The sequence below is a fragment of the Haliaeetus leucocephalus genome, unplaced genomic scaffold (genome assembly GCF_000737465.1).
Source record: "Haliaeetus leucocephalus isolate CR32 unplaced genomic scaffold, Haliaeetus_leucocephalus-4.0 Scaffold636, whole genome shotgun sequence".
Taxonomy (NCBI): domain Eukaryota; kingdom Metazoa; phylum Chordata; class Aves; order Accipitriformes; family Accipitridae; genus Haliaeetus; species Haliaeetus leucocephalus.
The window spans coordinates 3,984,808-4,056,896 of record NW_010973072.1 but is presented as its reverse complement, the minus strand read 5'-3'; positions in this window follow the sequence as shown (position 1 = coordinate 4,056,896).

The window sequence follows — 72,089 nt, the reverse complement described above, 5'->3', positions numbered from 1 at the left end:
GTGGTTTACTATGGTAAGAATTATATTAACAGAGCTAGCTACAACCTGTTTTTAGAAGCTCACGTTTATTTGATTATAATGAAGCAAAGTCTTTTGTGGTTTTCCTGTTCACTGCTAAGAAAATTGTTAATATTCTAAGGGAGGCTGAGAGGATTACTGCGTGAAAATATGAGCGGTATGAATGGGGAGAATTAACAGCAACGGCAAGAAGTTTCGTTAATGACAATGTTGTATTGGAAGTTCAAATATCTCTGACTGGAGGAGATGGCTGTCAGACTGCACCTGGAAAGCTTTTCTTTTTGAGGTCTGGTATTTCATGACTTTGGAGTGCATGTCAGTTGTGTTTTCTAATACACAGGGTAAAAATTGAGGTGATTCAGTACACACTTCTGTGGTGTTCCCAGATGCTTAGAAAATATTTTATTTGAACAGGGGAATAGATTAACTATTTGCAAAGCACATGAAAGTCAATAAGAGCTTGAGTAGAAGTCGACATAGATATTCCCAGAACAATGGGTCTTCAAACCTGTTTAACTTTCTGCTATAACAAGAAGACAGATGTCACATATCTTAAGTTTTTTGATACTGTCGCCTGTGACTTCTTGTAAGCAAGATAGAGAAACACAGTTTGATAACAATAAAGTTAAATGGGATCAGAACTTATTGTGAAATGAGTCTCAGAGAACAATTATAAATGATTGACTGTCAGAATGGAAAGGCTGTAACATGTGAGTTCCCCAGTGTTCAGTTTATTTGTACTATAAATTATAAGAGTCTTCACCTAGGGCTTAAATCAATATTTTAAGATATTTTCTTGCACAGAACTAGCTTGTTTTCCAAGAGAAGTTTTTTAGACTCACTGATGATGACAGAATCAAAAGTGTGCTCAAACCATATGGTTGTTTTCAAACTTGTACCAAAGTCCTTGCCATGCTCTGCCGAAGAGTGGGCACAACTCTGTTCCTCAGAGGTAACATCCGAACAGAGTTATTCTCCTGGTCACAGTAGACTTGCAGGGTTTTTTTACTTCTCTGTGCTATAAACCACATGCTTGCTCCCTGCATCCCTTTCTCGGCTGAGTGGTCTGTCTCACAGAGAAGCACCTGCAGCAACTGCGTGAATTTGAATCCAGCAGCTTTTAGCGAGTCAGCCATTGTTTAACACAGAATATATTTTAAATAAAATTAAGCTCTTTGTGACTTTAATTATGGACCTGTAACCTGCATCTTGAAAGCACAGCCTCCTTTGCAATTCCTGTGCATGCTGAATAATACTTATTTCTGAGAGTTACCAGGTAGAGTTGAACGGTCAGTTAAACATATCTAGCTAGTAGGACCATAACCATAAAAGATGACCTGCTTCAATAGACAGTGTGAGTCTCCTGGGGGTACAATGGCTGAGGGCAGCTGGAGGAATTGTGGCCAGTGCTTAACTACAATGGTTGTAGCATTTGCCAAGTATGTATTTATTTGTATTATCCGTAGTGGGATTTGGATTGGGGTCTTTGGGCTAGAACCACAAATAGGTTAGGGATAGTAATGCTGATTGATGTCGTTTCTCGTTTTTAGCTTTGTATAGGTAAGGCTACTTAGGTTATAGGACAAAATAACGTTTCCAGGGAATTTCTGTGAGTGTAGGACTTTGATCTAATTTAATACTATGATTTTATTCATGCTCTCTGTGATATTCGTTGCCTGCCATTGACAATTTTGGAAAGCGACGAAGTAGTTTAAGTGCAAAAGGATCAGGAGGCTCCTCCAATATTTGCAGAAGCTGAGTTCTTTGCAGGAGACCCTGCTGGAGGCCATGGTAGGATGATTATGGATTGAAAAATTTAATCTGTCTGTTTTCACACATCATGCACCAACTACAGACCCTGCCTACTGAACTTTTCTTGTTTATAAGACAGAATAAAAAAAAAAAAGAAAAGAAAAATCCAGGAATGCTGTCTAGCATAAGGAATAAAGTAGTAGAAAAGGTAGTCCTTTTTCTATCTCTGCCACTGGCTTGCTGTGCAGCCCTGGGTCAATGAGATTTTCTCTCTGTGCTCAGTATTCCCTCCTCATAGTTGGCTTTTTAAACAGGCAGGATTCTGGGAGCAGGGACCGTGTGTGCTTCTATAACATGGACCCTATGAAACCCGCATTTGAATTTTGTACTGAAATAGCACACATGAGAATAATGCACTCCCCCTGCACTTGTTTGCAAACTGAAATGTAAGTCAGTAAAACTACAGCAGTCATTAAACTGGGAAATAAATATAGAAGTAAACATTTCTATTTCTCAGAAATTAATCAGGCAAAATACATTGTTCTATTTGGAGTTTATGGTTTACAATGCATATTGCCACATGAAAGTGAAGTTATGGCTTACAAAAATGTAGACTTTTAAATATAGTTAAATATTTCAAGAAAACCTCTAAATAAGGGCTGCATACATTTAAATGGAACTTGCTTATCTTCTCTTTCATGGTCTGGTGAACTTCATAGCCTGACATTTCTTTCAAAACAGTGGAACTACAGCAGGTAAAAGCATAGTGCTACCATGAATAAAAACCACTGTTGTTCCCCAATGAGGTTTTGTAGTCAAGAAGCTCTGAAAGAGAAAGCTTAGGAAAGGACAGAGGGAGAAAATGATTACAGATGGAAGGAAATGATTACAGGTGAAAAAAAAAAAAAAAGAAACAAGGTAACTAAGTTTGTTAGCAGAAATTATTTCAGCCATTACAAGTAGCAGAAACAACATCTTCAACACTACTGAAAGAATTTCCTGCTTAATAGTTCATTTTTTTAATTGTTGTTTTCTTTGATTATTATTGCTGCAAGGTTTATGGGTGTTACGAATCCACTGGGTGGGGCGTGTTATCGAAGCAGCTCACCTGCATTACTGAAGCAGGAGCTGACCACTTGTGCTGTATAATTCAAAAGTAAGACCTGTTGGCTGACACTTTGAACAATTTCTCTTTTTGAGTAGTCTGTAAAACAACATTTACTCCAGGCAAATTTACACACACGCAGACAGATGTGAATTTGCCAGAGTCATTAGAAAGGAAAATAATCTCTTTGCCATTTGGATTCAGGGCAAAATTAATTTAAGAATATTATTATTTAAAAGACTTAAGAGTAGTTGGATGATCAGGATTCTGGCTTTGATCAGCAAATATTCCCTTGACTTGTGCTTCTTTCAGCCTCCTGAGATTTAAACTATGACTACGACCCCAGGGGCTCTCCAAGGGCCGTGATTCAGCCAGAAGCCTTCAATTTGACCCTTTGGGAGTTCAGCCCTGGGGCTCACTGGGGCTCTGTGCTCAGCTGCTGACAACATCTGAGACTAAGGCTATAATTCAGGTCTCTCCTATGCACATTTGGATTTTCATTAAAAAAATAACTGGACGGTAACTGATTGGAACATCTTAATGTGGACAAGCAGATTTTATCAATATAATGCCCAGCAGACACTACAAATTGTTTGGTGCATGCATTAGGAGACGAGTGATGGTAAATGCCTGCTGCAAGTTCATAAGGGAAATAGAAATACCAGCTTTTCTGGCAAGATGTCAAATACCCTTCTTGGATCATGTATAAGCTTTCAAGAGAAGAGGCACTGTTTTTGAATCTGGACCTAATATCTGGTGAACAGAGAAGAGGTACGGAGAGATGTTTTTAAAACTTTTGAGAGTTGCCAGATGATTTCTGCTGTCAGTTTTACTCCAATGCAATCAGAGCTCTGGGCTACTGATTTTATCATCTGAAGTTCCTGAGGGAGGGAATCTAAAAAGCTTTTGTATAAACTATCTGTTGCCTACAAGTTACAAATGCAGAAGAAGTCTTCCAAGAAAAATATTATTTCCATGCTGTTATTTGCTTTGAGTAGTCTAAAGGTAAAAGAGATTTCAAAAAGAAGACACTAGAAAAACCAACTACACACCTTCAAAGTGCCTGTAACTGTTGGAACAGTAAGAGGGAGCAGAAAGGCACTAAAACCCCAGCAAAATGGTACCAGTGCTCAGAAGAGTCAGCCTCATAGATTGGAAACACCAACCTTACACTGGGCACTATGTGTGAATGGGCACATAGATGCCACTCATCCTTGCAGTGATGTCTAATGGTGGATGGATAATGTCACCACAAGACAATCAGTTTAAGAACAACAAATTTTCCATTTGACAGACAGAAAGAAATTTGCTCATCTTCTACACAATCATGCATCTCATCTAATGGTACATGCCTGAAGTGAATTAGAGTTATTCACCAGAAGCAGAGATTTTTTCTGCAATGACTGCAAAAACTAGGCAGGACGTTGACATTGCAGGGCAGAGTGTGGTGAACCCCATCTCCCAATGCGAATGGGCTGTGGGACATCAGCTGCAAATCCCCCCCCCAGCCAGCAGTATGGATGCATGGGATGTGCCTGGCTCTGCTTCCAGGAGCAGCGAGTTGTAGCAGGACACGGGATCATGGCAGTACTGCAGTTGAGATGCCAAAATGAATGGGTAGCATCTAACTGAAAACTGGATTTAAGGCTAGAGCTGATTATGCTGTGTTCACTTTTACATTAAGTTATGTTATTTTTTGAGCTATGGAGCAGGTTTTAGAGCAAAGGAACTGATTGTCACAGTGAATATAATGCATTAGTTGTGCTAAGCTGCCACCTTTGAAAAGGACTCTTCCTACACCTTTACTTGTGGTAGCATGTTGGAGACTAGTTGGAATTGCCTGAGATATTTTTTGATCTCTTGTTTTTTCTATTTTTATCACTGGAAATGAGAGTGATTCACAGATTTGGCAGGCAGAAGTCAATCAGGGCCATTGCTATTTTAGACCCTTAAAAATTTATCTTTCAAAATCAAGAACATAAGTTAAATACACATCTTCTCATTTGGAAAGTGTAAAAGGTTCAAAGACATACAAATGCACATCACTTCTCCATGTGGATTTGTAAGGCTTGAGCATATTTTGCTAGCAAAAGGAAAATTTAGGGAAGAAACTGTATGTTTAAGTGATGAATCTGTCTGGGAGCTATGGGAAGTTGTCTGCATTTAACAGCACCTATTCATGGGAATTCTAAAAAAAACCTCTTCAACTTTTAGGTTTGAGATATGCATTAAGTTTTTTATCTGATGGATTTTGATCCTTTTTTTTCTGCTGGCTGAATAGACATGAGCATGTCACAGTTTCAAGAAAATTAGGGTTTTTAATCAAATGTATTCAAGTAATATTTTTCCAGCATAAATTTTTGTGTGGAAATAGTAAAAAATCAAACCTTTTTGTCTGATTTTAGAAGAGTTGCCATTGATTAGAAAAAAAGTTATTCTGAAGTCCAAGTTTAAAACTGAATGCCTGTTATTGTTTAAAAATAAGGCAGTCATTTTAATTTCTTCATTGGGTGTAACAGCACTTTTAGGGAAAAATATTGCACGTGGAAATGTGAAATCCGGTCTATGCAATTTTCCACTGATACAACAGCTGCTATTCCTTTCTGCTAAAGCTGCTGTCGATGAAATATTATACCTGAATATTGAGGTGAAGAGTGCAAACAGGCCAAACTTATGTAATAACAGAGATTGTTAAATAACAACCAAATAGTCATACACTCCCTGCTATCTTTCCAACAAAATATTTGTGATTTTTCTTATTTTCACTATTTGTTTCAGTTCTAGTGAAGAGCAGTGGAAGGAGTATTCACAGTATGATCCTCAAGTTGCGTGCTGGCTTTGTCTCTGTAATGCTTGTTAAAATGGGCTTAGGAACAGTTTTCTGATATGCGCAAGTACTGTGTATTCCCTCAATTGCATTGACTCTTTCTTCTGTGGGATATAAACTTTTCTGAGACCTATGAATCACCTATATTCATCAAATAGCTCTGATCTCTGTACGTCAGAAGAGCTGCATTCTAAAATTAATGTGCCTCTTCTAAAGTCGGGGAAGAGAGACCATGTTGCATCATGCATTAGCTCGGCTCTCACGGGAGCTGTAGTGATGATCAGTTGTTCAGATGACTTAAAGCCATCTGCCATGGGTACCCGAGGACGCTCTCTATGCTGGTAGTCTCCCACAGGGAAATAGAAGGTAAAAATAGCTTTTCACCAACAGCTGCTTTCCACTTCCATGTAAATGATGCATGATGGACCTCAGGAAAGGTGATAACATGTGGGAATAAGGTGGGACTGTTTTATTAAGATGTCTGATATTCAGATATGGAGTCATCACCTTAGGACCCCTCCATCTAGAGGATCACATGTTTTGAATCTCATCAAGAGCCATTTTACCTTGTAAGAGTGCCAGAATAAATATACATGTTGTGAATGTGCAGCTAAGGCAGGGATCTAGCTCATACTGTTATCTTGGTATATTTTGGAAATAGTACAGTCGTGAGCCAGACCCTTAGTTTTTATTTGTAATGTTTCCAGCTTGAGCTGGCATTTTGCTACAAAAATAAAATCTAGCTGAGCCAGTCAAAAAACCCTTGGCTTGCTGGTAACTGTAAATAGATGCCACTTAATGTAGAACACTGCAATTGAATGCTTGCAGGCATTAGTAAGCAACTTGTGTTTAATTAATGACATAACAAAAGCAACTAAGAATTCAAAGGATCTATTTAAAAAATATTCTGATAAATAGGAGTGTATGAGTGTTGAATAACAGCTATTTGTGAACTGCTCAACAGCCTTTCCTTTTAAATCTGCTAAGGGTTATTGTTCATTATTTCTGTTTCCTCTATTCAACTGGCATCTCCTCATTTTTGGCTATAAACAGGTACCATATGCTCAAAGGGCTGATGGGCTTCACTGTGCTTGTCTCTGATGTTATTGTTCACGGAATTGTAAAACAGCAATATTGGAAGTACTATGTTGCACAAACCTTGTGGATGTGAATTTTAGACTCTGGTAGTTCTAATGCATTTACTAATTTATTTTAAAAAGTACCTAATAAGGACAAGAATATTCAGCACTAAAATTCTTTTAATACTGAAAAGTTTCAGTCAGTAAGAACATAAAAAGGAAATGGAATAAACCAGCCATATTATTATTGATTCGCTTCATGCTACTCAAATTACACAATACAATTAACGAGGCTGTAAATGCCATTTTTCTATATTTCAGTACATTGCTGAATGTCTAACTGAAGTCTGAAATCCCTGCTCATTCTTGTCTGGATGATTCTCTTCCTCTGTCCCTTGTCTGTCTGTCTCCTCTCCAGTAGGCAAACACAGCACAGACAGACAGAGCACCTTTCTGAGCAGGACGGGGACAGGTCTCGGTGCAGGCTGAGGGCAGTGGCACTGGCTCTACGTGCCGGCAGGTCATCCAAGACGTGATTACTGGGGCAGAGGGGTATGGACGGGCTGCTGCCTGCACTGCCTGTGTAAGAGCCCAGAAAACCAGGTTCAAGCCTGGCAGTGGTAGGAGTCAAAACACCAGCTCCTGTCTCTGCTTCTGGCCTCTTCCCACCCCATTTCCATGGGAGGAAGGGTCCCAAGTACTGGCAGGATCAGGCCCCATCTGCAACATTGAGTGGTTACCCTAGTCCTAAGCTACGTTCTCTCTAGCGGCCACCAACATCTTTGGGGCAGAGGCAGCTACAGCAGGAAACTCAAGGAACATCTCAAGGGGATCAGGCTTCCCGTGTGCCTCCCATCAGCTCTGGGCAGCCAGCTGCAGCGCAGCGGAGCCTGTGCTGGGCTGGCGGTGGTGCTGGCACAGGCACCAACCTGGTCCCAACCCTGACCCCTGCTCTAGCTGCTGTGCTCTGCCAGGACGGCCATTTGCAGGACTGCGTGGTGAATGAAGCTGGGGAACGGATCCAGGATAAAAATAAGCCTGATCTGGCTCATTGAATCGTACTTGCGTGGGCTGGGACAGGAATCGGGGGCTAGAGACGGGGAAGGCGACAGAAGCAGCTTGTAATAGTGCTGCCGTTGACGGGAACGTCTGTGACAGGGGTCCTGGTTATCAGCTGCATGGGACAGTGTGTTGGCACCCAGGGAGCTGGTGCCTTACCACACATGAGCTCTTTGGGAGAGCATTCATCACATCACAGGGACTCACTCTGCTTCAGCAGCAGGAATTAACAATTCTTAACAAACCATGATCACTTAGACCATGCACTGAAAATGGCCTGCTTCGAATTTGCAATTTTTTCCCTCTGGAGGAGTGCAGAGGATTAAACAGGAACCACGTCAGAAGCTAAAGGGTGTGGGGGTTGGCTTTGAAAGACATTGGGGAACTTCAGTAACTTTGAGATCCTTCATTTGAGTTATATTGCATAATCCTGCACACTGGATACAAGACCTTTGCTGCCTACAAAGGACTGAATGTTGTTAGCATGCATAACAGGTCTACTAGTAGTCGGAGAAAGTAGCTAAAAAAGTGAACCCGATGAGAATTTGCATTTTCTGATAGTTGCAGTTGCCCTAACTGAATTATCATTTAAGAAGTTACACTGGGATAATCCATGTGGTAGTTAATTTCAATGGTTTACTGCTCTGGCAGTATAAATCCTAGTAAATTAATTTCTAGAATGCTTGAGAAGTTTTTTTCAGACATTTCCTTTCTCATTCATGTTTAATGAACTCTGAAAATGTACATTACGACATCTATGCAACTTTCTCAGTTTTTTACTTGTGGGCAAAGGCAACCCTGGCTATTGATATTTAAACAGAAGGCTATAAAGACATTAATGATACTTAGTCAAATACATTCTGTATTTAACTGGCAGACCTCTTTTCCTTAGATGGATTCTCTCCAATTCTGTTTTTAAAATATCTACTTCCCCACTTGACACTGATGTTCATGGCCAAATAATCAAAATCTTGAGGGAGCATATGTTTTAAGAAATATTTTGATGTGGTGGTGGCTCTGTTTTTCCCTTTTGATTTAACAAATCGGGAATCTTGCAGAGATACAGGTTAGAAGAAACTCTTCTGTGAGTTCTGTTTATACCCTCTTGCTTAATGCACTGTCCTGGAGAAGCTGCGGTCTCAGGCGGGATGCAGCTGTGCTTGTGAGAGGAAAAGAAGGAATTCAAAAATATGCAACTGATTGTGAATCACATGGATGCCTGCACACTCAGCACCATAAGAGAAACATCCTACTTAACACCCTATTTTTCTTATCAATTTCCCCATGAAGTGCCTGAAAAAGGGAACAATAATTTAAAATAATTACCCAGTGTAGTTACATCCAGTATCTTTCTACACTGATTTTTGGTCCTTACATTTCAGTCTCCTAGCTCAGGCAAAGGGCAGAGTTATAATTGTGCATCACACTCACCTTATTTGTACTCAGGCAAAGTCAACATAATATCAACAAAATATTTTGAAGGTAGAGTATAAAACTACATGGATGTAAATTACCTGGAAAGAAAATGAAGCAAATGAATGTGGAGGGCCTTAGGATGAATGTTTACAAGTTAAAAAATATCTTTCTCCTGCAAAGTTATAAACTCTGCATTTCCCTTTCATAACTCCATTTATGCAATTATTCTAGCTGGAAACTGCTAAAATCTGCAGAGAACCATTAAAACTTCATCTCAGATTCATTCCTTTGCAGTGTTATTAAACACTGACATATCCTGAATGTGAGGACTGCAGAGCATTTTTCTGCAGAGAATGACCAAATCTTTTGGGATAAAAATAATTTCTACTGATAAACAAATCTGTATGCTCTATCTTACAAGATTTTAGTCTGTATTTTTAGTCTTTCTAATGGAGAAAAGTATGGTTAACAACTCTTCTACATGCATACTACCATAGATTTCCCTCTGGGAAAGATGTCAGAGGGAGCGGATGTCTCTCCAGGGGTGCAGTAGGGAAGAGTACATAAGAGAGAGAAAAAAAGTGAGAGGGAAGACAGGGGATATGAGGGGGAGGAAAGGGAGAGTTGTGGAAGATTGGTTAGGAAAGAAGTATCACTTTGGGGAAAGAAGGGGAAAATCATGGTAGAGAAGTTTGCAGTTGGTGGGAACAGGCTAAAAGACAAGGAGCATGGAGTTATTGAGCATTGAGCTATTGAGTTAAGGAGCATGGACTGAGTTCATTTACAAAGAAGGAAGAAGTTAATGGTATTTCAGGGGCACAAATGGGAAAAAAAGGGAGAACTCTCCTCTGGATGTCAAAGAATAAGCCTGCAAGCAGAAAAGAAGACGAATAGCAAAAAGGAGTAAGGCTTGAGAAATACCTAGGCATATTTTTTCCCCTTGTAGTGGATTCACATTTTTTTGTTGAAAAGTTAATTGTAATATTAACTTTTATGGCCTAAAAATGGAGATATTATTTAATAAATTTCAAAAAAGGATGATAGACTAGATAGTTCATTCTAATTTAATAGCAATTGTCCAGAGCTATAGACTAACACACTGACACCAACAAGCTCTTAGAGATGTAAGAACTGCACTACTCAGCATTCTAGCTCGAAAGGCTGGCATCTCTGGCTCTCCTCAGTCAGTTGCCCCAGTGAAAGCCTATGCAAGAAAAAAAAATAAGCACGGATAGGCATTTCTGTAGGCTGAATGCTCATGAAGATAGTCTATATACTTTGCAATTTACATACTCTCAGTCAGAAGGCTCACCAGAGAGGACTACTTATATTCTCTTCAAAGAGTGGTATAATAAAGCACTGTCATTTCTGTAACGCATCTTTTGAAGTGTGTTGTCAAAAAGAATAATTGTTTGGCAAACCTTCTGAAAAGATAATATTCTAAAAAATGTCACTTTTTGCAGAGAATTTAATGAAACTCTTGATGTTTGCCTTTATTGACCCAATTTAATAAAACTTTGTACTTCCCCCTTTTATTGATTAAATTTTCAATAGAAAACATTAAGCTGGTGATCAATGGTTGTAATTTAGAAATGAATTCTTCCCAAGCTGCATAACTCAGAGGCGTCACTGCCATGCATATTGTCACTGTGCAATGGGTATGGTACTTGATCATATATAATGTTAGAAACAACTTCAAAAAGACTTTGGTTACTTTGTAAATGGGGAGGAGATTGTCAGAGCCATGAGGGCACTAACAGGCTTTAATTGCCCCTAGCAGTTCCCTACTTATGGCCCGGGTGCTCCAGCTGAGCTCAGGGCTTGGTCAGAGCTCTGCTGTGGTGTTCCTGTCATCAGCCTGGTCTCTTGAGTTGCTGTTTTGGTTTCCCGGATTGACCTGAGATCTGGCTCGTTCCCTTCCTGCGTCTGCTGAGGGTGGAACTGTTGCTGGCCCTGCTCTGTCAACTCATTCGGGTACTGCAGGGACTGTGCCGGGTGGTATGGGGTTGTCCTTGACGTGCCTGCTGCTCCCCAGCAAAGGTGACCTGCCAGAAAAGGGGTCTTCTAGAGTGGTTTGAAGGGTGTAAATAAATGGAAATGAGAAGGAAAAGAGTCTTGTTCCTACCTGAATCGGTAGGATAACTAAAGATGCTAAAAGGAAATGGAAAGAGCTAGAGATACTCAGCTGCTGGAGAAAAAGAAAATGGGAAGAAGCAGCAACTGATAACCCAAGGGAGGAGCTTTCTAAGGACTGGGACAGGGCCCTCAGTGGCTAAGGCTTATCAAAACAGAGATAGAAAGAGGACTGGAAGTTCATGCTGAAACAACAGTAACTTTATTTCTGTGCTGCATAAGGCTGTATGGGAACAGACCACATGATGTGTGTAAAGCCTAGAGAAGAGCTCTAAAGTAATTCCCAGTAGGCTTATGGGGACAAAATACAAGTCCTGGGGTGGAGGAGAATTATGGAGTAGGTACTGGGTCCAAACAAATCCTATCAACTTGACTTGGAGCACAGTGAGTGTGCTATGCATGGCTTTACTGATCTGTATGAAGGCATCGAGCACTGATAATTACAGATAGAGGATGTAAAAAGAGAAAAAGGAGAAAATTAGAAGAAAAAATTGAGCATGGGGGAGCGAGAAATAAAGTAAGGGAATAAAAACGATTTCGAGAATAAAAAAAGAAACAGGCAGATATATAGTTAGTGCAGAGAGAAGGTAGTAACATAAATGCCTTCACTTGTGTGACTCATTTGGCTCTTTCTTTGCTAGTTGATTATGCTCTAATTATGTCTTTGTGAATCAAATAGTGGTGAGCTGTGTATATATGAAAGATGCCAGGTACCAGATAGATGTACATAATTACCAAAGAGGTGCCAGTGTCCTACTGTCACAGCTTTGCGTCTGCTTCCTATCGTGGTATCTACTATAACTAGAATGACTCTTGGGCTTGTTCTGGGTGCTGGTGACAGAGTGATGAATTTTTCCTGCCAAAGCTCAGGTACTGCACTGGCAGCTCTACCAAGCCAAACATCTATGGCTGATTTCTCAACGTGTGTATTTGATACTACGGGATGTAAGGAGAAAGCTGTTCTACTTGCTGAAACATCACATTGAATGATTTATGGCAGACAAATAAAGATCTGCATGTGAGGGTCTCTAAGTAGGACTGGTGTCAAAGGAAAATATTGAGGGGAAAAAAAAAGATTGCAAGTTTCTAATTAATTTGGTTTATTTATGCACACAAACCTTGAAATATTAATAGAGAATGCATAAGTAATTGATGGGCTACATATAATTTTTCATTATCTTAATGTTGAGATAGGCAGGAAAGTCCTTTGGCAAAAGGCACAGGCACATTACAACCTCAAAAAGGTTGTAAGTTAGGCCTGAAGCTGCCTAACTGCTAGGAATGATCGAGCACCCCTTGCACTAAGGAACCATCATGGCCCACTGCTATGATTTTTATTAAGTCTTATGGGTCCTTTCCTAGTCTGGCCAATCTTGATACCAAATGGTTGGTTGGTTTTCCACCTCCTATTTAAGGTGATGAGCTCGAAGGTATGTTTTCTAAGGAGCTTAACAGCTGAAATAAAATAAATCCATATCCAAATGGCAAGTAGAAATCCATTAATATATAGTATTAAAAATCTGATAGATTTTAATGCCTGACTCATGATTTTGTGAGTGCCAGGATTGCCAGCAGACACTTGTCTGAATTGTGAAACAGACTCTCAGGAGGGTGCAGGAGGTGGCATGTGTTAGCAGTGTGGGTAGCAGTGTGTTGAGCATTAAACAAGGGCTTATTTTCTTCCAAGTTAAGAATTTTTCCTTTTAGAAAAGGAAAAATAGGCAAAAAGGGAAGAGTGAAAAGATTGAACTGCTAGGAATACTGTCTTAATTCTGGTTCTGTTTAATTTGGTGAGTTCTGGAAGGGCAGTCAAGCTCAAGCCCACTATGCTGGATGTCCCCACTTTGCTTTCCTTGGGTTTTCTGAGCTCACTGATGCTGAAGGTATAAAGACCCTTTGAACCATAAGCCTCCTGTGTGTGCCAATCTGCCAAAAAGTACCTGTGTTCCCATGCTTACAATGTTGGATAAGAGAGAGACAACTGAAAAAAACCAAGTCTCCTGGCATATATCTCTATGGACAGTAACAAACCAGTTCATGCTCTTCTGCTTTCTCTTTAGCTGTTTTTCATTGCTGGCAGTGCCCATTCTGGCATAGATCAATCCATATGCCCATTCTCTTTTGCCCAGATGTCCTTCCTGTTGGATGGGGTCCCAGAGTCTGTATTTCCAGCTGAAGGAGAGCAAGAAATCCCTTTAATTTTCCTGCAGGCTACTGTCCCTGTTGACCTTTTCAGCTTCTGAATGTTTAGCTCTCCCTATTCTCTGATGTTAGGTATGAATAATTAAAAGACCGGGGAGAAGAGAACACAGGAAATCCTGTGGTTTTTTATTTTAAATGCCACTGCTGATTTGATGGTAATTTAAAGATTTGCATGTCCTTGGGTTTGGTTTGGTTTATTTTTTGTTTCTTAGGCTATCCTATAAAAATTACAACTAGGACAGTGGGCTGGTGGTCAGGAGGCTCACTTCTCTACCAGCACCGTATCAGCCTTCTCATAGTCGATACCTCATTTCCCCCGTTGATAAAACTGGCTGATAGTTCTGTGCCAAATCTTGCCACGAGTGGCCTTGAGGAGCTATAATATCAGAACCTGTTTCCTCTTGATACTGTTTGTACTGGCTTATGTGAGGCCATAGATCTGCTGATGCTTGTCCTGATGGCAGTGCTGACAGTGGCTGCTGGTTTCCTTCCCCAACAGGCTGTGCCAGTATAACTCTGAAGACAATTTGTTTAAAACATAAGGATTTATTATAGAGTATTTCTCCAGTCAGTGGAGTCAGACAAGCATTTCCTGAAGGCAATTCATCCCAATTAATCCCTGACAGTGATTAGTTTGTTTAGGCTAAATGTATGCTGATTTTTAAGCATTTAGAGTTGGTTGAGATTTGTGTCTGTTTGGAGCACTGGCTTAAAATTAAAATACCACGTTAAAATATTGACTCTATCCTTTTTTTCTTCCATTTCATCCTGAATGCCCATGCTCTCATGGGTTTTTGGGTGGAGACTACAGCAAAACATGCAGCCAAAAATCAGACTAATATTTTGCAAGCTGCCTCTGTTGTAGGTGGCTTATTTGGGCACTTCTGAAGAGGGTGTCTTTTTTTTTTTTTTTGCTTCTTACTTGGCTTTTGTCAGAAGTGAATTGACTGCAGTGGCTTCTCTCCTATTCCTTCACCTTCAGTCTCACCTCATGTATTTAAGAGTACATCTCAGCAGGCACATGGCAAATGTCTGTGTCCACCCTTTTGGGGTACACTTTGTTTTAACTTGGGTATCTGCAGAAAAATCACTGTTAATTCCACAGTAGTATTTAATATAACTGTGAGAATTTTCCTTTGTTTAGTTGTTTAGTGATGTTGCCCATCCAAAAGGTCAGTTTAAGTCATTAAGATTTTTATCTCTCTCTCTTGCCTATAAACTGTATCAAGAACCCTTCCAAATTCAAAGCTCCCAGATGGGCTTTTACAGTCTAAGGATGTTGCCAAATTAGCCCTAAATCTGCATTATTTAATTTGACTGCTTAAAAGCTAACCATTTTGTATTGTGGTTCACTTTTTCCTTGCTTAGGGTTTGGATCTGTCTCCACTGCATGTTGTGCTGTGGAGCTGCGAGCACGAGCTGTGCCCATTCTTACTGCTTCTCTGGAGTACTCTGTATCCAACAGGAGTATTTGCTTACCATAGTGTTTAAAAACAGATGAAAATCCTGGCCCAGCATGGCTAATAGTTTTGCTATCCACTTCAGTGGGCTCAGGATTGTACCCTTTTATTTCAAAAGATGTTAGATTAGGTGCAAAGCTTTTTTTGACAGCCTGGACTAGTTATCATTTAAAAGTACCTCTCTCCCAGGCTGAGCTGACCTAGCAGGCACCTTTGCAATGCTGAGTAAATACAATGAACTGTTTGATTGGAAAATTATTTTAATAAGCAGCATTTTAGTAAAACCTGTGGTTTGCCCTCTGAATCCTGATTAATAAAAATAAATCTCTATTACCCTCTCACTTGGCCTTACCTTCCTGTTTGGTAGAGAAATATTTTTTTTTCCGTAGCAGCATTAAAGATTCAGCCGTTATTTGGAGTAATTCTTGTGCAATGCAAATCTAATAGACTTGATGCACAGCATTTTCTTTAGAATAAAAGCCAACTGCCTTTATTCAGCTTACACAATCCTTTTCTGAAAGAGCCTTTTATACAGCTCATGTCATGTCAGCAGTAATCATGGACTGAATGATGGTGCATGCAAATCAATCAGCAGCTGCTGTTTAATTGGGCTGGAGGAGTCATATAATGAATTTGCCAGTAAGTGCAAGGGTAGATCATGTTTAACGCTCATGGTCTTTCAGAGTATTGTGTTGCTCATACGTTTGGGTGCTGGCAGCTGAAGGCAGATCTCACCAGATCAGTCCATTACCTTTGCTGTCTTCGCCCTGCCCAGGCTGCCACTGTCTGCAGTGCTCCTGGCCCTTCCGAACCCGTAGGGCGGTTGTCAGTAGCCGGTAAAACTTCACACAGGTATTTTATGCTGGGAAATAAAAGATTCCTCTGGTATTTAGACTTTCCCCAAAGTTGCAGCAGGGGATAGAAGCAAGCCAACTTATCACTGTAGTTTTGTCTCTGGCTGATATATATACTTTGTCTTAACCCCAGTGTTATGTACCGCATCAAGGCAGTTGGGATGCTAATGCTGCTCTACGTAGTTCTGGTTGTTTTCATGCAAGTTATGAGCACCAAGCATTTAGATATGACGGGAAGCCGGTTAGAAATGCAGACTAAGGCAGTCAGGCTGACCCAGGATTCTGACCCGTTCCCTAAACCAGATATTTGGGAAGGGTGGGGAGGTGGAAAAAGTGACAGCTTTAATATGACAAGCCTCTGTTGTGACTGTAGATATAAATCTGCTTTCATAAGTGGATAAAAATCACCATTCCTGCTGCATACTGTGCAGGCTCATGCCAATGAGAAATCTGTGGATTTCATTTTGCTTAAAGAAGGAGAGGATGCTAAAAACTGTTTTATACCTCTATTTTTCTAGCAATAATTTCTAAGATGCTTGTGTGTGCTTCATGTTTTACTGGGAGTTTCTGTCATGTCCTCACAGCATAGCTTTCCAGAATAGGGAGAAGCTATAGAGATTCTCACAGAAAGTAAAAGAAAGGAAAAGGTAAGTTATGCATGGGAACTTTATACACTGCAAACTGAAAACTACCCCATTACCTTCCTTCTCTTCTAAGATAAAACCTTTGCCTATTACTTTTCATGATGATCAAAACTGTTCCAATATGTTTTTGTTATTCGATTTGAGCTGTATTGTTTCTCTTGTATAAGTATTTAACAAGGTTGTAATGAAACAACCCCCTGGACTGGTAATTCTCAATGCCACAGTACAACAGCAGTGAATAACTGAAAATAAATAAGGCTTTTAGGATCTCACCTGGTTCTGGTTTGTTCCAGAAGAAAGGGATGGTGAAGAGAAGATTACAGGTGCCTTTTGTGGTTCAACTTAAGCAGCACTCTAACCTTGTTTAGCTGAGTTCTTAGTTTGTGTTAGGTGATGTCGTTTCTTTGGCCATACCAGACTGCATAACAAGCAAAGCGGTGCTCCGGGCCAGTGCATCACATTTGATTTTTGAGATGTCTGGAGCCACTAAGCACCTTCAGTAAGAGAAAGGTGTCCTGCAAGACAAATGAGCAGGAAGCACAAACTGTTTCAGAGAAGATAAGTTGTTTGGGTTTTTGTTGTTGTTGTTGTTGTTTGTGGGGTTTTGTTTGTTTGTTTATATATTTGTTTATATATTTAGAACAAAAAATCTGGAAGTGTATTTGAATCTCCTTGCTCTGCTTCTCCTATGGATCCTGTTATCTTTCTTCTTGTGGAAGATTTCCTTGGTAACTGTTAGAGTGAAAATACTTCTTCAAACAACAGTAATGAATCACAAAGAGGGATCAACAGTAATGAATCACAAAGAGGAGATTTTACCATTGAAAAATAAACTAAGAGCAGTACAGATGCCACCTGGGTATTTCAGGTGGTGGCTGCTGCTTTATGTTGCTGTCAGTGCTCACCCAGCAGTTGCTTTTTCATCTCCATTCCAAGATGTTGCGAAGAAATGAAGCACTGTTCATTCCCGGAAACTGCTTTGGGTTTGCAGATTCTTCCCTTTACCCCTTATTTCACCCTTTCTGCCTCCTCCCTCCTCCCCTGCAGCCTTCGTGCAGCCTGCCAATCCTTTGCTTCATCCCAGAGAACATATTTTGGGTACTGGCACAATGAAGAAAAAGAGACAAACTGATTTGCATTTCTTATCTGGGAGATTCACTTGCAAAATCTAGTACAGTTTCACTGATGCAGAGGCAGGAGAGATGATCCTGTAAATCTGACATCTCTTTACTAAGGCTGAGACGAAAGGGAGTGGGAGGATGGTCTGAGCTCACTACAGGAAATAATGCTGTAGGTAGTTTTGTTTGTTGTCTCAATCCATGTCTCACTGAAGTTTTCCTTTAGTTTGGAGATGCACTTACAATGCCGTTGTATGGCTACCCAGTCCCAGTTTATCCACTTGCACGCAGCTCTCATTTCCCTGTAGCTCGTCTGGAACTGAGCAGGGGGAACAGCCACCTGGCAGATGGGGCATACACATGTCCTGCCATTCTAGTTACATATCCTTGTTTTTACACAGGCATTTTATATCCACACTCTGAGCCCAGCAATTCAGTTAGTTCCAGTGAGGTTAAAAGCTAATTTCAGCAATTTGTGCGAGACTGATTCTCTGCTCTTCCCCTGCTGCCTCCCTGTGTGTGTAAGGGGCTTGGAACGCAGAAGTAACTGGAGTAAGTAAATCTCCTTATGGAAACGCCTCAGGTCTCCCTCTTCCTACAGCTGCCAGAGCAGCCCCACTACTGCCTGTCTCTGGCAGTCATCCCATTCTGGTTTCCACCACATCAGGCCGCAAGCAGTGAGCAGCGATTTTCTTGCCTGTCTTATGGCAACCTGCACTATCCCACTGCTGCTAACATAGCAGTGCCTCTCTGATGCGTGAGAAGCGGAGGGGTGAAAAGGCAGTCCTGATTGCTGGTTGGCAAAATTCCCTCCTGACTTTAAAATAGGTACTTGGTCAAAGCCCAGCAGCAGCGGTGACGTACATCCCTTGTGGCAGTGCAAGGGCGTGCTTCTGAGCGGGACACAGACGGGTTCTTTAAGCATCATTTTGGGCAAAGAGAAATGAAAACTTGAGAGGTGGAAAAAGAGAAGTGATAACTGGCTGGATGAGACAGTAACCTCCTTGGTGCTTCTGCACGCAGTGCTTAACTGCATCAGAACTACGAATGCAGTAGGCAGGAGGGTTCCCCCCTCCTTGGATTACCGTGTTCTCTCTTCAGGTGTCTCCACTGCCTCTCCAGGCATGTCTAGAAACATGGAGTCTAAGGGAACATAGGTCTTTGGGTACCTGGTCCTTGAAGCAAGGAGGAATTGCAGATTGGTCAGTATAGATATTAATGTGCTGCTCCAGGAGCTGGTTAATCTTTCAGAGCTTGCATCTGCTCTGTTTGCTGCAGCAGTACAGCTGCCCTGCCCTTGCTTGTTTTATTTTCATTGTCTGATGTTCCTCTTGCCCCTCTCCTTCCATTCTGCCTGCCTCAGCATCTTCAGTGCTGCTTGCTTGAACTTTGAAACCACAGGATAACAAAATGTTTGAGGCTGGAAGGGATCTTGGAAGATTGTCTAGGGATGGCTAGGGCAGGCTGCTCGGGGCAAGGTCCAGTCAGGTTCTGAGTATCTCCAAGGATGGAGACTCCACAACCTCTCTGGGCAACCCATTCCAGTCTTTGATAACCTTCACAGTGAAAAGGTTTTTCTCATGTTCAAACAGATCCTGCTGTGTTTCAGTTTGTGCCTGTTGCTTCTTGTCCTCTCACTGGGCACTATCAAGCAGAGTCTGGTTCATTCATGTTTATGCTCTCACATCAGTTCGTTACGCACATTAACGAGACCCTCTTGACCCTTCTCTTCTCCAGGCTGAGCCGTTCCAGCTCTCTCAGACTTTCCTCATATGAGAGATGCTGCACTCCCTTAATTACCTTTGAGGTCCTTTGCTGGACTCACTCCAGTATGTCCATGTCTCTCATACTGAGAAGCCCAGAAAAGGGCCCAGAACTCCAGATGTGCCTCACCAGTGCTGAGCGGAGAGGAAGGATGACTGAATGCCAGAGCACGCAATCCAAATCATTACCAGATGTGCAATTGGTCGTGGTAGTTCTGTAGCCAGGCCATGGAGCAGATTAACTTCAATGAAATTTCTAATTTTACTTTATAGTATATCTGCAGAGTAGTTTACTCAGATACAGGGCCAAATAGCAATCTTTTCTGAATGGCAAAGCAATCCACGCAAGTCAAGCCCTGCTGACGAGTCTGTGACGAGAGGATTTGTGGTGCTGGCCTGGTACCTGGGAAATTGTTTTTTTCCTGGTTTTTCATCTTGGCATTGTTCCACCAGCATAAAAGTCATGATGCCAAATGTAGACAAAAGACATTTTTAAAGTTGCATTTTAAGGATTTCTAACTTGTTTTTTTTGTGATAGACCTATCTTTGAATTCTTACTAAGGCCATGGAGTTGAAAAGAATAGTTTTCAGTTTATTTTAAATTCTCACATCATTCATGAAATACACGATGACAAATATTCTATGGTCTTTCTGTGAGTGGGCTGCTAGCCTGTGTTATTTAGAGACATTTGTGAATTGATACTCTCAAGAAAGAGACTTCTTCATCAATTCTGCAATGTTCAGTTTTTTTCATTGGATTAATCATTCTGTGAAATCCATCAAGTAGCCATCACCCTGGTGATACTATTTTTGTCACTTCTGCCTGTATGTAGAGCTAGATTTTTATTATGACAGCAGACTAGAATATTCCAATAGGATTTCTGTGAGTAAGGTGTTAATCATTGTGGAAAGGAGTTTTTGTTAAATATATCTCCACTGATTTTCTACGGATAGAAGATGCTTTTCCTGCTTACAGATCACAGGACAGAAAGGTCATGTTCCTGTCCACTTCCTCTTCTAAGCCTCAGACCAGTTCAGGAAGAGATTCGTTTTAGTAACTCTATGTTTTAAATTTCATCATCCAGTATTTCATCTACTTGTACCAAATGTAATAAATATATATACTTTATTTTAAGTACTTCTGTAAAAGAGATAAATGCAGATTGGGTAAATCTAACCATGGCTTAGAAGACAAATCCGTGAGGTGCAAGAATCCAGCAATGTGGAGACAACCACAGGATCTGACCTCATTTGTGACGATCATACTTTCAATTTCAGCTCTGACAAATTGCTGGTGCATAACGTGCTCCAGACTTTGGGAAAAGCCATTGAGGTGTTGATCCCGGAGATACTTCCTGAGTCATAAATCCCCTTTTCATTCTATTCTTGTTCCAGGCATAGCAGTGGCAAAGTCAGGCAAATTTTGCTTTTGTATTCAGCATGCAGACTGGTATTTGTGGACCCCTGTTTGACACCTGTGTGCCTAACCAATTATGAACTTTCTGTTGGCTAATATGGATTGAGTGCTCCATCAGCTACATCTTCCACATAACATGCAAGTAAGATGCAAGGTGTCTTTCCACCCCAACTAGTCCCTTCTTTGAACATATGGACTCTAAGATTATCAACAAAGCATTTTTAAACAACTCCAGTAGTTGCTCCATGAGTTTTCCAAACTCCCTGGGAAGTACAATCTGCAAGCACAGTACCTTGACATCCTCATGAAAAAAATTACCTTGGAGCGACTGAGTGAAAGGTTAGAACTGTTGAGTGTTTTAATCAATAATATATGAGTTGGATGAGCAGTATACTGTACTTTGCAGTGCTCAATCAATAATACATTTTTATGCTCAACTTTTTAATCCTCAAAAAAACTACATCAAAAATTTCATGCTTGACTGCCCACAAGAATCAATAATAGAGAAAGGTTCCTTCTTCCCCTTAGTACAGTTTAAAGAAAACATAATGAATTTATTTACTAAATGATGCTACAAATCTATTATACATCTTCTGGAAATACCAAATGGAAAATAGTGTTTAATATAGTTATGAATTTTCCAAAACTGGAAATTCAAAGATTAAGGTTGTCACTGCAACACTTCAGTTAGTTATTGAAGAATAAAATCTAGGAAAATGGAGTTTACTTAAATCAAGCTGGGTCTGTTATTATTATTTACTATTTGTATCATCATAGTATGCAAAAGCCTTGCCAAAGGTGCCATGTTCCAATATACAGGGTAAATGATTGTCTCTGGTTTCCATTGGCTTTACAGCCATGGTCTCTTACAAATGTCTTGAGTTAGACTAGACTGCTTCTGTGAATGGAAGCCTGGCACTAGCTAGGAATCTATTTGCAAAATAATGTGTAAAATTTTCAGTGAAATTCACAGAAGTTTTAAACTTCAGTTTCTCTACTGAATCACATAGCAAACTTTTATACTACTGAAGTTTTTGTGCATTTATAGAGCATTTGCCATTATACAAAAAGTAGGATCAAACTTTTCTTAATGCCAGCTGACCACATTTCTATTTCAGGCTGAAGTCATTAATTCCTTCTTGCTGAATCACAAAGCATATTGCTTTGTTAGCAGTACTTCAGATCCCCCTGGACTTCTGCTACTGTTTTACTGCATCACCAATTATTTGTGATGTATTATTAATTATATGTGATCTATACTTGCACCACTTCTGTGACTCTAGTGGTAGCTCATTTAAACAAGAAGCAGGAGCTTCTGTAAAAAGTGGCTTTTCTTCTTCTGTGGCAAGTTGCCAGTTGTGTAGTATAAGAGGATTTTTATTCAAACTGTTACGAAAACACTGTTGTGTGCATGTCCATACCTGGCAGGCACAGGCTACTGGACATGCCCACACACATCTGGACAATGACTGGGGGGAAGGTGGGAAATGTGCAAGAGAGACACCAAGCTCAGTATTATCTGATTTTTGCCTTCTAGAAAAGAAAATATTGCATTTGGTACTGAACAAAGATGGTTAGGAAGAGAACCAATTTTATTCTCCTAGGAGGGTTGTTATTCTTTCGAGCTAAGGTCTGTGAAGGTATAAAAAATGAGTCCTGGTGGAGCTGGGATAGGGGAGGTATAGTAGGAATAATGTGCTTACCTGGCGGTCTGCTGGTTACCTCAGGTTTTCTTGGTGCTATTTTGTAAGGTGTAGCATTCAGTGGGGGCCTTTTGACTCCGTTAAAATCGATAGCATATCACCCACACGACTTCTAGTTGCTAAAAATTCCCCTTGTGTGTGGTATCTACGTGTGATCAGATGACTGTGTTGGGAATGACCCTGCTGTAGTAACATAAAAAGATGCTTTCTGTATTAAACAACAACAACAACAAAGTGAAAATGGGACAAGTGAATACTACCACTTCACCGTTATCAAAACCCACAGAAACCATGATGCAAGGATCCCTCAGCAGTGTGTCTGACTACAAATGTGAGTAGATGTGTTTGAGCTTTTGGTTGGGTCTTGGCCAGCTCTGGTGGAAATCTCCCTGTGGAGAACTGAAAAGCATAATTCAACTTTTTCTTCACAAATGTGACAGAACAGTAAACCCCAGCTTCTACCATGTTGGGATTGGTACTTTAAGATAAAGCTCTATTTCCTTATTGCTGCTCATAGCTACCTCATTTCCCATGTACAATAATTTTTGCAAAACCCTATAAAGCAGGCAACTAAAATATTAAGAAAACAAATGTAAGTGTTGCTGAAGGTAGGAAATAAAAACAATTAAGAATTTCTCACCAAGTAATTTCCCTGTTTCACAGTCTGCTTAATCGTTGTCTCAAACTCCAGCACAGGGATGTAATGAAAATGTCGCTTTTTATGCTGTTTGTGTCTTTGAGAAAGCATCACCCGGTCAGGACAGACCTATCCAGGACAAGCTTATGCTGGTATCTTGGATACCCACAGCAGTTAAATCCTGGGAAGAGAGTTCAGCCCCTCCCAGCTGCCGGGTGAGTTCATCTCAACCCTCTGCATTGCAGCCTACGCCTGTCCTGCCTAACTGGAGGTATCGCTCAGGTAGTCGCTGCCGTGCCAGTTAGGAGTGAAACCCTTGGTTTCCTTTATGTCGCTGGAGAGACAAACACCCCCAGAGTATGACTCAGTCTCCAATCTGCTAATTTTCTGGAGGTGTCTGCCTATCTGCATTTACTATTGAGGGAGTACAAAATGACTATTCTGCTAAATTAGGTATTCTGCTTAGATGTTTCAACCTGGAAGAATGAATCTGCATTTAAGTCCTGAACATCCTTATAAAGTCTAGGCTGAAATTCTAGCCCTCGTTATCCAATTTAGTTAAAGTTAGTCTTAGTGTGCCTGCATGTCAGGTCTGATTCCAGCAAGGAAAATGCAAGCACTAACAACTGCATGTCCGCATGGATGTGGCTGGACGCAGGTAGCGGTGACAGCTATGAAAGAGTGCAAAGCTGAGAATAGACGTGTCTTCTGTGGAAGTTGGGGCAAGGAAGAAAAATCTGACACCCTTGCATAGTTAAATGTGGTAATTCCCAAGAATGAGATTCTCTCACATGATTACTTTAAGCAGTCTAGTACATATGTGTTTTTTCCGTTTGGTAATTAAAAATTTTGAACTTGTGTGATGCTGAGTGTAAACATGTACCCCCTGAAGTCAATGGAAGTTAAAGTCAGCTTGCATCTTGCAGTATGAAGACCTTTACGAGGTACAAGGAATTAGCAGTGATTATTTAAAAGAAATGTAAACTTTGCTATGTGGGCACTTGCTCATGGTGCGTGCAAGACTTTCTCCTCCTCTCAAAGAGGAGGAGATAATTAATTACCAGTATCATCCTTTTTAAAAAAAAAATAAAAAAAATCACAAAACTCCTTGATGCATGCCATTCTATAGCTGGAGGAAGGTAAAATAAGTCTTTAAATACTGTAATGCAAACACTCCTTTTAATCCTGAAAGTTAACTAAATAAACTGGATATTTTTGTCATTCTTGGGTTTTGTACCAATTGTGAAGCCTGTAGAAAGAGTAACTCAGTTTGCTAGGCTGGATGGAAACTTGGGAGATCCCTTGGTGCTTTGCAGAGAGCATTGCATGGCTGATAATCTAAAGCTTTACCTACTTGTAAGCAATGGCAAATCTCTCCCTTTAGTCCCTCTGCTTTCTTCTTTCCCCATCACAGTTGTTTTCCTGACCACGGTCATTATTTGTATTCATTTTTTATCTTCTTAAAAGTGCTGACCAAGGAGCTTTCTCTTGATTGATATATCTCTCGAGTGACTCCCCACAGTGATTATTGTGGAATTAATCATTTGACTCCATCAGCAGAAAGACCTGTGTGTTGACTTTCAGCAGATGCATGTCATCATTATTATTGCATGCCAACAAATTTATTTGGGGCTGAATGATAGCAGTAGATGTCATCTGGAAGAGCTAGTTTGCAGTGGAGTTGCTTTTGTTTGATTGCTATAGTGTTGGTTAAAATTCCTCTCAGCAGCACTATTGCTTGATTGCTGGGTACTGCAAATTCAGGAGAATTAGAGCTGTTTGAGGGTAGTGGATAGACTGTGGTGATTCAGCAGATATTCTGCCTTTGTTCTTTTTGCAACACCCCCACATGAAAACCTACTTTTCCTACTTTGCCCACGGAGAGACAACCTATTTTATTTCTTTTAACCGCCTCCAAATGATGTCTCCTGAGGCCTCTTGAGGGGGGGGGGGGAACCCCACCACTGTTGTTAGTTATAACTCACACTCTCTCTGACGTATTTTATGAAATCAAGGGCTGATAGTCAGATGACTTCACTTACTTCTGCCTTACTTTTCAATCCTAGCTTTACATCCTCTATATGAGAGGGGAGAGGAAACGTTGAATAATGTTGTTTAAGTACTTGGGGAAGTAGAAATATTGCATTGCTAGATGCAGAAACTTTCTGCTGTGTTTCAGATGCGCATGCTGAACCTCGACCTCCAATGAGAGCGATGGTTTTGAGTTCTGCATCCATCGACACTGTGTTACTTTAGGGAGGGATAGGTGCATGGTCTCACGTCAGCTTCTAACTTGGAGTCAGATTTGCCAGTTAACTTAAGCATGTATTTATACATGCTATTGTGGAAGGGAACAGTCCAGTACAGCTCTGTGCTGGCTGTTACTCCTATCCTGTCATCCATGTTGCTTTAGTGACTGCATTATTCTGAAGTGGGTCAGGGCATATTGATGATCTGGCTGAAAAAACCCCCTGTGCTTTGGCTTCATTTTCAGTGGTCACTCACCCCGGTGCAAGGGAAGAGGTGATGCTCTGCAGGTTCCTCCTGTGTGGACGAGGGAGGGCAGGCCTGCCCATTCAGCAGTACCATGGTCTTAGATCTGCTGAGACCACATGAGAAATCACAAATTTAGGTATCTGAAGTGGGAATGCTGACTCTTTAAATAGCTGGTAGGCACAAGGATTCCTTTTAAAGCTTTTCCAGTGGAACTATCTTCAGCCGCAATCTATTAATAGTTGGCTAATTTAGAGAAGTACCAGTGGCAATTAACATTGTGTAGTGACACCCGTTCAAGGGTGGAAATGCTTATTCGCGCAGTGATTATGTTATTGCATAGTGCCGCTTCTGCTGGTATATATTTTTTCATGCAGCACTGGACTTACACAGATTTCACAGCTCCTGATGCAAGTGAGCAGTTTTGTTAAAGCATTCGAGGGGGTTTTTTTTGGTTTTTTGTTTGTTTGTTTGGTTGGGTTTTTTTAATGGTTTGCTTGTCAGTTGTTCCACAGTAAAGCTGCATGGAGAAGGAAGCTGGGCTGCTATATAGCACAGCAAAGCTGCCCCCCCACTGCTCCCCAGGGAATCTCACCTGTTTCAAATGCACCCTGATCTTCCCCTCACTCCCACTTGCTCGTGTTACTGTCAGTGAAGTTGCACAAGTACAGAGACCTTGGAGCTGACTGGCAGGGCAGATCCGGATTACAATGCTCTGTGGATTTTGCAGGCCAGATTAAAGTACTTGGAAGGATCAGTCTGGCTCATGGGCTATATTTTTGACATTCTTGTCATAGAAAACTATTAGGAGTTGTAAGAAGGACTAATGTGAGCTTATATTTTACAGTTTGATGTTGTAACTGCTTTGTTACGGAAAGCAGAATTTGAAATAGTTATACTGGGTTTGTGTGTTGGTTTTTTTTCATTGAAGCAAATGCCTGTTATGTCTCCTGCAATGAAAAGCAAACCCTGTTCCCCCCATTATAGCCATTCAGTTAGTCTCATCTCCTCTACTCCCATTTCCCAAACAACTTAACAGGATGAGACAAATCCTTCAAATTGTGCTTATATTATAAACACTGCCGACGAGTCTTGAGCAGGGAGGAAAACTAATGGGACAATCTCAGTTCAAAGAAAGCTGGTTAACGGCAAATGCATTTCAGTTTATAAATGAACAATGGCGGGTAGAGGTGTGTATCTGCATATTATACTTCTTACCTGTAAAATGTTTTTCATCTAGGGATCTCAATGTACCTTGTAAAGAAATGTGAGTAATATTCTACTTCTGTGGCACAAGAAAAGTGAAGGACAAGCCTGAAGTAACTTCCCAAGGACATGTTGCCATCAGTGGGAGAGTTCTGTGGCTAGGTGTCAGATTTGTTTGTGTCGGGCATTTTCCATCTTAACCACCACTGGTGAATCAGTCTTGAACAGATTTATGAAATACCGTGTCCCCTTTGCAGTAAGGAGGTGTTATTGGCCTCACTGTGCACGAGGTACAATGAGAGACTTCAGCAGAGTGTAGGTATCAAAGAAAGCCCCATGGAAGGCTTATTCTCCAGCGTCATGTGATACTGGACTTCTTTCTCAGGCTGGAAATGTGAGATGTGCTGAGAGAGAGAGGTGCATCCCTCTTGCCTAAGTACCACTGCAGTACAGGTAATGTCTGCTTCCCTGGGCAGGCATGGTCTGAACAGATCTAACATATGCTGCAATCAGGAGACCTCCTTTAAGCTCATAAGAATGGGAGCTGTGGCAGAGCTACAAAACCCAGTATGACTTCAATACCCTGGTTTGGCCCATGTGCAGAAACTCTGCTTGGTCACTGCCTGCTCTTAGGACTGACTGCATCAAGTATGGTCAGTTCTATGAGAGTTCCCATTGCTTTAGAGTTTTATTACTCTTGTAGAAATAGATTTCTAGATTAATTATCTAAGGAAGATTACTGATGACAAAACCTCTGCAGGCTCTGGTGAGAACTTTCACATTTTATACAGTGTAGTATAGGAACATAACAGGAGCAACTGTATCCCAGTGTTCCCTATCAAAATAGCTTTTGAGGGTACAGCAGGTGCAAAGAGCAGTTTGCTGGTCTGCACACCTATTGAAACCTCAGTGTTTCAGCAGGTAACACACGTGGATGGACACACTCAATCCCTTAAGTTCAGTTTCAGGCAACTAGCTAGAAGGTGGGAGATGAGTCTGACACCTGAAGTTGGCTTCACTGGGTCTAAGATTTTTTCCCCACTGAACATCATGCTTCTGTTCCTTTTAGTGAGAAGTTTGATGGAGAGTGTGAAAGAAAGTGGTGGACTTCAGTCCTTTGTCTAAGGAAAAGATAGGGATAAGTGCCACCCATGACAATATCAGGCACCTAATGATTCTCTCCATTACCTCCTGTTACGGATGCACGACTAACCAAATCCAATAGGTGTTAAAACTCAGATTTATTCTTCAGCAAAAGTTAGTTAGAAGTCCGGTAGCATCTTATAAAACCGCAGGCTCAATGATGTAAAGAGAATTAATACTACACGGCCAACTTAAGAACCCCTGAGATTTAAAGCGATGGCTCCAAAAAGCACGTATCACTCGCCTAAAAGCCGCGGGCTCTCTCCCTCGAGGAGTTACCTTGGGGGAGTCCCCCACTGCAGACCCCGCTGCTCCCAGGAGGACTGGTTCCAACGTGTCCTCCGGTGGGACCCCGTTTATACCCCTGTCGAATCTGACCAGTGGTCATTTAATCCTATTGGCCAGGAGGGTCACCGCGGTGTACCTGGCGCGTCTCGATTGGCCCGTTCAAATTTCAACCTGCGGCCTCCGGGGTTTCCTTCCCCTTCTCCCTGCCTGGAGAAGTTTCCTTTCCTGCTGGTGGGATGGAGTGGGGAAGTATTGCCACACCTCCCTCATTCGAAGGCATCTTTCTTTGCCTCCTCTCTCTCTATTTTCTACCTGAAGATTATGGCTTCTTGGGGAAAGATTTTTTTTTTTTTAATTTTTTTTTTAATGCCTTGCAATATTTAAATGGCTTGGAGCACTCTCCAACTAATTAATAAGCAAACACGTACATCCAGCTGGTCAGTGTATATATGTAGCTTGGAATGATCTAGAGAAAATGCAGCACTTGCCTGGCTGGTAGTTAGGGGCTGTGCTAAGCAGATGACAGTATTGTTGCTGGGGAAGAACATGAGATGACTAGAAATATCGGAGGACATCATAATCAGATGGAACTGGAATAACTGTGGTGCAAAAATGACAAAATAAATTAATAGAGGGCAAAACCTATAGGAAATGTAAGTTTATTAGCTCTGTTTTTCTTTCACACAAAAGTGGAAAAACTTTAGAACTGACATCAACGTTTTTGATAGAAGAAAAGAAATCTGCCCCCCCCAGCCCCCCAGCCAAACCAAAAAACCCCAGGCTGCAGTTTGGGAATTAACTGTACCACCTGCAGGTCATTTTGATTTTCTGGTATTAGCTCTTCCTTAACTTTTTATATGTAAATGTATACAGATATTTTAGGCAGATTTTGTAGGTTGGGTCAAGTAGGCTGAAGAGCATAGGCAATGAGGATAAAATAGTATAAAAAGGATGTTATCTAGATATTTGCATCATTGCCTTATATGAAACTTGGCATTCTGCTGGATTTCATCTTTGTGTTCATTGCTTCAGTCACCAAATTGCTGCATTTAAAAAAAAAAAAACTTTGGGGGAGAATGTGAACATTTAAATTTAGCGTTAGAGGTAATTTAACAATGTTTCTGAGACTTCAGCTATTTACTTTTCTCCTCTTAAACTTTCTGAGTTTACACCTCTTGCCCTACACTTTGTGGGTGCTAAAATTTTACATGTGTTTCAAAATGGATTAGACAGGTCCCTGCTAAGTTTTTTTCCTTTAAACACAATTTCTGGTTCAAGGAGGCTTAGCTGCAGACTGCTGGACCCTGGGTGGGTATCTAGGGGCTGTATTACCACATGTTTTCTCTAACGTACTCTCCCCTGGGCCATCAGTGTTAGTTGCTGGCACTGACCACTTCCAGATTTATCTGTACCAGTTTCTGATAAAACCCTTCCAGATCCCATTTAAATCCAGTCATCAAAAATAAAAAGGAAAACCCAAACTGATCAAGAAATTGCTCATCTTCTCCTCTGAACCTCTCTGCCTCCCCCTGCTCTGTGTTTGGAGGTATTTCTCATTCTTCAAGCTGTCTCCCAAATCCCAGAACTGTTTCTGGGAGCCAGAGAAGAGGGGCTATCTGGTCTGATAGTGCCTCCATTAAAGTTGATGGGAAGTCTCTGATTTCAGTGTAGTTTGAATCAGGCCATAGTGCCCAGTCACTTTAGATGTGCAAACTTTGTTTGCTTATGTATTTTAAACTAAATACTCTCTTTGCTGGAAGGAGATTGAACTTTGAAAAATAAGATGGAGTAGTCCATAGAAAAATGCTTACTGAAGCGTGGCATTGCTGACGGGTTCAGAATTTGTTTTCCAAATTTTAATTTGATGGAGCTGGGGTTGAAACTGCTCAAATTGCTAAAAGCTTAAAGAAGAATTGTAGCCCTTCAGCAGGGACATGCTAGTCTGATAATTTCCTTTTCAACAACATCCTTTGATATGTTTGCCATTGCAGAGTTAAGTCTTTGCATTTGGTATCCTCTTGAGAATTAGTGGCCATGGATACTTTTTTTTTCTGTGTTACAACTGAACACTAAAAACTTGTCATGCTATTAATCTCTATGCACCAAAAATAGCTTTGATCATTGCAGGTTACAATTCCCACTAAATGTGCATGATATTAATATCTTGAGCAAAGTGATTGGGATGCCATTTTTCTGTGCAATTTTCATGGCTTATAGGAGAAAGTTAGGAAAGGCATGATTTCTATAGATCAGGTTAAATGCTTAAAATACTCATTTAAGAAACTCTTAAGATTTTAAACTGGAAGCCTGGTGATTTGCATTTTCAGTGTGTAGTACAGGCATTACTGGAATCATTGCAGCCAGCCTTGTCGAAGGGCAGTGTTAGATCTTTTATTTACAGAGTGCAGCTGGGTCACATATATCCTGTAAATATTATAGACCAAGTGTTCATTGTCTTGATTTATAGAGTAATATCAGGAATTACACACAACTCGGTCTCTGCTAGACCTCTATCCGCTGCGAAATCAAGGCCACAATATTTTCCAGGCCAATTTCCAAGGAGAATAAAGAAAATCCATGAGATGTGATTCTCCTGAAGTAAGACCCAGGCGGGGGTTAATGACAACATTTCGTATGCTGCCTCAGGACATATCCAAAATGTGTGCAGCCACTTGGCAGCTGTAAGCCTTATTGAGGGTTATGCCTTCCAATAATAAAAGCCAGTTTGCGTCACCAGAGTGATAAACATTACCCCCCTTAGTAAGCAAAGAGATTAACAATACATGACATTAAACATAAGATCGGCAAAAAAGAACAGAGTGTTCAGTAACTCCACTGAGTTTCATTTTATCTCAAAACATAAATTTTGTTGCCAATGCAACTCTATATAAGAATTAATTAGGGAACTTCACAAGCAGTCAAAACTCTTGTATGCCATTATAAATTTATCATTGCTGAAAGGATCTATTTCTGCTGTCAGACATCATGCTTATCTGGCAGACTGCACAAAGAATATGGAATAAATAACCTTCTTCCTATATAAAGAACCTTGGAAAAATGTTTGGAAAACTTGTTTTTAAAAAGCCAGACATTGTGTTTATTGTCTGTAAGGCACTTCTGAAGAAACAACCCATTTCGTGTTCTGCCATTCAAATATTCAAGCAGTTGCAGCAGATCCCTCAGATTCCCCACTTGGAGAGAACTTGCACAATGTCATGTCGAATACTGCAGGGCATGTGCCTGTCCATAGATGTTCCCCACCTAAGAGGTAGAAGATGGGCTGGGAGTAAACCATTACAATGTAAGTGTTTAGACAAAGTCCTCCTGGACTGCAGGACCAACTTACCATTCCATTAATTTTTATTTGGATTATATTAACCATAAACAATGACTCTCTTTTGTAATTTTCTAAGCTATTCTCACTCATTCCAGCATCACAGATGAGCTGTATAATTATACTTCTAATACTATCAAGATGATTGGGAAAGCCAGTGCTTTGTATGTCTTGGTTATTCTATGTAGTTAAACATTCTGTGCTTCTATTTATTTCAGTAACTCAACAACTCTACCCCCAACAAGTATCAGAATAAGTGATGTAGAGAAGGGGATTATGTATGCTTTTCCTGTAGTGCCTGGCATTCAAGGGCCAACCAATATAAAATCTGAATGCCTCAAGTATTTTTCCTGCAGTATGTGCTTTGTTAGTGAAGCGACTTCACTTGCTACCAAGGGAAATTCTTTTTCCCATTCTCTGTGCACTATTAGGTACCTTGTGTAGCTCAAACACCATCACAGATAACAAGACAATTAAATTATTGGAGACTGCATAGCACTACTAACACAAGCTCCTGTGTGAGCTTGCACTTGCTGTCCCCCAAAAGAGCACTGGCTTCTCTAAAATGCTAAGCAATACAGCATGAAAGGAAGATGCTGTATTCTATGTTTCCTGCTGCAAAGTATTTACATAGTCGTGCCCTTATATAAATTAATTGATAGTTCAAGTCAAAGCAGCAATCGAGTGGTTTGAAGGTAGCAAAGTTTCCTGTGCTCTGTGGAGCAATGCTCCTTGGCTGCCAGCTCTCTGCAGGCTGCAATGACCCCACTTGCTCCTCCGTTGGCCATGCTTACTGACATGCCTAGCACCCTGATGACGTTCTCTAGGAAACTTTGATGTGTCAGACGCCCCTGTTTCTGCCTGGCTTTGTGCTGCCCCTGTAAAAGCTGTTAGATGACAAATGAGAGCTGATGGATGCTCCAGAGATCAGGATAAGCGGTGGCAGATGGGGCATTTGGGCTGTCTGGGCTTTGATGCTTCAAGGACTGCATGGCTCATCCTGTTTTCAGTAGGCTAAAATGAGGATATTCTGTTGCAGGGGGAGGAGATGGGAAGGGATAACACTGAGATATATGTGTGAGGCTCAGGATCATGGACTCCGGGGTTGTTGGGCAATGGTGAAATTGAGAGCAGGAAAAAGCAATGAAAGAACTGCTGAAGAGCTCAAGTTTAACCATCTGAGGGCTGAATTGGCAGACCTGGGGCCTTACGTGGTAGTGCAGAGAATGGCTGGATGTGTGTGGCTGGGCTGTGAAACGGGAGTGTGGGTAGAGGTAGGACTGGGAGCAGGGGGAGCACGAGCTGGCTGCCCAGAGGAACCTACGTGGGCTGGAGCCCTGGGGAGTCTCGGCAAGCATCGTTTCCAGCACCAGCAAGGAAAGGGCTTGTGCTGCAATATTTACACTTACTTTGGCTGTTTAACTGAGAACAGAAGCACCCCACACGCTTCTGAGAAAGCAATGTTCTAATTTTTTCTTTGGCTCTTAGAGTGGTTGCCATGTTATCCTGTTGTCTCAGCAAATTAAGCTTTGGGAAGCCTCAGACAGAAAAGGACTTAATGCTGTCAAAGCCTGCAGCCTGAGTCTTTCCTGACTCTTGGATCGTTTTGCAACCAGATATCCTCATGTCTGTGCTGCAGGATTTTACTGACAAGCCCGATTTGGCAGAAAATCACACTACTTTCCGTGCACATCTTTTACATACATGTACTGTACTACGGCTGTGATCTTCATCCTGCTTTGTCTGTTGCTGTGACCCATGTTATATATCACCTTAAATGGATGATATTAGACAAAATTTCTCAGGAGCAAGATCTTTTTAGGTAGCAAGTCTGCATGGTTTAATGTTATCATTTCTAACCGTACATGATACATTGAACTGTATGAAGCTATTGCCTCGTAAATACCTGTGAGTCCCTGAGATGTGCTTATTTGTGTCTTCAGCTTGCTTCTTGGTGATCAGGCATTTTCTCACATTCTTCTTGTCATTCTTTCATGTTTCATTTCTCACGATCCCATGGTTGAAGGGTTGGTTGTTTTTCTTATGCCGTGAAGATGAAGTTCTTTTGGTGATAAAAAGCCTTAGAAGTATTATCAAAGTGTGACTTTGCTGAAGATAATATCTGTCATATCACTCTTACTTGTTTGAAATGTTCTCCATTTATTGTAGCGAGTCCTTAATGTGGGTGTGGATGCATATGAACAAAATCCCTCAGAGGACCATCCTACAGCCTCTTCCTTGGTGCTCATGTTCCCATGGACACTGCTACCAAGACACAGTGTACAGCCGTGCTTGGAAGAAATCAAATGCCAACACTTGTGAGTACATCTGTACTACTCAGGGTTACCCCTAAAAAAAATTAGGTTAGAAATTCAGGTTGGATAGTAAGACGGTCTTACAGTGATATTGAAACAGTGGAGTATATTACTGTGGAAGAAATTACAGATCTTTTCCTAGAGGAAAGACCAGACAGATTTCTATTGGGAATGGTTAGATAGAGTTGATTTGCATTTGGGAAAGGCCTAGGCATTTTTTGGATGTCCCTTCCATCCCATGATTATGTATTCTGTGCTGCTTCATTTCACAGACAGTCTATCAAAACCCATAAATCCTAATGTAGGTTGTTAAAATGTAAATCTGACAGTTTATGTGAATTGCATGCCAAGCAGAAGGTCTCCAGAGGGGGAAAAGACTCTGAAAACCTTGTACTGAAAGATGGATTTACACCTGGGCACACTAACATAATATGAAAGCCTGAAAACCTCTGCCATCAAGTAAGATCCAGGAGATCTGTGTGAAATTCTAACATCGACCTCTTCCAAACATGCAAGAGCACATTGAAAACATGTGGAGATGTTGAAGAAACTTGAAGCAGAGGAGCAGTGAACAGTGGAAAAAGGATTTCCATGCTCTGATTTATTTAATTTTTAAAAAAAATCTGATAATTGAAATCTTGAATGCCTTTGTAAACTCAATAATATTTATGGAATGGATTAATTGAATTATTCAAGTTTCTGAATTTACATATTTGGTTTTAAATTTTGATAGTGTTATGGGTAAAAGCTTATGCTGGCATGAAATGACATTTGGGGAAAGAAGAGTGTGAAGGAAATTACATTTTGGTGTTATATTTTAAATGTGGTAGCATAAAATGTTTTGACAATTCCTAGCTTTTATTAGTTTAGGAATTCAGTTCTAATGAAAAAAACTTAATAATAGACCATAACCAACCCTGTAGAGAAAACACAGAGGCTGTAAAAGTTACAGAAATACTGTTAATGGGTCAAATTAGAAAATGAATACTTTGTAGGGAACAGGATTAGTATGCATACCCTGCTGCCTGTTCATTGAATAGAGATAACAACTCAGTCTCTCTAAAACAGATAAATTTACTGAGGCTGGACTAATTTAAGTGTGGAGGATGCGGGTTATTGCAGGCTATAGAGAAGAAATACATCTTTTTTTGGTGCTAGATGAAGTACATGGTGGGCAAATCTAAAGCAATGAAAATTGGAAGAAAGCGTTTTAAAATGCTTGTACGTAGGGTTTGCAACAATTTTGAATGCGTCCTTAAGAAAAAGGTGTCATACAGTTGTGGACCACTTAATTATGTTTGCTGAATAAGCAGAAGTAAAAGAACAATAAAAAACATATGAAATGAGGGAGCAGGCTGTATGAAGGAGACAATGTAGAAAGTTGCTAAAGTGAGGACGTAAATGAAGAATGCTGTATGCTTATGTCTCTAACTCATTTACGATGGCAACAGAAACATTTAAAAGAAAAAAAAATCACAATTAAAGTGAATGAAAAATTAATATAGCTTTTTGCCCAAGAAACAGTTCTCCAATTTTCTTCACTTAATGCTCACTTATTGTATAGATTAGAGATGATTTCTTCATAGTACTCCCTGCTGGCTATGACCTGAGACACGATATTGGGCTGGAAGAAATCCTTGATTTCGTTGGGAATGGTAAATTAGATACTTCTGTTGATGTATTCAGACTTGAAGGGAAAACGTGTTTGATGGGGATTTCATGCTACAGGTCAGTTTAGGACTGAGATACACAGTTCCTTTTTTACTATCCAGCATCTTGTTTGTACCATTAATGAGACCTCCAGAATTTTAAGTCTAATGAAGGTTTCTAAAGAAAAATATGTTGTATGTTTACAGAAGGTGTTAATCTACTTGATCTCTTTGTCCCAGATTCCTTTTGTCTTAAATGTATACTTTTCTATGGCTCACTCTCAGTTTGTTTTCCTCTGAGTTGGAACATTTGTTTAAAAAAGTCTTCTGTTGCTGTGAGCAGAACCAGATGTTGTGTCTAGTGTATTGTCTCAGACTGAGTTTTGACCAACATCGTACTGGATAGTCCCTAATGATGGCCAAAAGCAATTGCTATGAGTATGAAAAGACAAGGCTTTTGTAGTGTGATTCTTTCTTCTGGTTTTTAATATAGATATTCTGTTGATTGGTTGAGATTTTCAGGGAAATCATGCCAGGTAGAGCTTTTGGGCTACAGACTTTCCCAGCTTTTAAGTAGTAGTCACAGACCTATGAATCTGTTTAATCACTCTTAGAATAATTTCTATTTGGGGTCTCCATATTTTCCTGTGGAAATGGGTTCCATACAGCTGTTTTTAAATATTCCTGGGTCAGAGTAGGATAAATATTCAATAACGTTTGTCTTGTCCCAAATACACAAATATATTACGATTTAACATCAACAGGAACCCTAGTCCAAAGAGTCTGCACAAGCTCTGTGTCCCAGTGTAGCAGCCTGCGCATGCTGAGGGAGCTGCCCGTCCATGGGAAGCCAGTTGCAGATCCAATGTTCAGGCTGCTCACTTGTCCCAAACAATCAACTTATCTATGCAGCCACTCTGATGCTCCAGCTAAACTTGCTGCATTAATTATATCTGCCCTGAGCTTACAAGCCTTTAGAGCTATTTTGAACATAAATTTTGCAAGCTTGCGAGTCAGCGAGGGGTTTTTATTTTTCCAAGGTACCCAACTTACAATTAAATTAAACTGTCAGATCCCGCCAAATCTGTGGAGTTAGGATAAAGGACTGAATAATATTTCTAGGTTATTGTGTAAGTACCAGGTAGTGGTTATGCTTTAAGACACTCTTTGCATTGGAGAGTTTCTACCTATCCCTCTCAAAATGGGACTTCATTCAAGTATATCCTTGCTGAGGAGTGTGAGAGAGATGTTTTCTCCAACACGCCCCCACTGTATTCCTTTACAAGTTAAAAGCACGGACTGAGATGCATTATACACATTTAAACCCACATTTGGTCTAACATGCGCTGTCTTGGTATTAGGAATAGCTAATGATGGAGTATTTGGGGCTACGACAAGCTGTATGGCTAAATAATGGTCTGTTAATCACGTATCACAAGTTATATTTTAGAATATAATGGTCCATGTAGTGGTGTCTTGGTTTGCTTAAGGAATGCATAAGGTCTCTGCTTCCTCAGGACAATGTAAAATGTGGAATCTGGGAAATATGAGCATAGAATTTGTAGAGACATGACACAGACACATGCATGTGTTTGAATCCATGTTAGCAGGTACTTCCCTGGAAGCTGAGTACAATTCTGTGAGCCTCTGGATGCTTCTTTCCGTGTTTCCTTAAATCTCAATCTGTTTGTGGATCGCTTTCAACAATTAGAAATAACGGTGCCTGAATTTTTATATTAGTAACCAGTTGAAGGCACACTTATCCAGGTAGCAGTCTTTAACTAGAAGTTTAATTATTATGTATCTTTTTGCTAGGTATTACTGATGTAGTAGGAAGCACAGCTTTTATCCACCAAGTATTGTTTCAAGTCAGTAATTAACTTGTGGTTCACCAATATAAAAAAAACTAATTAATGTCTATTTGGTATGGTTTTTTTGATGAAAGAGTTCGTTGCTGGTTTAATCTCTATCTGGTTTCTGTTTAATCTCTTCCACTGGTTCAGCTGGTATTAGAGAAGAATGTAAGACATGTTATATTGTTCATTACTTAAATATTCAAATATTTATGTGTTTTGGTGTTTTAATCCTATCTGTCATAAGGACTTTATTTTAAAAAGTATTTTCTTAAATCAAGCTACAGCAGACTTCCTGATTCCTCAGAAAATGAGTTCTTAGCAAAATAAATGGTAATAGATCTTTAAACTGAAGCGAAGAGAGTTGCTTTTAATAGAAACCTCCTAGCTCAAGTTTTCTGTAGAGCAGTTTTGGAAGACAAAATCTGGAAAATGAGCCAGGCTGAAACAGCATCAGAAAGCAACTGCTCAGACACCTATATCTTGAATACCATTGAGGTCTCATATAAAGCACCTAACTAAAAAGGGAGCCACAGCCAAGCCCTTGCACGTACAGTACCTCTCTTTGTGTGTCCTGGTGTTTAGAGTGAGATCTTCCTTCATATGGGGTAAGCGTTTACCTCTTTTTAGGAAGGTGACATTGTGAGTAGGCCCTTTCAGACTACATTGCTTTCAGAAAGGCCAACCTTTGCAAACTAGGTCATGGAGATATTGTGCAGGGGGTTACTGCAAAGGCAAACCCAAGCAATGGCTCCTTTTCTCTCTCCCGATTTCTCTCCCTCTTTCACCCCTCACTCCTAATGTAGATCAAATTTCTTAAAGCATCTGCTTGACTTCCAAAAATGCTCAATCCTCCTGTCTCCTACTGAGAGAGGGAAACGGTTACTATGGATTCGCCACACAAGAACAGATGTATTTCAGTATGCTGGATACTTACCACACTGCTATCCATGTGCTTCACTTTTTTTAAAGTCCAGGATAGGATTGGCCCATGGATAGCCCAGGTAGGGCTGCCTGGGCTCTGAATTCCTTGCACTTCTCCTCTGCCTCCTAGTATAGAGGGCATCAGTGAAAAGTAACAGGAGAGGTCCAAGTCCTCCTTATACTTTTAGGCATCAAAATCTCTTCTTCTCCTAGTGTTTAACCAGGTGTCAGACTGATTAGTGGCTCCAAGATAGGGTAATGCATTCAGACAATGCAAAACCTACGTTTGGGGCTGATTTTATACTCAGTGTATAAAGAAATTACCAATGGGTATATGCGAATTAAGAAAGTGGGGGCTGGGAGGCTAAGGTAATATGCAGCTAGAGGGAAGGGGCTTTCGGTGATTATGTTGTTTACCCATTAATATTGCAGTCTATTACAGGGAAGCGAGTGCACATTGTAAGTTGGAGTTGACAGAAACTAATTCTCAAACTTTGGGGAAATTTGAGTGTGGATCTGAGTGGTGTAGCTTGAACCCTCTTCTATATGCAACGTTAGCCAGTGAATCATTAAAAACATTTTGACATTCTGCCCATGCAATCCTATTCACTTCAGCTCATTTCTAGCACTTGATTCTGTGCTCTGGTATATTAAACCTGAAAAGAATGGTGGGGGAGTGGGAATAGTTTCTGGATCATTTCCTCCATCACTAACTTCTATAAGGGCTCTAAATAGAAATGTGGCATACATTGAGGAAGCACATGAAATGTCAGTCCTATAGTGCTGTCATTCATGAGAAACTCAGCAATGTTATGGTAGTCATATTTCTAAAAATCATACTCATTTTGGCATTTCTCTATTTTTTTCATCTTTGCAGAAAATAGTGGCTTTCTGAGAATCAACCTACCCAACTTGAGTGAGCTCTTCCATTGAATGCACAAATAAGCTCTCTCTTTCTGATTGAGACTCAGATCTTGAAAGGTATTTAAAAGTACTTTTTAATAATGTGTATATTGTGTGTAGCAGATATTACCCTGTGTGTGGTAACATCACAAGGTCTTACAGAATAGAAAGCCTGGAACTCAAAGTTTCATCTATATTTTTAATCTACAAAAGTAAATCTTTTGCATGTCTGAGCTGTCTTGTAAATGGGTCTCTTATTTTTTTCTCCATTATTTCTTTTGATTGGAGTTTCACTGCTCTGTTTTCTAAAGCATCACAATTCATTTCTTTGATATACGAAAATACGTAAAAAACTTGTCTGTCTGCAAGGATATTTATTTTGTAGGCATCTTTATAAATCAACCCAAGTACTCTAAACACAGTGCGAGGTTAATTTATAAGTGCCCTCAGTGGGGACGCAAAAGGATTAGAATAAATCATTGAATTGCTTAAGACTGGAGGTCAGGCAGAGAGTAGGTTATTGGCGTGATATCTATAAGGGAAGAATTAAAAGAATTATTTCAAAATAATACAAAAATACCACAGTTAGTGTATGGGGCAGGTGTGCTCCAAGCAGGGTCACCTGCTCATGAAGCACAATGAAGACAATTCCTCAACAATCAGCACGTTCACAGGTTTGGCACTGGGTCACTCGTATTGGCAAAAGACAGTGGCAGCTGATTTGCAAGCTAACCACAGAGGAGATGTGCTTCTCATTCACATTGTGGCTGCAAAGGCAAATGGAAATATTGTTCTTGCCTGTTACTGGCAGCTATTAAAGAGCCTATCCTGAGATGCTATAAGAGATTGTGCTCTAAGATTTCCAGTGAACAAACAGTGTCTAAATGCAATATTTCACTACGCTATCTCCCCGGAGGACCAGCCCTCCAGTCTGCGTGGGCAGCATGACCAGTGCAGCGTACGCCCTGTGCAGGGTGTCTGTGCAGTCTCCCTCTGTGATTCTGGTCCTATGCCACCTGCAATATATTCTCATCCTATGCTTGAGAGGTACATGTTTGTCTTGGCTAAATTCCGCCTCCTACTTAAGCAATATGCCCAGTGGAAGATTGTGGCAGAGCAAGAGTTTAAATCTACATCTCTGAAGTTTTAAACTAATCTTAATTATATACCATTTAATTGACTAGGAATCACTTTTAATGTTTTATACAGTATCACTTTCCTGCGTGACTTTCTTTTCATTCTTGCTCTGACATGAACAGGATGCAATATGCTCAAAACAACATCCGAGGCTATTGAAACACAAAAGATAATGTCTGAAAAATATTAAAGAAAAGGAGAAAAGGTTTAAAAGATTTAGTTGCAGTGAAAGAGCATCTCATCTTCCTACATGATTCTTGGCCTCTGAGGCTTACCTGTGGGTGAGAGTAGGCATGATCAAAAGTAGCCCTTTCTTTGATAGTCAGGGCTTATTTCTGCATCTGCTAAAACCCTTTCCACATTAATGCCCTGGCACTTTGTTGGTCTTCCACATTTCTGTGGCTTGGACAGGACAGCTGTAACAATTTCACTGAAATGTTCAAGAGGAGATCAAAATCAGTCTCAGAAAGAAATGTTAGTTTCTTGATCCTTCTGGGATCATGTGTATATATAATAAAAGGGAGTTCAATGTTCCTTACTGGTTACTTAGAAGATTATCCTTCCAGAAGGCTCAGTTCATTGAAGCACTTAAGCTTGTATTTAACTTTAAGCACTGAATGAAGTGAGATCCAGTTGTCAGCTCTGTGCTTTTTGCCTGCCCCAGCTCAAGTTATCTTCCTTCCTGCTCTGATCATACCTTCTACATGCATATTCTCAGTCCTCTATGGCTTCCTATCTTGTCATCTGTTTCGCAGACCTTGCTCTCACCTTAAAAATGCCACCCAGTGCTTCTCCTCTACAGGGTTTTGCCTCACACACAGGCAGGCTCTTATTTCCTCTTGACACTGGCAAATTCCCTTGACCTGCAGCATCTTCCACCATCCCTCTCCCTTGTCTGACCACAGGGCTGCTACTCCTTCCCTTGTCTGGAGCAGTCCCTGTTCCCCATCCCACCACAGACCTCTTTGAGGTGGCTCATTGCCACCTTTGTTAGCACTTTCCCAAATAATTGTCTGTCTTTATTCCTGTTACTCATCTCATTGTCCTTTCTTATTTCTTTTGAATGTACAGTACAGTTTAAAACGTCCAGAACACCTGGTTTCTCAAAGAATGTAATTGTTAAATGATAGGGTCAATATTCTTTGGGGCTGGTGAGATACTTTTCCCCTCTAAGAGGCACTAGAAGCTTAAGAGTTTTGCGTGCAAATTTAGCTGCAAAGATCAAGTATGGATCTGAACTTCAGCTGATTGAGGATGGTTCATGCCCAGCTATTGCACGAAAGACAAGTGTATGATGTTCCAGAAAAGGTGACTCCATTGGAGAGAGAGTTGGTACAGATGTAAACAGTTTTTCATACGCTTTTTACTTGCATGTTAATGCCTGTGCATGCTTTGTATTAGAGTTGATTGGAAAGACTGATTACTTCAGTCTGTTAATGAAGGAAGATATCTGCAGAGTACAGGGATAATAAAAGATAGGAAAGCTTCAATACATCAAACACTTCAAAATTGCAAAATATTTCACCCTTTTGGTATTCTTTTAGTCTTCATCTTTTTAGTTCTTCTAATTTTAACATAGTAAAAATAGTGAAAATTCTGGCAAATGGCCATATAAAAATTATTTTTTTTACAGCTTTGATGCTAGAAGACAGAATTTGGTCCCTCATGAAGTTGTACTGCTATTCACCAGCAGTGATATAGTAAATCAGTTCACTCTTTTATGATAGACTGCACTTTAAGTCTTACAAAGCACTGCAATTTCACTCTACTGAAACACTTTCTTTCCAATAAAGTTAATCTCAAGTCATCTCCATCTACCTGACTAGCCTTGTCTTTGCTTGTTGCATCATTTGTTTTTCAGTAAGTGCTGCTGGGATTTACTGTGACCTGTTAAGTATTACTTCTACCAACTACCTGTTCAAACTGTATTATTAACTTCAGATTGTAACATGACCAAAGTGACAGGAGTTAAGCCCTAGAGAAAAAGATCTATTTTTAAGACCTGAAAATCATAAAATAAAATGCCTTGAACACTTGTTAAAAGCCTGGATTAAAATTAATTCTAAAATTCATAAATAAAGCAATTGTAGCAATTAACTTCATCTCTCTTAAGAGACACTAACTATACGAGTAACTCTCCAAAGGTTCTTTGAAAGTATTGCCCACAGTCATTTCCAGGCACGAGGTCTCAGCAGAGTCCTGTCCTACTTGAGAGAAGTCCAGGGTCGGTGAGGCAGGTTGATTTCCAACTTATGCTTGTAGGAGTCTACATTTGATTTTGCTGAAAATATGCTATGGGAACAAGAGCCAAAAGCAGTTGTGGCATATAATCATTAGTAAAGACTTTTATAACAGTTTTCATAAGTCAGCTCTGACCACATTTCCAAATGTGTCACTGCCATGAGCAACTTACTTTGTGAGAATGAATTCAAAGCCGGCAACAAACTACTAGGACAGTTTTAGCTGAGGTTCAGCCTCATAAATTTGAGAATGCCCCATTTACCAAGTGACCAGTTTTGCTTAAATATTTTTCAAACACAGCCTTAGAGAATTAGGCAGATTGGGAGAGGGAGAAGAGTTGTCATTTCTGCTTAAAACATGAGTGAGAGACTTTTAATGATTGTTAGTCTGTAGCTCCCATAGGATATCTCTGTATTGCAGCAATGTGCTATAAATTAGCTAGGTTGGATGATTGAAGGCATGGTTGCATGGAGTTAACTGTGGGTGACAAAAGCTGACAAAGACAAAATAAAAAGTGCTTGGTATTAAGTTGCTGAGCTCCCTTTGCCACTTTAGTCTGTGATAGTTACTAGAGCTGACTGGTTTAAAATCAGCTTATGATTGTCTACAGTTCATTGTAGCACTGTTGCAGTCCCCAGGAAATACTTGAAAGCTACTAGTCATATTCCTCACTCTGGAGAAACAGAATGAACAAATAAACCCGGAAAGAGCTGCAAAACTCAATACTATAAATGAAGTAGCTGATGGTTATGTAGTGTAGGGGAGGGGGGGAAATCACTGTGTTGCTTACTACTATATCCATTACTCTCACACTAAAAAGACTGTGATATTTCAGTGGTAGGAATATGACCAAGCATCTTGTTTCCCTTGCAGAGGCAGTAGGCAGATGCACACCTTTACATTTGCTCCTACTGCTTACTGAGCTGGCCAGTCCCAAGGCAGGTCTCATCCAGGAGCCATAGAGCTGCAATGCAGAGATGAGTGTCACTATCTTCAGTCTTACAGATCAGAAAACTGAAACACAGAAAGGTAAAATGAATTACCCCAGATCTGGTTTTCCTATGGTACTGTCATTTATAAAGCTTGAGACTGGTCCACACTAGTTCTTTATCCAGTTGGCTCTGATGCTTTTCTGTCCCTTTTGCGGAGCATACCTTTAGTCACAGTCAACGTATTCTGTGACAGAGCCTTGCTATATTTGCGTAGTGGGTAGATAAAACAATAAACTGAGTGTATAAGTACTGAAGTGCAGCTCCTTATCACAATTACTTGGCAGAAGTGCCCTGAGTTCAGTTCACCCTGGAAGATGGTCTAATCCTTACTAGATTTATCACTGGTAAAAATGTGATTGCTGATCTCATGCAGATTTCTTCTGTTTTTAAATGATTGCTTAAAGGCACAAAGTGTCCCAGTACTTTCTATTAAATTTTTAAATGCTATTTTTTCCCCCTAAGACCCAGTGAAATTTTGTCATAGAAGTTTCTGATGCCATTAGGTTCTGGGAGGACGTTCTGGCTCAGGTTATCTATAACGGTCTCAAAAACTTGATCTTGGTCACATTGCAAAGGCAGTTTCTCTATTTCTTGTACAATTGCAAATGTCCTCAAAGAACATTTAATTCTCTGCAGTCTTCCAGCTTAGATTTTATCGAAATGAATAGCAAACCCAAAGTTAAGTTCCTCTTACAGATTAAAAATGAAGAACATATGGTTTTTAAAAAGGACATATGGATACAAATGTACATATTTATACAAATGTGTTCTGATCAGCTCAGATTTTCCATTTCTTTCTCTTGTGATCAAAATGTGGTAAGACACAGGGGATAGCGTAGTTCCTACACAGCCAGATCTGAACCTTGCAAAAGATGTTAGAAAGATTTCCAGTGATTTCACTGAGCCTTGGATCAGGTCTTTGTTGTTGGGTATGGATCAGTGAGCAATTTGGACTAGCTTTAATGACATGTAAACATCTTGTATGTAGTTAAAGACACAAAGTATTTGCAGTGTAATTTCATTTCCATTTTGAATGTGTACTTCTTCCACTAAATGACTAAATAAATAAATTAACCTATGCAAAATGAGCTTAACAAAATACAAGAAAAGTGCAGTCAGGACAGTGAATTCATAGAGAGATGAGGCTATGGACAGAGAGGTTTGTCAGTTGTTTCTGATTCAGTTCCCAGGGAAATCAGTAGGACATTCACTCAGTTTTCATGTGAACAGTGCTAGTCACCTTATACACCGGGTTCTGAGATCTTAAACTAATATGTAAGTAAGTAAATAATTCAACAACTAAGTAAGTATCTTTAGAGTCTGTAGAGTTACACCAGCTACATGAGATGAGGATCTATTCCTGCAGCATCTGCCTGTAAATTCAAATATTCAGACAGCTCAACAGTTTAGCCATTTGAATTTCAAAATCTCATAAAGATGAGTCTCACAAAGTGCTCTTCTATCAGGTTGTAAACATGGTTTGTGTTTTTCTTGTGCTGCTTGTGTTTTCTGAGAGAGGGGATCATTTTCATAGTTTAATAAAGAACATCCAGCTCCATGACACACCTTCTAACAATGCTATGACTATATTGAAATACTTAGTTAAGGGTGGCTTTGTGTTGAAAATGGGCTTTTGTGGATCATGGGGAGCCTTAAAAAGAAAACATTTTCTTACATGTTTGTTCAGCAGCTTTCTAATTGTTCATGTGTACTTCAAATAGCATCGCAACTCCTGGTATTGGTAGAGCACTTTATAAACCAGCAGGATTTAGATTTTCTTCCTAATCTCTTAAACAAAAAAAAATTAAATGGAATGCAGCCAAAAAAATTTGGAAGGTTTGTACCCTTTTACGGGCAATAAGGAATATTTCCTATTGCACAATTTCCATCTTGTTAATAAAGGGTAAGAGTGTGCTTGTGTATATTCTATGCATCATTTTATTTACTTTCCACCTTTAAATGTTGCTGGTTTTCATATGTAAGAGGACATAAATATAGCCACTTCTCAGTAACAGTGAGAGCAAAAATAACAAGTATTAAAACAATCAAAAAATGTTGAGTATTTGCTGCTGAAGCAGATTGTGTTGCAAATCCCCATTCAAATTCCATGGGAGCCAAGGGCTTTCCAGCTCTCACATATTCTCAGCAAAGCCTGTAGGGCTTGGTGGCTCCCATACTGCACAGTCCTGGAGATGTGCTGTGGTTGCTGACAGTTATACATGGAGTGCTGGCAAATGTCAAGGAAAATAGCTTTATAAGGAATCTAAACTCCTAACAACAATTACAACACTTTGCTTAAAGGTGGTCTAAGGTAGTGTACTCACAGTCATATAGTTCAGCTTAGCATTTAAGGTAAAATACCCATTGCTTTCTTTTGGAAGATTATGAATGGAAAGGAAAGAACATATGACAGATGTAATCTATTCTTTCTCTTTTTTTTTTTTTTCTTTTTTTAAATCAAAATTTGTAACTGTAATCCCCTGCCAGGCACCTTTCAGGGGACAGGGTGGGATGGGAAGGTGGGGTGGCTTGGAGGCTGGTAGTCTGTTGAAGGTGCTAGAGATCAAATCTCACTTCTGCACTAGATGATGACATCGTCCTTATCTATTCAGTCATGAGAGACCATCGGCTTCCAAGGGTCAGCAGTGGATTTATGGTAAAGTAGAATGGAGGAAAGATGAGGAGTTTTCTGCAGGAAGATGTTTCCAGTATGAGCTTCTCCCTCCAGTGCCAGCACAGGGTGAGCTGCTACTAGAAAAGAAAAAATCATAAAATTCCAGGCTCAAGTGGTCATCCAGTTGTCCTCCTCCAAATGGGATAACTGCACCAGTCCTGACAGCTGTCTGTCTAACCTGTCTTCAGATATCTTCAGTGATGGAGACCACTCTGCCTCCAGGCAATCTGTTTCTTCCATATCCATTTCCATAAGATATTTTTCTTGATATGTGTCTGGAATGTTCTGTGTACTACTACTTGATCTATTTGACATTCAAAAGAAAAAGATTATTCCTTTCATAAAGAGCTCACAGTTTAGCACACCTGATCTTTTTCTACATTTGATCTTTATCTTGCAGTGCTCTATGTGTACCAATAAGGATATGAAAACAGAGTCTGAATCTACTGGCCAGCTCAGAAAGTGTCAGCCAAGAATGCTAAAAGGCCTGAAAGTCTAGAGAAGTATGGACTTGAATTTAGACAATAAGTTTTGGCCTAGGTCCAACTGTTGCTTAAATCCATTCTAGTGTGCAGACAGTAGCTTTAACAAGCTGGATCGATGGGCTGCCAGCCAAGCTTTGCTGGGCACGGGCAGAAACCTGTTTCACATGCTGAATAGGAAGTGCACAATGTAGCTAAAGGCAAAATGCATTAAAACATTGATGTCCAGGGTCCCCAGACATACAAGCAGGTCATTTGGGGGCTAGGCACCTCCCAAAAGGCCAAGAAATGTCTGCTAGCTGGCATATGCACATGCCCTCCTTGAGGCACAAAGATACTGCATCAAGGCCAACCACACTTCAAAACACCAGAAAATGCTACAAAATACCCCCAAAAGCCAAGAAACACTTGAGAAATGATCTTGGTGTCTTGGGACTGCACTGTGATGCTGGACAGTCAGTCCCAGTCCCAGCTCTTGCCATTCAAGTATGAATGCAAAATATGGAAGCATATTGTCTGCTGTCACACCTCATCTGCGAAGCAGATGTTTCTTTGGGGGAATTATTCGTGCTAAAGAACACACTTCAAAGTAAACAATAATTGTCATTTGTTCCCTTTAAAAAAATGAAAGCTGGAAATCAAATTAATGAGTACGTTCCCTCAAGGGAACAGACAGAACAGGGAATATGATCCTCTTGGTGTATTTGTAGCAAATATTTTCAGGCAAACATACTAGTTCCACGCTATTTTCACATGGATTTAGGTAAGGGGGATACAAATTACAATAAGTGGAATAAAAGCAATTGCAGAGGGGAACAGGACAAGAAAAAGAGCACAGAGGGGCTGAAATAAGAAGGCTGCAAGGTCTAGGGGGCAATACATTTGGGCAACAGAGACAGCATGCTGACAGGAAACGTAGTCCACAAATTTGTAGAAACTGCAAGATTCTGCATGACTAGACAAAACCAGGAAGGTATTTTTAAGGGTAATATGATAAACATGATGCTGAGGTAGTTGGCTCCACAGCCTGCATTAGCTTTGTAAACCTGGTTCTGCATCTGACATGTCTTGGTTCAGGCAGACTGGGAAGTCTGCAAGGAGACTGAAACGCATTAGGCTTTCTGATGGGTCGTTGCTTTGCAGCCTCCTGGTTAAGACTTCATTTCAGTGAGCTCATATGACTTCACAGAAGCCAAAAGCAGTTGCATTTCAAATTACTACGTGATTTATCCCCCAGACCAATTCTCAGCTACCTTGGGTCAAATACAGGATGAATAGCAGCCTCTAAGTGTTTATGAATAACCGGGCAAATCAAAGGTCTGTGTGATATGGTTCTTGGACTCAAAGGCTGTTTTCCTACTAATAAATTAAATGGTGCCAAGGAACATTCCCAGGCACCAGACCCGAGCTGCCTGTGGTGCTGCATTGCTGGGATGGTCCTTTCAGCTAGTCTGCCAAAGAGATGCAGAACACTCTTTTGGCTGGTTTGGATCCCACAACAGTATGTCTATCTAGAAATCTTCCATGTGAAATATTTTGTACTCCCTGACCATGATTTTCTACAAAACTATTTCATCAGGTAAATGTCTGACCTTTCCTAACTGACCATATGCAATATTTCAGAACACGAAAAATACCCATCTTGCATTTACATCAGCCACATAAAGACTGCTGTATGGACCTATTTTCCCATTTACTGTCACTGACATTTAAGAAAATATTTTGAAAAATTATAAAAATATGTGATTCTTAATACTTAACTCTTCTTGGAAATTCCTCAGATCATTAATCAATGACACTTTCTTCCTTTTACCAAAGACTATTTAAAAAACTATGAGGGCGTTCTGGAGTCAGGCTTCATCAAGTCTTTTTATTATCATTTCAGAAGCTTGTACCCAGAGCTAGTGCAATTGCTGTTATGAACTTTGAAAAGGGTAGTTTAATGCTATAGTGTTCATAAGTTGTGATAAACATGTTCACTGCAAGTTTGTATCCCAAAGATGGCCCTGCTTTGGTTTGACTAGCTTGAGTAAAAATGCTGCGTGTTGGAGTTTTCAGGATGAGTATCTTACTTGGAAGGTAGGAAGGAAATGCAGGTGTTATTTAGATTCTATTTATTTATTAATTTATTAATGTTAAAGGTGACAGTTCAAGACTTGTCTGTGCTAGTTCTATTTCTTACTTCCCAAAAGCAACTCTTCTCACTGAGCTGATTTGGGATTTATAAGTACGGTGTATAAATCGTTATATGACATAGTGCTAGATAATTAAACAGCTGCTTTGCACAGAGCTCCCTTCATTCTTCGATGAAGCAGACGTTGTTTCATCTTTTTGCTGATTTCAAGTATTCCACGAGAACATATCATATACATCAACATTACTTGCATTTTTAATATGTTGGTACCTTCCTAACCGAGGATCAAAGCTCCATGCTCCATTGTACGAGGCTCTGCACAGGCAATTAGCACAGCGGAGGGTGCCTCTTGCACACTAACCCCAGATCTTAAATGAGCGTCAATCAGTGCGTCTCCACTGGGCCCAGAGGAGCAACAGCAGTTCATGCTGGCTGACATTTCGATTGCAGATGTCAGACACGATGCCATGATTTACATACCAATAGCTGCGAGTAGGAGGATAAAGTTACAGGAGCAGAAATGAACAGGGATGCAGAAGTCAGAGTTTGCCTTTTGCCTTTCTGCTGCAGCTGACAATGGCAATCTGAGTTGTCCATCTCCATCCCGACCCCTTAACAGCGCTCACCCCAGCGCACTGGCAATGATATCTCATGGCGTTTTGAGTATGTTAGCAGGGAAACTAGAATCTCTTCTGTATTTACTTTCTGTGTTATCAGAAACACCAAGCAAATCCCAAATGGTAGACGAGCTGAATAAAACAAAGTGTCAGGTTAAATGATGTATATTCCTTGTCAACTTAGAAAGTTGTTTATACATCATGTTTTCATGCTCTTTATTATCACGGTACTTGATTTAAGAGAGGCGTATGTGTGCACAGAGCTATAGCAAGCAGGTGCCTTGAGATAAAGCCCTCCCACCCTGCCCCGCTTGTGGTCTCCCACGGCTGATGCTGAAGCTGCTTCCCAGGGCAGTGTGTCAAGCAGCTGCTAAAAGCCGGTGAAATGAAAGAGGAATATTATAAATACCAGGAAGTGATAGCCAGTGTATTCCAAGGATGTGTATGTGTGTTAGCCAGGCAAGATAGCCTAACTCCATCATCAGTCTTCAATGAAACACTGATTTTCAAAGGTCTGTACTTCCTCATACAAATATTTCCATTTAGTTATGCACCTCACTGGGATAAATTTCATACAATGTTGATATTTTGGGACTTGCAGATTTTTTAATTGGCCCTGCTAGGAATTACATTGTTTCTATCCCCAATTTATGTTATACACATTTATACTTATTCCCAGTATATTTATAATGGGAATAAAATTTATACTTCAATCCATACTTATTCCCAGCTGGGAAAATGCCCATGAACTGCTTGTTCAGTGGATAAACAGGTATTGTAGTACATGGTCCATATTCTGGATTTTTATATACTGATCCAGCTCCCCAGTTGTTTCAAATTAATGTACCTCTTTGAAAGTGAGTGAAGGAGATGTGCCAAATTCAGAGCCTGGCTGAGAGTCTGGCTTATTGTCTAGAGATGTTGAATTTTCCAAGGCTGGCACTTTACACTTCACTGATGAAGAAGAAATGACTGCCTTAGAAGGTCTCTCGCTTTCACAAAAAGACAAAATTTTAAAATTATTGTGTAACATGCCCTTCTCTCCATCACATGGTCCTCATTTTGTTCACCATTATTTTTAATGGACCAATTTTCTCTCTTCCTTTTCATCCACTGAGTTCCTATTATTATCATCATCATCAAAGTGTTTGTGGGCTGCCAGCATTTGATATTTCATTTCACTGATTTAATTATGTCTGCGGCTCGTTCTGGGCTTGTTTATTTTTATAGATCTCCAAATCCTCTTCTTTACCAAATTGCTTACATGCGAATCTGTTTGTTCATTGTTTATATGACACTTGGCAATTGTACTCTTCTATACTTTGCATTTGTTCCAGGGGGATGTTTTAGTCTGATAAAATTTTACAACTTCATCAAGTAAACATGGCCAACTATCTAAGATGAAAGGGTCTTCCCATCTGCAGGTAGAAGGATAGTCTAGGCATAGCTAGTACCAGCTGCTTTTTCACCCCTGCTCCCCGCAGGTATAAGAGAGTGTAGAGCCATGTGTGTGCTCAGCTACTGGTAACTGATAGCTCTGGACAGGCTGGGGGGGTGTTAGGTTAAAGCAGGGGACATAAGACATGTGCTGTCCCTGCATGTATAAATAGGGTGTATACTGAGCTTAGTTTAGCTTTCAAGGCATGGAGGATGGAGATGGGGACAAGGCACAGGGGTATAAACACGTTTAACTTCACTAGCACTGGTGGATGTTAAGCTGGTTTAAGTATTCTGATTTTGTCTTCTGAGCATCAGGACCAGCTTCTTAAACTTGGGCAAGGGATAAAAAAAAAGAGGGTCTCTGTGAGACCCCCTGAGCTAAGGGGACTTTTTCTTATCATCTCCACTGTATGTTGAACTGTTCCTTACACAAGCTGTTAAGGTTTTCTGCCCGACACTGTGCTCTAGGAATGCAACTTTAGCTTCTCACTAGAAGCTTTCCACCTCTTAGGATGATGCTCATCCCTGTGAAGATGTTAGGAGTCTCTCAGACTGCCTGCAAACAGCTGTGCTGGATCCTGTGCATCCTACTGTGCTGCCATGGGGCCATTAAGCTTCCCTGTGTCCCCCCTCCATGCCATCGGTGGGCTGGGGGCTTCCTCCCATCCCTTAGCACACCCATCTTTCATTAAAACAGATGAAGAAATCTCTCTCATGCCATCTCCCCTTGCCTGCCTGTTGGGAGAGCATCTGCTGCAGTCATTCCGTGAGCAGCGCAGTCATTCCAAGCATGTGGCCTGCCTGCCTGCCTTTCTCTCGCGTTCGGCGAGGCTGTCCTCGGACACTCCTGCCTCATCTGGGCTGCCACTGCCACCTGTCCTCTGCCTCCCCAGCCCGTAATGCCATCTGCCTGCCCCTGCTCATGTAATCTCTTCTCCTCGCGTGCGTTTGGTACTCTCCTGTGCTTCAAAGTGCTTCCTGCTCTACGTCTTTTGAACAGAACACCTGCTGAGAGCCTGTAATGTTCCAGCTTGGAGTAGAGGCATCGATAAAGGTACTTATAGCCTCAGCTTTTCCTTATAAACTAATAAATAAGTACTTGACCCTTTTTTATAGAGGGCTGCAGAAGAAGATGACAAGAACAATATGACGGCAAAAGTGAAATTTTGGCTCAGCAGGTCTCTGTGGTACAACCTCCCTCGGCTTCCCAACCTTTGCCAGAGGCTGGCACGGTGCGGTGAGCAATGACGGGACAGCTGGCACCGCTCCCCTTGCCTGGTCCTTTTGGGCACTTGGGGCAGCGTGCAGTGGTGCCCCCGACAAGCAGGCAGGCTTCTGGGGCAAGGATGCCATCTCCCATGCTGGCCTCATGGTGTGCCCGGCAGCTCCTCACAGCAGAAGCACCCCAGCTAATGCTGGGTGGATCTGCCCTTGGAGCTAATTTAAAAAATGGGTGATGATGGCAGCCGCTCACAAACTTAATAATGTCAAAGGACTCGCATCCCGCAAGAGCAGAGATACGGGTATCACATGCACCACTCTGTGGAAGAGTCCTGGCAGGAAGCTGGTGGTTTGTATGCACTATTTCTTCCAAAAGTCCACAGGTATGGGTAGATGTAGATTAGGTAAAAGTCACTGGCATTGTGCTTAGAAATCTCTTGCTAGAGCTTTCATTGTTTTTTTCCCAGTCAATTTGCTATAACCATTGCCCTTTATGCTATATCTTTATATGATCCAGAATATTCGATTTATCCCTCACCAGCACCTCAGTGGCTGGTCCCTCAATTCTCATTCCTCCAGCAAAACAGGCCAGCCATGTGCCGTCAAGAAAGATCTTGTAGCTGTTAGTCTTTCAGAGAACTTCAGCCCAGCTTTTGCATTTTGCTGACTGGCCTCCTGTAATTGCAATTACTTTAGCAGTGATGATATATGTACATGCGTGCACACACTGTAGTTATGCGAGTTTCTTGGATCTATTATAATCAGGAGTCCATAAAGAAGTGCTTCTAATGCACTTGACTAAAGAAAGTAATTGCTGTTTAAATGGATAATTTATTGTATGCTAATTAAATGCCCGATAGGTGAGAACATTTTAATGAAAAGTAATGTAACTCAACAAGCAGGTTTTTAATAATTATTAGTTGCCTGAAACACATCTGATGCAGGAGTCCTGTAATGACAACCTCTAACTGATGTTTTAAAAGTATATTTATTGTGGATAAATAGTTATTTTATTGCATATATCTCTTTCCCTGTCTCTCACATGAACAACTTCCCAGCTGCCCTGTTCTGCTTTATTTTAGTCTATTCTTCCCTGCTTTTGAAACTCTTCTCACTCATGCTGGTGAAATAATCTCAGTTACAGCAGCACAAAGCAGGATATAAGAAGCTTCCTCCAGAGGTAGAAACCAAAGTAACAGGGCAGGGTGCCTTTTCTGTAGACATCCTTATAACTCACAGATTGCAGAGATTCACAAATGGTTCCCATTGTCTCACATCCCAGAAAAGAAATAGATTATAATTGGGATTCCCAAATTGGGAAATTTTGGATACACGGATATGGTCTCCTGGTGATGGTACCTGAGCAGAGCTGGGAACCCCTACAACAGAGAGCTTCTCATTTGAGAAGTGTGCAAGGTGCCAGCATTGTCTTGGATTATGCAGAAAAAATTATAAACTGGAATGTCCATTGTTAATGAATTTCATTTGCAATGAAGGCATCTGAAGAATGGGAGCTGGAAAGCAGATGTGCTTCAGGCAGTGCAGCAGTGTGCCAACTGTGTTTGAATCAAATATCCTGGAGGGAGTTTGAATTAGGAACAAGTAGTATCAGATTTAAGGACTGGGGGAGTAGACAGCTTATTTTCTTTCTTGGCAAAAATATTATGAGAAAGCCTGTACTGACCTTTCCTTAACACTTGCTTGTTGTTCATCTTCACACATCTTCATTTCACTGTTATTCTCTGGTGGTTTTTGCCATCACTGGGCAATGACTGTTATTATTTTTTTGTGAACTTAGAGAATGATCTTCTGAGACTGTCCTAGTTTCAGCTGGGATAGAGTTAATTGTCTTCCTAGTAGCTAGTACAGTGCTATGTTTTGAGTTCAGTATGAGAAGAATGTTGATAACACTGCTGTTTTCAGTTGTTGCTCAGTAGTGTTTAGACTAAAGTCAAGGATTTTTCAGCTTCTCATGCCCAGCCAGCGAGAAAGCTGGAGGGGCACAAGGAGTTGCCACAGGACACAGCCAGGGCACCTGACCCAAACTGGCCAAAGGGGTATTCCATACCATGGGACGTCCCATCTAGTATAGGAACTGGGGAGTGGGGGGTGGGGGATCGCCGCTCGGGGACTGGCTGGGTGTTGGTCTGTGGGTGGTGAGCAATTGCACTGCACATCATTTGTACATTCCAATCCTTTTATTACTACTGTTGTCATTTCATTAGTGTTATCATTATCATTATTAGTTTCTTCTTTTCTGTTCTATTAAGCCGTTCCTATCTCAACTCATGAGTTTTACTTTTCCCGATTTTCTCCCCCATCCCACTGGGGGGGGGGGGACTGAGTGAGTGGCTGCGTGGTGCTTAGTTGCTGGCTGGGGTTAAACCATGACAGAGACCAAAATGAGCAGCAGACAGAGAGTGGATCTGTCACTAGCTCTGGTGGGGTTGGGGTAGCCATTAAAAAGTCACTATACTTGCCTGGACCTCTTTTTTCCCTATCTATAAGATGGAGTTAACCAAGCACATTTCCCTCATGAATACCATTTGGTATTTCCTGATGAAAAATCTTATATATAAGTGTTCATCATCTTTGTCACTCAGGCACTGATTTAGGAATTTCTGGAGTACTCCAACATGTTGAGAATCACACTTATGCTGAGGATGAGAATATTAAATTCCAGTGCCGAACCTGGCTAATTTGACAATGACATATTTTTCTAGGATAATGCCTCAGATAGATATTATACAAGAAAATTAATTGCATTTATAGCTAGAAAGAACCACAGGATCATATGATCTTACCTGTTTCAATCCAGCACTCTGGTATTTGGTGAAGCGTCTTCTTTTTGATTATGATAGGATTTCCCGAAAGTCATTACATCTTCCTGTTCTGTTGGTCATTTGGACCAATGGTTAATCATCCGTTGACTTACGTAAAAATTCTTGTTTCCTGGTGTTTTCTCTTTTTGCAGGAAAAAAACTAAATTCCTGGGGAGGTTTTCTTTTTCCTTTTGTCTTTTCTTGGGGGGTCGGTGGGGTTGGGACGGGGTGGGTGGTTGAGTCTTTCAAGTCTAACACCCATTAGTTTTACAGTTGCTTGGTCTCTGTCAGTGAAAGGAGATGTCCATAATTATTTAATTAAGAAAGTTGCTGAGGTAAGTCCTTAGGGATTTGATCTAATTAAGGTGGTACTTATTCAGTGAAGAAGCAAATACTTCAACAGCATTGACCAACAAATTATCCATCTTGATTTTTGGATAGTCACTACTAACTGGAAAGAAGAAATCATGACATGTCAACCAAGCAAGCTTGTATGCTACTATCATAATCTGCTCATAGTCACACATCATAGTTAAATTTTAATCTATGCGTGAGCTTCAAAGGCCGTATTCAGAAGGTCCACTTTCAATGCAGGCTTTATTAACCAATGGAGAAACTTAAAACGGTCTCAGGATAGCAGTCCGTGAGCAGGAAGCTACCTTAAGGCAAGCAAGAGGAAACAGTGGGCAAAAGCTGACACTCAGACCACTGGGTATAGCCTGAATTGTCAGAGAAAAGAAAACAATAAGGCCAGATTTGAAGAGACAGCTAATATCTTTTATGCAACCAGCTAATAGAGCTCAGGAAAAAAAATGGACATGGTTTCAACTATGCAAGTACTTCTGCGGGGCAGGCAAAGAAAACAATAAACTTCAATTTTAGCCCAACCTGTGAACAAATTACTCTAATCTTCAACCAAACTTATGATAATCACCTAGACAACTAGGTAGAGTAAAGGTTAACTCCTTAGCCATAGAGGAGCATCTGGGGATGCCAACAAAAGGTCATAAGCTGATGAGCCCCTGCAGGCCAGGGAGAGGAGAGGGGAAGCCTGGAGAGAGCTCTTGGGAAAGGGCAGGTGGGAAAGCCGTACCACCAAACCACCGTCTCTGCTGGCTCCATGGGTTTTCGTACCTGGGAGAATGCTGAATTTCAGTTCCCAGGTATTTGATTAGTCTCCTTTGGGGACACTGGTAGATTAGGACTCAGAGAATTAATTGGCAGACCTTCAGCTAATTGTAAGCAAGAAGGAATCAAACCAATCCCCCAAAACCACAAAGGAGATTGATTAATTCAGAAATGTCTCATCACAGAATATGAAGAACACTCTTTCCCCTTCCTCTCAGCTGCAGATTCCTACTTTAAGTGTCAGGGAAGGAGCTGTAAACTTGTCTGAATTACAAGAAAACTGTCTGCCTCCTCCCCAAATGGAAAAGAAAGTATTTTTTAATGCTTATACATTATATAAGAGATAAGCATATATCATTTAAAAGGACATTAGCAACTTGACTTATTTCCTCATTTTGGAGATGATGCATTCAAAGTGAAAATGCCACTGCTGCAGTTTTCTTCTTACATAAAGCAGATTTGTGTCCACAGTGCTTGCGCCTAGATCTTCAAGGCTGGTGCGCTGGAGAAGCAAATCCTGCTTGCCGACAAGTAGATCTCTTTGCTTTTCATTGAAGACCATTGCAAAAGGTTCTTGGGCAGTGTGGCCAAGCAGACAAGTAAAGGTGGCACATAGGGAGCCTGGTAGGTTGTAGTCCCAATTTTGTTCACATGTCCTGGCTAGAACAAATTGGAGGCCATTTGCATAGGTCTTTTATTCAATGCTAATTCACTTCTGGTAAGCAGGCAAAGCTGATCTCACTCCTATTCCTTTTGCACAGCAGACATATGTTAATGCAAGCAGTTAGTGCATGCATCCAGCATACTCTTGATTTACACGTCTGAAATATCCTTAAAATGCAGAGGAAATAAAAAAAATTGGTGGCATGGAAGGTCCAGTTTGACAGCTGAAAGCCACTCATTTATCCTCTCGCACAAAGGTATTAATTACAAAAGGTCTGTTGAATTTCATTTGCAGACTTTTACAGTCTGGGACCTGGAGCAGTAGGTTAATGAGAGATGCCTGGAAGGAACCACCTTGTAAGGAGATGGTTTGTGGAAATGAACCATCTACAAGGCACAGAAAAGTTTTATTGCAGCTACTAAACCTAGGAAATACATAACGTCCTAGTATACAAAGTATTATTAATTAACGTGATCAACTATTTACACACATTTTTTTTTTCAGACCACTTCCCTGTATAGCAAAACATTTTGCATTTGCTGTTAAAGATTTCTGAATCACTCTCCAAAGAAAAGGAGTTGTTCTTTTTGTTGTTGTTGTTGTTGTTGGGGTTTTTTTTAATTTTTTATTGTCTGATGCCTCAGGGTTGGTTGCCTCTCATGGTACCGCAGAAAGGAAAGAATTGGCATCTTTTCTGGGTATTCAGAACATTCAGCAATGATCTACACTAGGAAAGTTTCAATTGTAACTTACTTTTCACCTTTGGTGTGAATCTGCCTCAAGAATTTTCTATAAGAGCTGTGTACCTCACGTGAGTCCCTATTTGTATCTTGGTCCAAAGAAAGGGCTGTAATTCTTCACCAAACACCCTTCCATTCCTTTGGAAATTAGAAGTCTAAGTGTTATTTCTTCATCAGGAGAGCAGGCTCTGGGTAACTGCACTGACAATAGCTCATTGTAATGTTGGAGTTCGGGGACCCCTTCCCAGTGGAGGGGATGGGTGACCTCCCGGGAGCTGGACATCCCTTGCATGCTGGCCATCCTCACAGGACATGCCTGCATTTGCTGACCCAAGTGTCTTCCAGCTCTCCAAATGGGATGGCATGTCTCCATGCGGTTCCTTCTTGTATATGTGACTTCAAACAGGCTCTAATGGTGATGCCGTCACCACAGCTGAGCTCTTAGCTATTGTATGGCTGCTGCCAGGCTTCTTAGCCCATGTGTTAAGATCCTTGCATAAACATTCCTCATGCATTGCAAGAGATAATAATAGACGTGAGTCTTACAGAAAGCAAGCTAATACTGAGGCTTGCTGTTTTCTTTTCAATATGCTTTTGGATTTAAATTTTATGACGCAGAAACTCCAGAGAGGGGAAAACGCTATTCCTGTTCACAAACGTGATGTGTTTGTCCCAGCCTGCCATTTCCAGCTGCAGGTCTCTGCAGCTGAGGGAAGGAGTCCAGCGACTGAGCACCTGTGGACGTGAGTACCACGAGCTGTGTTGAACTGAACACCGAGGTGAAGATGGCCATATATTTAGCATGGAAGCTTTGGCTTCATGGTAAGTCAGATCTCTTATTATTATTTTAACGTATTTTTTGAGCTTCATATTTGATTCAGGTCAAATCTAAACTACTAAACAGAACTGTTATGCAGCACACGTATCAGATAAACGAAGTATGGGTTTAGCATAGCTCTGACCTAGTTACTTCATGCAATGTTTTCTAAAAGCAAAAATTGAAATCTCTTATCTGAACAAGAACTGAGTCTTTGTTCCCCTGCCTATTGTGGCGTTTTGCATATACTTGGTTTCAAAGACTGATGAAATTTGCCACTCTGAATCTTTCACAGGTATCATAAAGGCTTGTCTTTGCTGGTAACCCAACCCAATAGTGTATTGTGGAAAAGAATGTCTGCCATCAGAGGTACACAGAGCAATCTTGACACATCAGGTGGCAGAAAGACAGGACTAGAGTTGGTAAATATTAATAAAATATTAAAAATAGCTAGATTTTTTAAAGAGTAATTCTATTTTTGTTACTGTTCTCAAAAAAAAAAGAGAAGATATTGGCAGAAGAAAAGAGGCAAACCAAAGAATGAAATGCCAAGACATTTGAAGGACTCACAAAACACGGATGTGCTTTTCTAATCTTTCTGAAATAAATACATGTTTCCTGCCATCTAGATATCTTCTTATATATATATATATATAAAAAGATTGTGAGTCTGAGAGAGAAAAAGAAAAAAGGTCATTAAAATTTCTTTAGTTATTAAGTTAAATTTCAATGTGCATACTTCTAAAAAATAGATTCACTCTGAATTAAAAAAATCCATAAAATAGTTATGGGAATTTTTCAAGTTTGTAATCAAACATGGTTTTAGTAATTAATTTTCATTATGTTTGGTTTTAGAAATCCTTCCAAGTTTTGATTATTATGATTAAATTGGAAAAAGTGAAAGTAAAATAAAAGTGATGAAAAATGAAACGGAATGTTCTGCATTCAACCCTCCACCTGAGCTATCAAGAAAATTAATGTTTAATTAAAAACCTGATTTTAGAGAAATAACTGGTTTTTTGTTATAAAAAATTGTGACAAATTGTCAAATAGCTGTATTAATAAGTGCTACAAGGCAGTTATAAGGCAAATTTCACTGAGAGGGCTGGGCACTGCTTGCTACTGCCTTGGCAGGGAAAATGCTAATATCCTAATGGATTGATTTAAGAAGCGCCATGTAATTTGTAACACTTCAGGGATGTCCAGTGATTGCACTTACAAGGAATATAGATGGGAGCTGGAATTAAGTGCTGACATAGGTGGAGGGGATGAGGATTCAGTCATTCCCATTAGGTAAGTCACTGGGATTCTGCACTCATCGCAGAAATAGCTGTTGCTTTGCAGGGCACCAGTGTGTACCAATGTGATTTAATACTTTCCAAAGTTTCCATTCCATGCCTTCGGCTTGGCCAGGCTCTTTCCTGTCTTCTTTTTCCCCTCTTCTTGCTGCTTTCCTCCATTCCTGTTCTGTATTCCCTGCTTCTTTCTGACACTCTTGAAAACGTAACGCTTGTTCCTCCACTGTATCAAGCACTCAAAACTGAAACCACACCATGGTTCTTCTCTTTTATCTATTATTTAGTAGGGCAGGCTTTTGAAAGCCATGATCACTGTTAGACATAAAGACTGCTGGGTACCTCATCAGACAGCACAGCTCAGATATGTATCAGCTCAAGAATGCTATGGTGATGGAACAGCTATTCCACAAGTGAAAGAGAGAAAAGCAGGTTGTTGAAAGTGTAAAGCCCATAAACTCTGCCCTGGGTCTGTGCTCTGTGGCCCGCAGTAACTGTTGCCTGTGGGAGGGGCTCATTGATTTTCTTTAAAAACTGAAGGGAGGAAGAAACAAAAAAACTTGATTAAAGACAATATGTCATTATTTGAGTCAGTAGTGCAAGGTTATTTCTATGGTAACAGTCAACTTTACCCAGATTTACCTGCTTCCTAAAACATTAGGTAAAGGGGACAGTCAATAAATAGCTCATGAGAAATTGCTGCTTGTGGTAGTTTAGACTGAGACCGGCACTTACAAAGCTGTGGTCTGAGGAGGAAGGTCAGAGCCCTACCTTGGGTGATACACCATGGTTCCTGGTCCCCTCTTATTCCCAGAAGCAGTACCAAAATGTGGCTGTGGCTGCCTCCCTTATTCCTAACCACTAGCTTCATCACCTACCGTCATGGATGATAACAGAGCTTGGAGGGGAGTTCTCCAAAACTTTGCCCTTTCCTGAACTTTCTTCATTGTGTACAGAGCTATAAAAACTCAACACAGCCAACAGCAACCAGAGATGGGTGAAACGTTGCCTGTGAATGTTTCATCATTTGAAAGGTTGAACAACTGTCTCCAAATCCTGGCCTTACCAAGGTGCTCTTAGAATGTGCTGACAGTATTCCTTCTCACTTTGAACAAGGCAGAACTCCGCAGACAATATATAATGTCCCAAGCAGTGTCTTCAAATCTAGTTTTATTTGAATGCTAAATTTGAGTAGAAGCCAGGTTGTCTTAACTACTTTTCTTTGGCTCCCTCCTCATATTTCCTTCTGTAATTGAGGCATGTCCCAACTTGGATATGGAGGGGGAAAAAAAGAATAAGAGCACACTGGGAGACTAGTTCATTGAGATTCTGCTTTGGCTTCTAGCATTTGTGGCTAATACTTAGAAATTAGTCAAGTTGGATTTTTACACTTCATGTGTGATTATGCTGGGCATAATTCTGCTGTCACTCATGCAAAAATAAATACTGAAACTAATGGAGTTATATGAAAATAAAACTGATGTAAATGAGAAGAGAATCAGCCCCCCTACAGATATGAGATCAGATTACTACCACACTCTTATTTACACTAAAACTCCTTTATACCACTCTGACAGTCAAAAGTGGTTTTAAATTGGTGGAACAGTGATATCCACTCATTTTAAGATGCTTTTATGCTCCCAGAACAGTGCTAAAGGCTTTAGTGTAAGTGCGAATAGACTTCCCTGTTAACAGACGTAAACCGTTGTAAGGAAAGTGGGAAGACGCGGCGGGTCCTGGCACCACTGCAGCCCTCCCTGCCGTCGGGTGCAGCTCCGACCCCACTGCTCCCTTCCTACCTTAGACAAAGCACTTGTACCAAAGGCTGAGCACTGCTCAACATGATGTCAAACATCAGTAGTTCAGCTTCTTGCTGCTATCTCCCAGTGATGGTCTTGATGTTGGCCCCTGTGGGAATTTCTGTTTGAGGGATGCTTAGTTTGGTCATCGGCTTTCAGTCTTGCACAAGTAGAGAGGTGCAGAATTATGTCCAGGAAGGCAAATTCAGGTAGATCACATTTCTAATCTGTGTTTGCTAAGAAGTGTGTGGAGGGAGGCAGGACATTTTCTTCACATATTGGAAAGACTCCAGTTAAATGATTAATTGATATTGGAGTGGGTCTAAATGGTATTGGATTAAATGATAGCGAAACGTCTTCCCTCTTCTTGAGTCTGTTGTGCAAGTCTCTATGTGTCTCGCATCGTTCACTGCAAGGCAGGAGGGATATCATGTGACTGGACTGAATCTAAAGCACAGAATCAAGGTACTAAAATGGATTTCCTGCATTCATCAGATGAAGACATCCATCAACTCTTGGCCAACAGGGTTTCCTGTGTGTCCAGGTCTGCTCAGAGCCAGCAGAGAGTAAAGGCAGAAGAGGGAAGAGGCTTTCGCTGGAGCACTGGGAGTCTTAGGTGGAACAAGCATCTTCTCCAAAGTTGTCCTTGTGATTCTTCTTGGCAAGAAACTATATAATCAGTTTTCTTTTAAAGTCTCCCAAATCTTTCTTTGCTTTGATTCTGTGTATAAACTATGTAACTCTTGGATAACATGTACTGCTATGATGAGTCTTGAAATTTAATGGTAAAATGAAACGTCAGATAAGGAAACTGTAAATCCTGTCTTCTTCAAAGTGTCTGAATGAAGATCTGAAACAGCTCCTCATCTTCTTGAGGAGCAGCCAGGTTAGATGACACTAACGGTCTTTCCCAAACAGACGATGACCCTAATGCTTTGTATGCAGTGTACTGGGACCCCATCCCTGACCTGAATGCAAGATAAGGGGAATAAAATGGTTTAAGGTGCTTAGTTGTTTCCTGTCACCTTAAGGAGCCTTTCTAACCCCAAGAGATCACCAGAGTAGATAACTAAGGTGCACACATCATGGGCTGGGAAATATGCTGCAGCTCTGGGTGATTTATTTGTACAGGCAGAGGGACGGTTTCTGTGCTACTTCAGTAAAGCATCTAACAAACACTGTCACTTTAAGCACTGCACATCAAAATTGCTTTTGAAGCATAATTAGCTGTAGTATGTTAACGAACTCTTTACGTAGTATATAGAAAAAGCAACTTGTTTACACACCAAGTTCAGCATTAAGAGCTGTGCTGTAATTTGTTATTTGAAAACGCAGTACTGCATGCCTCTGATTTTATAATCTGTTGACTCAAATCACAGACTGACAAGTACGTTTCAAGATTATCCATGTTTGCATGTCAGATTATATTTTTTAGGGAACACAGATTCTATTTATTCTTAACTCCACTGATGGTTTCTCAGGTTTCTGCCATATGCTACGTGTCACAGGTGAGTATTTTGCTGTCTTAAAATTTGACAACTCTGTATCCAGTTTAATAGTTCTGTCATCTCAGCACTGCCATTAGCACTGAATTACAATAGTGGATATTTAAGCACCAGATTATGGCATCAAATATTTGTTAAAATAACAAATAACAAGGACAGACATTCTAAGAAGAGTCAGTAATACTTTAAAAACATCAGTCAGTCAACAAAGGCATAAAGACTGATTTAGTGACTAATTAAACAAAGTTTGCTGAATGTTTACGTCTACCTAGCTAAACTGCAGTTTTATGCATCTATCTCACTGTGGGCTTTATGCATAATTCACACACACTGACAAAACTCTCTTGAAAAAGCTGTATAGACAATATATTTAATGAACAGTTTTAACGGTTTGAAGATTAAAAACAGGAAGATTTGTAAACCCAGATTCAGAAAGGATGCAGGTATGTTCTTATGCATAAATTACACATTAGCTGGTTCTCCAATGTAGTTTATACAAAGTAGAGGTAAAATGTGGTACTGTGCAACGTTAATATTAATCAGCTCTTTTGAAACCACATTCCTGTCCTGCTGAAGGTAAGCACCCTCCTTAGATTCAGAAACACAGAAAAAAATAAGTGGGTGGCTAGATAAGTACTCTGAAAAACATAGCCTTGTAAACTCTAAAGTCAAACAAATACATGCCACTAAATGATAGCAGTCATTTAGTTTTACCATTTTCCTGTTATAACATCACCAGCCCATCAAAGCAGTGAAATTTAAATCCCCTTAAAAATGGGGATTATTTATGTGCCTGAAATTACACACTTTATAGGATTAGAGCTACAATTCCAAATATGAACCTCATTTGAACAATAATTGCAAGTTCCTTGTTATTGGAAAGGCAGCCTTGTTTCTCTGCTGGTTTTCTTCCAATGTTTTTTTCTCTCTCTTTTTTATAAACATTTCTCTTTTAACATCTCTCCAGTGCTTGAACCAGGAGTAATCAAAAAACAGTAAGGGAAAGAGTTTCAATCAGTAGGTGGGAATTTACGTTCCTTTATCCGTATAAACACTGCAACCCAAACCCAAGCATCAGAAGTCAGTATTCAGTCTGTTTATTTTCACACTGTGATTTTTAACCAGTCCTGAATGTTTAACTCATGTGAGTGAACATTCTTCTGATGAAAGCAGTTCTTCTGTCTGACATGTTCAAGTTACTAACTTTTCTTTACCTTTGCTTGGAAGGATTTATCTGCCCGTTGTTCACAGGCTGCTGGGCAATGACCAGCCTCTTCATTCGTGGCAGTGTTGTGCTGATTAGAAAACTGGCAACAAATGGCAAAATTTTGCACACAACCTTTGTCTAATCAACTTCAACAAGGCTCTTCCCTAAGACTGCAAATGAAATCTAAATATTAGTTCACTCTTTAGGTTTTCAGGTCATACTCAGCATTGCAGCCTGCTTTATGCAGATCATAACTACCTTAAAATAACGTAGAAATGGAGAAGGGAAGAAACAAGAACGAGAAAGCAGAAATCAGTGTTTGGTGTTCCTGCAGTCTCCTCTCTTCTGGGCAGATTTGGTAGGCGAGTGATGAGGTTATTAACGGCAGAATTCAATCTGGAGCCAACTGACATTTCATGTGAGTCAGAGCTGGAGCTGCCAGCACAGTGGGACAATATATTTGCAATTAGCAAATATTTTAATGTGCACTGGCATGTCCTTTAATCAGCTGCTTTCCCAGCCTTTCCTGTTTACTTTTCTGTGAAGAAGGTTTGTTCTTGTGAGAAGGTTTCTCTGAGCAGATTTCTCTGTTGACAGGAAGGTGATGGAATAGCAGCTTCTGTCTGTGTTCAGACCTCAAGGAGATGGGTACTGACAAACATTGCACCTCCCAAGCAAGCCCTCCTCTGCATACAAAGTGTCCGCTACCCAGGCTAGCACAAGGAACAATACTGTGTGACTGGGACAGCCCAACCTTGGTGGCAGCTGAGGAGTACAGAATCTCTTGTGAGGAGGATGTGAGTATGAGAATGTGAATCTCTTCAACAATTTCTCTGCTGCACTGTGTTGGCACACTGTTTTTCAAAGCATTCAGTGAAGTAAAAATATTTTTGTGAATTAAATCCACTTCTGCATAGTTCACAAAGAATAATAAATTTGTGTACTATAATAAAACAGCTTGTATCTAGGTGAAAATAATAAACTTACAATCTTGAATTAAGTAATATCCCACTTCCTATAAGCTGTGTGATTGAGAAAAAAAAAAATGCTTTTGTTTTCTGAGCTCCTCTAGTCCCACACTGCAAGGGTTAGTCCCAAGAAGGTATGTGGCAGTGGCCTATCTCCGTGAGTTACCTTTCCTGGACGCGGCTCCCACTGGGGATTCAAGGTCCTGGCAAAAGCAGTAGGGCTTTTGGGAAATAGCGGCTCTGTGGAACATTTTGCATTGGCCATTTTTACAGTGCCACTTTTGAGCATCTCTAGTGTGGTTGTGCAGGATGAAAGTGTTCAAGCTCACATATTTTGATTTCACTGTTTTTTCTCGCTATGACTCTTTTCTTTTCTAGTTCATTTTTCTGTTTGGCTTGTTAAGCTGCTGCTTTTCCTGTACCAGGACAGGCTGCACACTTTATTGATTAAGCTGCCTGGTTTTCTCTTTCAGTGACATCCTTCATTTGAATGTGTATCTGGTTTGCTGAATCAGCTGTGTATTGAAATGCTAGAGGGTTCAACTATTCTTCTGTTTGAGCTGCATATTTGGTTTAATCCTCGTGCGCTTTTTTGCTTGTTCAGCTGGCTACTACTTTAGCCAAGTAATTTTGGGGGGTGGAGGGGTTGCACTGCCAATTTAATTTCTGACTGGGAAATATATTCTATAAAATGAGTTCCAGTCATTCACAGCTGCAACTGTATATTGTTGGAGTTAAATGTATTTTAAAAGAAAACAGAAATTAATTTATCTACAGTGTTTGCAACCCAGTGTCAGGGATACTGGGAGAGTTCCCAAACTGGAAGCTAAACGTAAGTAATCGGGAGCACGATCTGATGCCCAGTGCATGTGTGTGTGTGTGTGGGGGGGGATCAGTTTAAAGAGAGATTTAAGAAGATCTGCTCACTCATTCTCTTTAGCATCTGTGAAAGACCGAAAGCCAAGTACACAGCCTAGCAAAGGGAGCACGGGTGCAGATTCAATTGCATTTCAAGCAAGCGGCGTATTGCTATGGCAGTAGTTCCTCTCAGAATTGAAGCTGGGGTCACAGATAACTCTATATATTTATTTATTTTCAGTGGATAGAGATCCCAGACTTTAAGGGATGCTTTGCAATGCAGACCCAGAAATGCTAACTAACTGCCCCAAATCCTAATTGATTCTAGCTACAGAAACCACCATTTTCTCTAGCCACTTCCTGCTTTTGGCATTGAGCTCCTGTTTGAGACCTTTCAAATGCTGCAGGAGATGCTTCTTGCTCAAGCATAATTAGCACATCTCTTGTGAGGGAACAGACTGCAAGTCTTAGCACACAAACGGGTAAGTGATAGCACGGACCTTGGGGAGAAGAGTGAGCTCCATTGCCAGCAAAGATATGATACTGCAGCTCAGCGCTGGTCTTAAAGTAGTGTCCTTTCAGCCTTCCTCACCCTGTTCTCTTTACACATCAGGCAATGCCCGAAGTCACTTGAAAGCATCAGCGGCTTCTGCAAGTCTTTGATGCAGTTCCTGCTCCACATACCCTCTGGGGACAGCCGGGAGCTTCTGTGTGGAGCGTAGCTACAGGGGACTGCTCACGGGCACCTTAAGCTGGATCTAAGATACCATATGGACAGATTTAGCATCTCCATTCCTAAAACTGCTTTAATGTCTACCTTGTCTCCAGTTACTCATCACGTAGACTCACCTAGAAAGTGCTTGAAGCCATGGGATTAAACAGGGAGCTGCCTGGCTAGAACTAGAGTCAAGGGCAGAGCTGCCAAAGGAAAGCAACCACCAGCCAGGCTTCTCAGCTGGAAAACCTCTCCTCCTCCTCCTCCTCCTCTGGCTTCACAGCCACCTGCAGCCGGAGAGGACCCAGCGTGCCTGGGCTGTGCAGCACGCTGAGGGCACACACAGCAAACCCAGCCTGCAGACAGATGGGGACTACAGGAAAGACATTGAGGTGCTGGAGCGTGTCCAGAGAAGGGCAATGAAGCTGGTGAGGAGCCTGGAGCACAAGTCTTATGAGGACTGAGGGAACTGGGGCTGTTTAGCCTGGAGAAAAGGAGGCTGAGGGGAGACCTTATTGCTCTCCTCAACTACCTGAAAGGAGGTTGCAGTGAGGTGGGTGCTGGTCTCTCCTGTCAGGTGGTTGGCGATAGGACAAGAAGAAATGGCCTCAAGTTGTGGCAGGGGCGGTTTAGATTGGACATTAGGAAAAATTTCTTTACTGAAAGGGTTGTCAGGCATTGGAACAGGCTGCCCAGGGAAGTGGTGGTGTCACCATCCCTGGAGGTGTTAAAAAAACACATAGACAAGGCACTTCAGGACATGGTTTAGTGGGCATGGTTGATGCGTGGACTCAATGATCTTGAAGGTCTTTTCCAACCTAAATGATTCTATGATTCTATCATTCTAATGCTCTGTGAGCTTGTCACAGCTGAGGTGTGTGGCTGCCTGCATTGGGGTTGTCCCAGCAGTGCTCCCTCATGGCAGGGCTGGGAGCTCACAAGAGTATTTTTAACTTGCCCAGTAGACCCTTTCCACTTTCTGGAGTGGGGAGACATTAAAAATTTGCAGGACCTTTCTCAGTGACACAGTGAAATAACCCCCAACACATTTGCTCCCTCTTAAGTCAGGAGAAAAGGTTTGTGTAACTTGTGCCTGCAGGGTAGTCATGCATCACAGCTAGCAGGTGTTGTTCAAGTATTTCAGTTCTTTTCTATTTTATGCTTTCTTTTTATTTTTTTCTTTTCAGAACACGGTTTGGTTCTGTATGTATATCAAGGAATCTCTGAGACTTTCCTTATCCTCTTACAATTTCTGATTATCACTTATTTTTATGGTATTGTTTCTGCCAAATAATTTACTTGTGGTATTTTGAAAATGGACAATATAAGAGAGAAATTTTTATCTGCAAATCTCATGCTTTCTTGGTAGCACTAAGCAAGATTGTTAGCTGTAAAAAAACTCCTGGGAGGTTCCTACACAAATCTTTTTGGAGACTTCTCATATGGTGCTAAACAGACTCCAGTGCAGACTGAGGACTGCAATGGCAATTCAGTGGAATTTATTTCAGTGTCCACGCCTGCCTCTTCTGTTCAAATGGTTGCAAGTCTGTGAAATCATTACTAGAAATTCTGTGACCTTCTTTGTCTAGGCTCTGCAGAAGGCTGTCATTTAATAGGGAAATCAAATTAAACCCTACCCAATGAAAAAAAATCAACTTTTGGAGAAAATGGCAAAATTGCAGTGAGGTCTAGCAAGAGACAGACATCCAGTGCTGGTGAGGAGAATGTGTATAAATGACTGATGTTTATGGTGTCCCTGCTTCAGGACCCAACTCTCAAGGCCCTTACCATCAGAGGGAAGATACTCTGCAGTTCCTTACCATTACATCCCTTTCAAAAATGTGGCATCTTTTGTACCTGTATTTCTGTTTACTTATTACATTTTATGTTATTTCAATGCTTTTATACTTTAAAAACATCCTCCCCCAATGCCTGGGGTAGACCCAGTGTGGGAATAAGCTCCCTGTGCTGAGAAGTTATAGGCTGCAGAGGAAGAAACGCGGTTTGGCTGCCTGATGCTAGACGTGTCCCCAGAAGTGGTTTTGCCTTTGCGAGCAGCCCATGGAGATTACAGCAGCCTGAACTGTTGCAATCAGCCTCCAGAGACCTTTGCTCCCTTGAGCCGAGCTGTAACCAGCATCTGCCCCAACCGTGACCTTGGTATACTGAAATGACATTGGAGTGAAGGACTTTTTCATTTTCTCTCCCCCCCCCTCCCTTCTTCAGTGTGTTTAATCCTGCTGTGGATTAGAGAGCCTCTGCTGTAAAGGAGAGGGGGCTCAAATGGCATCAGTGTTATCAATTCATCTGTAAGCAGTTCTGCAAGTGATGCCTTACAGTAAGCTGGCCTGGAGCTAAGCAACTGTGCCATCATCAGGCTCAGTTCAGCAGCGCAAAATACAGAGACATCGCAGCCGCCTTGCAAGTCCTGAAAGAATTGCTGAAAGGCTGCAGCGGTTCCTCGCTACAGGCACTGTGCTGGAGAGATATTGTAATAATTTGTAGCTATCATAGAAAGTTTCCCTGTGAGAAATTTCCTATTGAGTGCTGGAAGTTTTTAGATCAAAATTGGGGGGGAAAAAAAAAATCTGAAGGGAAAGGCTATTATTACAGTTCATGAGCTGACATTTTATCTGAAGCCAAGAGAGATAAAGAAAAACATTAGAGCAAAACCACCCTAGGAAGTTTGGGCTGGCCTTGACAAATACTTTTAAATATTTACAGGAGACTTCTGCAGATCACCTACCACTTATATCTACAGTCCACCTAGGGCAGGAATTAAAACACAGGTTGGATGATCAAGGTCACTGAACACATATCATTTTATTTATCCGGCTAAGCCAGCTGGCTAGGGAAAAAGGTAAAACTGAACAAAAACTGTACATGAAGTTTGACCTGAACCCCAAGTGATCCTTTAGAGCTTGAAAAGTTCTCTCCTCTGAGGAGAGAGGTGCCCTCACTTCAAAAGTCCTGTTGTCCTTATTCACCCTCCACCCCAAAAGTGTGTTGAAGAGGCAAAGCTGTCCTGCCCAGAACCTTCCCCAGGGCATTGTGGTGACCAAGAAAAGTACCTGTAGCAGCACAGACTGGCACATACCGTCTGAAGGGTCTATGCAGTTATAAACATTTATGTAAAGAAAGATAAAAATCAGCTAACTAACAGGAAAATTCATGTTTTTCACATATTTAATAGATGGGTTCTTTTGTCTCTCATTTCTATGGAGAAACCAGGGCTCCAGCGGACTGGGTATTATGTAGCTATAAAACCTCGCTGCCTTTCCACAGTGCCCCATGCTACTTGTGCACGCTCTGGTTTGTAGGACTTACAGATGGCAAAGGCTTGAGCCACAGGACTCGGGGACTGCTGCCGTTTTCAGGCCGCACAGTAGCAGTTTGTTTTCCTAGTGCTGCCGTGTGCCGTAGCTGCTCATTGAGCCGGCGTTGGCACACGGATCACAGCGAAATTAAAGTCCCGCTAGTACAGAGACAGTCCAAATGCCTGAACAGCCAAGGGGGGTAAGGGACAAAACAGCACGGGGGAGAGGCAGGCAAATTACCCATCCCACGCACTGCCCACACGCTGCGGCAGGGTTTTGCCACTTGACTGAGTGACCTGGGCACTACTGAAGTCCGATTCCCCTCCGGCACGGTGGGATGGCATGAGAACAAAAGCCTGGAAGTGCGGAGCAGAGGAAGGTCTCCCACGGCTGTGCTGCCTGGGTCCTCCACCTACCGCCACTTGAAGTGGGGTGTGAGCTGAGCTTTGGGGTGGCCTTGTTTTGGTGCTCAGCTCAAAGCTCGGGGGCAGCACTGAAAGCCTCTGTCATCGGGCTGGGCACTTGTCAAGCAGCAAAGCTCACCTCTGCAGCAGGCTGGGTGTAAACTCCTGGGTTTTGCTGTGTGTTGCCTCTCCTGTGCCCCACCTGGAAACACTTCACTTGAGGTGTGACTGTTCAACAGCACTAGAATAAAGATAGAGGAATAAATGTCAGCAGAAACGTCCCTGACCACTATCAAGTTTTCCTTCCACGACCAGGTGGACTGAAGCTAGGGCTTTTGCAGGCTGTTTGGGATTAGAGGGAAGGATTTGTGATTTAGCCTGATCATAACAAACTCAAAGAGAAGAAGATGGGAAAAATAAATAGTGATTCCCCTAAATAGTCACCTTTGTCCTGGTTTCAGCTGGGATAGAGTTAATTGTCTTTCTAATAGCTGGTATAGTCTTATGTTTGGGGTTCAGTATGAGAAGAATGTTGGTAACACACCTGATGTTTCCAGTTGTTGCTAACTAGTGTTTAGACTAAGTCAAGGATTTTTCAGCTTCTGATGCCCAGCCAGCGAGAAGGCTGGAGGGGCTGAAGAAGTTGGGAGGGGACACAGCCAGGGCAGCTGACCCAAACTGGCCAAAGGAGTATTCCATACCATGTGACGTCATGCCCAGTATATAAACTGAGGGGAGTGGGGGTGGGGGGATTGCTGCTCAGGCACTAATGGGGCGTTGGTCAGTGGGTGGTGAGCAATTGCATTGTGCATCATTTGTATATTCCAATCCTTTTATTATTACTGTTGTCATTTTATTAGCATTATCATTATTAGTTTCTTCTTTTCTGTTCTATTAAACCATTCTTATCTCAACCCACGAGTTTTACTTTTTTTTCCAATTCTCTCCCCCATCCCACTGGGTGGGGGGAAGTGAGTAAGCAGCTGCGTGGTGCTTAGTTGCTGGCTGGGGTTAAACCACGACAACCTTATACTAGAGACCTAACAGCTGAATGACTAAGATGGGGGAACTGGGTCCTCCCTCTCCCAAAGTGTTCTTGTGCTCAAGCAGCCCACAGCTGCTGCTGCTGAAGGTGTTGCTGATGTTTCTTGCAGTACTTTGCACATAGGCGGTAGTAGTGTTAGGTTTATATGCAAATAGGAGTGCAAGGCACATATACATGATTCAGGATCAGTTTTTCATTCCTAGTTAGGCAGCTAGATATTATTCTGAAGATGGTTTTTGTTCTTATACAGGAACAAGTGCCACAGTGTCATGTTGGTTTGCATCCATGTGTTTATTATAGCACCATTACATTGGCCCAACATGGAAAAAATGCCCAATTTCTTCTCTCTCATTAGCATACATCTGACCTGAAATGACTCCCAAACCTACATATTTCATTGTTGGTCTTATGGTTATCATTAGCCAAGATTTACCGCTTGTTGTTGCTTTTTGCTCTATGGACTTCTTTCAAGGTACGTGGCAGCTAATGAAGTGAAGCAAGCCTATTTTCAGAATATAAAAACTATTAAATAGGGGTTAGCACCTCTGTTTCAGGATTTCCTATCAGAAAAA